This window comes from Erithacus rubecula (genome assembly GCF_903797595.1).
Source record: "Erithacus rubecula genome assembly, chromosome: 11".
NCBI classification, from domain to species: domain Eukaryota; kingdom Metazoa; phylum Chordata; class Aves; order Passeriformes; family Muscicapidae; genus Erithacus; species Erithacus rubecula.
Genome location: NC_136663.1, coordinates 19,916,904 through 19,976,388, shown reverse-complemented (window position 1 = coordinate 19,976,388; position 59,485 = coordinate 19,916,904). Strand labels below are relative to the sequence as shown.

The 59,485-nt window shown below is 48.6% G+C and overlaps 3 protein-coding genes across 7 annotated transcripts; 2 read left to right on the top strand and 1 right to left on the bottom strand.

Moving 5' to 3' along the window:
* Window positions 1–1,012: 1,012 nt before the first annotated feature.
* On the bottom strand, window positions 1,013–12,198 carry DNAJB11 (DnaJ heat shock protein family (Hsp40) member B11). The gene is given in 11 exon segments (XM_079315531.1): window positions 1,013–1,116; window positions 4,186–4,317; window positions 4,320–4,344; window positions 4,875–4,986; window positions 5,502–5,559; window positions 6,272–6,354; window positions 6,913–7,055; window positions 7,896–8,028; window positions 8,930–9,027; window positions 11,696–11,852; window positions 12,042–12,198. Coding segments are annotated over 11 exon segments (1,074 nt in total). The 5' UTR covers window positions 12,110–12,198; the 3' UTR covers window positions 1,013–1,051.
* Window positions 12,199–12,488: 290 nt separating this feature from the next.
* On the top strand, window positions 12,489–21,343 carry TBCCD1 (TBCC domain containing 1). 4 transcript variants are annotated; one of them, XR_013775492.1, is made up of 7 exons: window positions 12,489–12,838; window positions 12,914–13,063; window positions 14,089–14,455; window positions 15,404–15,590; window positions 16,679–17,176; window positions 19,568–20,046; window positions 20,160–20,300. XR_013775492.1 is itself a non-coding variant. In XM_079315375.1 (7 exons), exons 1-6 carry the CDS (start codon window positions 12,503–12,505, stop codon window positions 20,287–20,289), a joined length of 1,668 nt encoding a protein of 555 aa, XP_079171501.1. In that variant the 5' UTR covers window positions 12,489–12,502; the 3' UTR covers window positions 20,290–20,335; window positions 20,893–21,341. The 4 variants fall into 4 exon arrangements, 2 of the variants coding, with proteins under 2 accessions (XP_079171501.1, XP_079171500.1); XM_079315375.1 differs by lacking the exon at window positions 19,568–20,046 and adding an exon at window positions 20,893–21,341 and having other exon boundaries at window positions 20,160–20,335; XR_013775493.1 differs by having other exon boundaries at window positions 12,491–13,063.
* Window positions 21,344–21,602: 259 nt separating this feature from the next.
* On the top strand, window positions 21,603–28,547 carry CRYGS (crystallin gamma S). Of its 2 annotated transcripts, none has more exons than XM_079315684.1 (3): window positions 21,603–21,869; window positions 26,551–26,793; window positions 28,234–28,547. In XM_079315684.1, exons 1-3 carry the CDS (start codon window positions 21,732–21,734, stop codon window positions 28,504–28,506), a joined length of 654 nt encoding a protein of 217 aa, XP_079171810.1. In that variant the 5' UTR covers window positions 21,603–21,731; the 3' UTR covers window positions 28,507–28,547. The 2 variants fall into 2 exon arrangements, with proteins under 2 accessions (XP_079171810.1, XP_079171811.1); XM_079315685.1 differs by lacking the exon at window positions 21,603–21,869 and adding an exon at window positions 21,965–23,157.
* Window positions 28,548–59,485: the final 30,938 nt, after the last annotated feature.

The following is a 59,485-nucleotide window of genomic DNA, read 5'->3' as shown; positions in this document are numbered from 1 at the left end:
AGATTAGATTGGATATGACAGAAAATTCCTTCCCTCAAAGGGTGGTCAAGCCCTGGCACAGCTGCCCAGGGCAGTGGTGGAGTCCCCATCCCTGGAGGGTTTAACAGATGTGTGGATGTGGCACTGGGGACATGGGGCAGTGGTGGCCTTGGCAGTGCTGGGGGAACAGTTGGACTTGACCTCAGAGAGCTTTTCCAGCCTCACTGATCCCATGATTTCTGTTGCTGCCTGGCACAGGGAAGCCCAGGCCTGTCCCAGAAACACATCACCAGGGAGGTTTTGCCATTCCAACTCCAACAAACACTTTATTCCCATCAGCCTCACCCGTCCTCACGGAGGACAGAGTGTAGGAGGGGAGGGAGCTTTTCCAGACTGGTTCCATCTGGGGACAATGAGGGACAACCAAGGCCATGAGGAGCCATTCCCAAATTCCACCATGACCAAGGTGTCTTGCTAAGCTGGTTCAACTTCAAATTTCAAACCAAATGTTGACTTTTGGGACTTGGTAGTTAAGAGAGCCCACAGGGGCCTTGAGAGACTCTTTCCCCAACCAATTGTGGGGCCTAACACAGCCCAGAGCACTCCCAACAGGACCAGTATTCCTGCCCTAAAACCAGACTCTGGACTCCGAGGGAAAGGTGAGGAAGGGCCCCAAAACAACAGGAATTTCAAAGAAATTTACACAAAGGACGTAAAAAGCAGGAGCAGCTATGAAAATATGTTGAGATGGCCAAGAAAAGTCACATCAAAATATATTTAAAAACCAGAAATTCCAATCTGTGTGGAATTTAAAACTCTTTTTCCCCCCACCTGTGTTTTCCTGCTCAAGGAATCTCTGTTGTTCCAGGACGTGGAACATGATAGGCAGCACCAGTTGTGTCCTGAAAAAGTATTTCCCCAAATTCTGAGCACTTCCATAATTTACAAACCAAAGATGAGCTAAACCTCAATCATTGCCCCCCTCCCTCTTCCCCTTTCTACAGTGGGCAGGAGAAAAGACTGCAAACAAATCTGACTTTGCATTTCCAGGGAAGTCCAATTTTTCCACACATCAATATCCCTGCAATCCATTGTAGACCTTCTGCACTGATCCTTGCTTCAACAGCTGCTTGAGACCTGCAAGGGAAGGGAGAGTGTCACACACAGAGCACAGCAAAGATGTCAGAATGATTTCTCCAACACTTCTTCCCTGTTCCTGAAATCCCATACATTAACATTCCAAGGAGCTGGCAGTTCAGGGATCTGTATTCTTATTCTTGGTATGAAATTCTTACCAAACAGGCTAAAAGAGTGAGTCAGCCCTTAAATCCATAATAACTCATCTCCTGGGGTCGACATGACAGGGAAGGGCTGGCAGGTCTCCACTGCTGCCTAAAGGGCAAGTCCACATGGAGCAGAGGAAGCAGAGTGCCAAGGGTGGATGTGTCACTGTTTCTACAGAGATTAGAGAGGGAGTCCCCTCTAACTCAGCCTGGTCACTCACTGCCCTGGAGTCCCTCAGGACACAGCTCAGAGCAGCCTCAAAAACCACTGAACCAAAAACAGGACCCATAACAGAGAGAAAATCCCAACACTGTGGGTGATCTTCAAATAATAAAAGAAGGATATTGAGGGCTGGAGTGTGTCCAGGGAAGGAAATGGAGCTGGGGAAGGGGCTGCTGAGCTGGGGGAGCTCAGCCTGGGGAAAAGGAGGCTCAGGGGGGACCCTCTGGTTCTGCACAACTCCCTGACAGGAAGGGACAGCCAGGTGAGGTCAGACTCTGCTCAGGGAAACAAGGGATAGGATGAGAGGAAATGGCCTCAAGTTGCTCCAGGGGAGGTTTAGATTGACTATCAGTAATGAAACCAACCAAATTTACTTGTACAGAAGAAAATCCCAACCTTTCAGGCATGCAAATCCTTCAGGAAATCCTGCTAAAAAACAGTTTGTCTCCCTGCAACCCTTGTCCTGCTTGTCTATCCTTAAAGCTCATTTTACTGTCCTTGAAAATCAGTGATGGGATGCATAAGGGTCACAGTAGCTGTGCTAAAATACTGGAAAACTCTCCTGGAAGTATTAACTGGAAGTAGGATGTCTCTCTGCCAGGCAAGAACTTCTCATGTTCCTTCCCTGACAGAACTCTTTTCAGGAACACTAGGACAAAGTGAACGCCTGCCCAGGAGCTGCTCAATATTAGGAACAGGTCATTCTCCAAAGCAAATTCACTTCCTCCTCTGCATCCAGAGGAGGCTCCAAGTCACTTCCTGGCTGGTAGGTGGGAGAATGTGGCTCCTGAATGTCTGGTTCTTAGAAAGGAAGGCTGTAGATGGAGAAAGGTATGCTCCAGGAACCCTGAAAAAATTGGGATTAGCACTATTCCACACCTAATTTCCCAGCAGTTCCCACACCTCTGGCAGCAGCCTGCTGGCCTGAAGAACACCCTCAATAGTGCACAGGATATTCCAACACATACCCGAGGTTTAATCAGGGATTATAACCAGGAATCCTAACAATTGGTGCTACTGCACTTCAGGCACTTTTTACTGGAGCCTGAAGTAAATTTTTCCTTTGAAATGTTGCTGATACCAACAAGAAGTGACAAGTTACAGCACGGAGGGAGAGGCAGCTCTGGTCAGCAGTGATCAAGTCCCACTGCAGGAAAGGAGGGATATTATTTCTGCAACTCCAAAGCTTGGGGAGGTGCTCTCTGAGCCAGAATATCTTCTGACAGCCCCAGGAGCTGGATATGTGGTCAGGAGATAAGAACTGAGGACCACTGCCAAGAATAAGGAAAGAAGGGATGTTTTGAATTCTGAAGCCTACAGTTTTCCATTGAATGTGTACACTGAACTGCTGCCACACACAGGGATAGACCTATTCCCTCATAAACTCCTGAAATCACGGATGTTTGGAGATACCCAGCACACAGAAAGGCATCTGACTGCCCACCTCAGTCACCTTCCCCTGGGAAATGGGGAATTGCTTTAGGAGGGACAGAAACACCCAGGGCCCTGTTCCTGAACACACCCTTGCAGTGATCATCTCTGTTCCTGGATATCCGTAGAGGTGTGTGGAGCAATTCTGTCAAAAACATGGAGGCTTCTGTCACTGCTCCTTGCCCAGTGTCCTCTAAACTGCCAAGAGCAACAGCTGGAATAACCTCACATCTGTTTCAGAGCTGCTGTTGCCTGATGAAGCTTCTGGAAGGGCAGCAGAGCCTGGACTAAGACTTCATGGTGATGTGGTGATCGTGCTCTGCACAACACTCTTGGAACAAGAGGGAAAGCACAGGGATAAAACCATGAAGCAGGACCACTCTAAGCCCAGCTCAGAAGTACAGACCTCCCAGCCCAAACAGCTGCAGGAAGAGCTTTGGGATATCTGGAGCTGCAGCCACCAACTGGAGTGCACAGGGCAGCTGGCACAGTGTGGCCAAGGCAGCAGATAAAATAAAATCCACCCACGGCTTGGCTTTCCACTACAAACTTGAGGAGTCCAGGAAATCCACTAAAAGAAATTAATCCACTTCAGGAGAAGCCCTGGAAGAAGTTCTGGGGATGGGGATTTCCTGAAGAGCTGCACTAGTACATGCCAGGAATATCTTTGCCTCGTGGCAGAGGATGAGGCCCTGGATTCCTACTCTGACATGGAGCAGCAGAACCAGAGAGGCAAAGAATTCTCTCCTAGGAGTAGAGGATTTAAGGATTTACCCTCCTGGCAATTTTAGGATTCCTACATGGTTCATCAGGTTTCCATTTGAGCACTGAAATAGATTTGTCCTAGAGGGAGTAGGGTGGAAGGAGCTGTGGGGAGGAACAAGCCCTCTCCTGATGCAGTGTGACATTCCTTACCCTTGGCAGCAGAAGGAAAAATACTCCAAGAAAGTAGCAGCAGGGAATCACCCCTTTGTGATCCCATTCCAGCCAAGGCAAAGCAGACAGAGGCTGTGGGGTCATGCTGATGAGCAGCTCCAAAACAAAGCACCTGCAAACTTGCCAAGAGCTGCATTCCAGCAGCAGCACATCCAACCTCAAGCCACAACCACAGCAGCCAAGCTCCCTGGCTTCCAAGGGAAGTGGGAGTTAATCACAGGCCAGCAGCCAAGTGTGCTAAGTTGGACAAGGGGCACGGGACAGGACAGCCCCTCCTGAGTGCTGCACCCCTGTGGAGCTGGCCAGGCTCAGCTCCAGGCTCTGGGCACACACCTTCCCGCTGCTCAGCTGTCAGCTGCTCCTTGGGGAACTCCACATCAAAGGTGATGATCAGGGAGCCTTTGATGTTGTTGTTATCAAAGTTTGGAAGACCTTCTCCCTTCTTCCACAGCTTGGCGCCGGGTTTGTGGTTTTATCCCGCACAATGTGAACCTGGAAAAGGAATTGGAGAACATTGGTAGTGGTAAGGAACAGGATCCCAGGGTCACCTGAGGTTGGGAAAGACTTTCAAGATCTTTGAATCCAAGCCATGACGGATTCTGACCTTTCAACCAGAACAGAGCACTGAGGGCCACATCCAGATGTTCCTTGGACACCTCAAGGGATGGGAACTCCCCCTGGGCAGTCCATGTTCTGTGTGTGCACACCAATACTCCAACACTCTTTCCAACCCGCTGGAAAGCTCCACATAGCATTGATTCCTTGCCAAAAACCAATGATATCCTCAGGTTCCAGGCAGTTTTACTGGACACATGCCAGAACAAACAGCAGGCACTGCTGGGACAGCCTGCAAGTGAGGCACACACTGTGCACCCCTCAGAGACAGCCCATTTTGGCTCCAGGGAATTGGCCTGGAATGCTCCAACAGAGAGAATACTGGAGATAACCAGACCCTGAGCAAGCCAACCCTCAGCACGGAGCTGCAGCTGATTTTGGGATGCACACATCACCCTGGGGCTCACCTTGTGCCCATCCAAGTGGGCAATATCCATCTCAAAGCCTGTCAGTGCCTCGACCAGCGAGATTGTCACGTTTGTGTACAAGTCGTCTCCTCTCCTTTCAAACACTGGGTGCCTGTGGAAATAAGAGCCATTGAACTTACTCCTTCCTAGAGGGGGAAACAGATCCTTGAGCTTCTGTCCTTCTATTTGGGAGCTTGGAGAAATCATAATAGGAGGGGAAGTGAGAAATTAATCAAATTTAGCCTCTTTTTCCTGTCTAAGATATGCACTGATAAGTGGGTTTTCTATTTCTAGGGCATCTGAGTGGTGAGGTGTGGCAAGAACTCCTGACTCACACAGCAATTTTCTTAGTAGTGCATTTCCTTACAATAGTCAGATTGTGTGCTAGGAAAAAAGGAGATATCTACTCTGAATCACATGGTGAATTCAAGCCAAAAAAAATAAGATATTTTGATAATTCCACTTTTAACAGCATTGAGTGCAGCTTGTCCAGCACCATGAGGGCTGTGCTGAATGCCAGGCTGCACCTGCCCTGCTGAAGGGCAAGCTCCATCTGGCCAAGCAAGAGCCTAACCTAAGAATTAAGAGCCTAACTTAAGAGTTAAGATCCTAACTGAAGAGACTTACTTAAGAACTTTTATTCGGAAGCGCAGATCTCCTGGCTCCCCATCCACGTGGGGCTCACCTGTGGGGCAGAAAGAAAAGCTTTGCTTAAAGGAAATAGGAATGAGTGGAGAGACAGGCAGGATATTACAGACTTGCAGCTCACAAGTCAAAGAAAAAAAAAAAAGCAACAAATTGATCTGTAGATAAGCAAAATTCTACTTAAACATATCCTGAAGAGCTTAGGGCTTCCTGAGAGTTGCCTCAGCAAGGTCACACCTCTGCTTTCCTGGAAGACCTGTCTGCATGTTAATGATGTCCTTTAGTCACTGAAGGGAAGAGGGGAACTAGGAGGACACAGCACTTTCAACCTCATGGGTTTTGTGCATGTCCCCACTCCCAGGTAAGGGAGTGGAACTGTGTTACCCAGATTTAGAACTGGTTTTATGCATATACCCACTCCCAGGTAAGGGAGTGGAACTGTGTTACCCAGATTTGGAGCTGGTTCTGTGCATGTCCCCACTCCCAGGTAAGGGAGTGGAACTGTGTTATCCAAACTTAGGAACATACTCCTGGATTCCAGCACATGCAGAGGACACAGCACTTCCAACCACATGGGTTTTGTGCATGTCCCCACTTCCAGCTAAGGAGTGGAACTGTGTTACCCAGATTTAGGAACATGCTCCTGTATTTCAGCACATGGACACATCATTTCCAACCACATGGGGGCTTGGGCACTGTCAGTGCCAGGGAAGGACTGGAGAGGAGCAGCTCAGAGCTGAGCACACACTCACCTTCCCCAATGAAGGGATACTCCATGCCATCCCTCACTCCTGGCTCTATCTCCACTTCCAGTGTCCTCTCCTCATTCACCAGCCTGAAAATGGGAAGATCAACCCAGCACTCAGTTTTCAACTTTATTTATTTATTCCAACTTCACCTCAACTTTTAATTTGTGTCACTGAAATAAAGAGAACCACCCCACAAGCTCACACATGTTCTCCCTTGTTGTCACATCTTAACCTAGAGGGTCAGAGCTGCCTTTTTGGTGAGCTGAGACTCAGGGAGTAGAGAAGGTGAAGTTGAAAGCTCCCAAACACACAGTCAGCACCAGGGTGAGTGACTACAGCATGGCATTCCACATCCAGCTGTTCCCAGCTGTGTGCTTCCTGTTCAGATTTAGCTGTGTGACTGTGCAAGGAATAAAAGGCTGGAAAGGAAACTGGGGAGCTCTATGTCCAACAGATGTAGAATCAAAAGTGTCTCCCTGCACATGAGAACCTCATGCTAAGCCTTCCCAAAGTCCCCAGCTCTTCCTGGGAATACAGGCGTGTTCCTCCACCTAGTGGTGGGTTTTGGAATAAGCATCCCTATATTCCTCCATAAAATCACAAAATCTATCATTCTGTGGGGCAGCAAAGATCACCAAACTCACTTGACGTTGGGACATTCATCACAAACGACTTCCTGAGTCATCTGGAAGCGCCCAGGCCCCAGCTGGGTGGTTCTCATCTCCTGCCTGCAGTTGCATTTCCGTTTGCCAGGTGCCTGTCTTGCCACTGGCTTGTTCCTGACAACCTGCAGGGAAGAGGGAGAGGTTGATGCCAGCATTCCTGGGTCTCCACAAGGCTCTGGATTTCTCTGAACAAAGAATGGTTTGGGTTGGAAGGGACTTTAAAGATCACAGGAGTGTTACCACAGTAGCTCCAAATGTGGCCTCAGTAAAACACTGACAAGTTTTCACCTTGTGATCACACATGAAACACCAGAAAAGCTCTCTCTGATGTCACTGTTGCCATTCTCTTTCCTTTTCCACACTTCTCCACCCAGGAAGGAGAACCCCACACTTTAGTTATGACACTTCCTTGTCCCACACAATAGGGAAATTATCTGGAGTACCCCCAACAGCCACAACACAAAATCAACAATGGAAAGCCAACATGGAGGGACTGTCAGCACCACAGATGGAGTTTGTTTAAAAGAAGATAATAATTATCCATGTACTCTTCTCAGTTATATAATCTGGAAACTTGCAGTGACATGTTTAGCCACAGAAGGAGATTGAAAAATTCTCAATGTGGTTTTGCAAGAATTGCAAAGTGAATTTAAAGCTTATGAACAGCCCCTCAAATATCCCTAAATTCTACAGAGGGACAATTTACACCTCTTTCAACTGGGCTGCTGCACTAATCAAGCTGAGCTGGTGACTGACAGCCAAAAAATCAGTATTTTCACATTTCATGGAGATACTGCCAGATGCAAGAGGTGAATAAATGTGTGGTTTCTTCAGTAAACTACAAGAAATAATATCCCAACATCCTCCACTGCCACTCCACAGAAAAGGAGCATCTATTTCAGCTCCAATTCTTGGGAGAAGATATTCTGAGCTCTGGGAACAGCTCAGACAAGTAAACTTACTTCTACAAAGTTTCCTGAATACACCTCCTCCAGTGTGACCTCCAGGTCCACAATGATGTCACTTCCTCGGGGAATATTCCTGTCTTGCTGGCGTGGGCTTCCTCCAAACATGAATCCAAAGTCCCCAAAGAAGCTGGAGTTAAGCACATTGATTAGGTCAGGAAGGAATTCTGGGCAAATGCTTCTACTCCACTAAAAAAACAGCCTCCTCCCAGTTCTAAAGCTCCAGAGCAAACCCAGGAACCTGCTGCAGAAAACAACTAAAGTCTTCAAACAAAGCAGAAACTTGGAAAGAGTTTTCTGCACTAAAGAAAATAAAATTTGGAGCAGAACACTCAAAATCTGACCTTTCCACACTGCAGTGCTGCTCAGCTGCCACCACCCAAAGGTGCAAACTCTGAGTAGCACTGCAAGTCACTGCTAGCAGGCTGGTTTTCAGTAGCTTGAGGACAAGAGGGATGAGGAAAACTCCCCAGGAATCCTGCATATTGTCCCTCAGAACAGAGCAGAGCAGCAGTGCAAGTCCTCACCCAGGATTACAGCAGCTGAGCAACTTCTGGAATTACTTCAGGAAATTTATCCAAAGGGGCAGAAAATGAGGTTCTGTCCAAACAATGTGCCAGTGCCTTTGGTTTTTAATGATCTAAGTTTTACAGGTGCTGTGCAAATAACCACAGCATTGCTTTGCAGAAGGAAAAGTGTCCCCAAAGTGATGTTTGACAACAGGTTAAATCCCAGTCACACATAGGTAACCTGAGAAAGTTTCCACATGTTTGAAGCAGGTGCTGCACCTGAAAAATCACCCACAGTGCCCAGAAGTGCCCATATGGGATGTTTCTACTGGTTCCTGCTTGCAGCAAGGAGTGAGGCACACCAAAACTGGAAATTGCATGTGGGACACCCACTGGAAATGTATTTCTTCAAATTCTCAACTTGCACATCACCAGGTAAAAACCCCATCAAAGGGGAGCTTGAGCATCACAAGGATCAGAGCAGCAGCTGTGGCACAGTCCAAAGGGGTTACACCTCCTTACTGGGAGAAGATGTCTCCGTGGGAGCTCTGGTGCCCATCCTTCAGGCCTTCCTCTCCATAGGCATCGTACTGCTTCCTCTTCTCCTCATCTGACAGCACCTGGAAAAGGCAGGGATGTGGGAAAAGCTTTCACCTGCAGCTGAGGGGAGGTGTTGGACAAGGCTCTGAGGGCCCACAGCACTTCTGCTGTGTCCCCCCCCACTGGGGACACTACAGGAGCCCTGCTTGCTGTGCTGGCTAGAAAAGTGAAAACCATAAAAAGCACTTTTCATTCATTAAAAAGCAGGAGCAACCTGGCAAATGTAAACATTGAGTTTATCTTAAACATTAACAAAGAATCAGAAGGAATAACCCAAATCCTACAAAGTAGGACATACTGAGACAAATAATCACATAACACCATCCCTGTGTCTCAGCCATGACGTCTAAGCATTGACAGAGATCCAGAAGTCTCTGGTTCCATCTAGTCTTCCTTGCCCCTCCTCCCCCACTGATCATATCTGGAAAAGCCAGAGTTGGCAGACTGGCTTTCAGAAGATACAGGAGTGGAAATAGATGGAGAAGCAACTCAACAGGTGGAGAAGCAGCTAAAAGATGAAAAGCAGCTGAATTTGGGGTGTTTGGAGAAGCTGTGGCTGTCCCTGGAAGGGTCCAAGGCCAGGTTGGATGGGCTTGGAACAGCCTGGGATAGTGGAAGGTGCTCCTGCCCATGGCAGGGGTGGGACTGGATGAGCTTTGAGGTCCTTCCCAACTCAAACCATCCTGAGATTCTGTGGAACCATAACCACTGATAAATAAAAACAGGGAAAAAATCAGTGGTCACTTCACTATTATCACCCAGCAGGTAGGGGCTCAATTCTCCCTTTGCCACTTGAGATTCCCATGGAAACTCCTCCCAAATCCATCCTGAGACTCATGACTCTTTGTAGAAGAGTCTCAGCTCCCTCTCCTGGGATCAGCCTCCTTTCCTAGTTCAAACAGCTGAATTCAGATCACACAGCTCTGGGCTGGAATCACTGAGCCTGTGAAAATGAAGAGACTGAGCAGGTTCATTAACCTACTTTCTCCTCAGTTTTTTGGGAAAGCTTTATCATTATCAGTTACCCAGGCCATGAACAGCAATGCTGTTCACTGAGGCAGTATAGTGAAGAAAATTCTGGTTTATAAGGGACACCCAATTCTGGTTCTATTTTGCCCAAATCAACTCACTGTATCCCACAGCTAATTCAGCAGAAGGATTTCCAAGCTGTCCTGGCTAAATAAAGACCTTGCAGGAAGGGCATCAAAAGCTTCCCCCAAATGTCACACACATCAATACTGGATTTCTGATTTGATTTTACAAACATTTTTTCACTCAGCTTTTAAATAGAAAGAATAATCTCAACCACTGGAAAACACTTAAATCAGCTCAAGGAAGAGGCAGAGAAATCCTTTGCCAGCAGAAAGTGCCAACAAGATCCCACCAAACTCACAGCTCCACATGCATCAGTCCTGAGGTGCTGCAAATGATAGGGGGGTTATTTTTAGCCACAACAAAAAAATTTATATTAATTTTCCCTGTGATAATTAAGCCAGTTTATTGAAGTCTGAACTAAAAATGGGTACCAGTTCTGAGACAAAACTAAAGTGAAACTAAAGTTTTCTTTCTCAGCACAGCATGAATAAATGCTAGCTGGTTCTTTCACTTCCTCATTTGAGGAGTATTTGCATACCTGAAGAGCACCAGGGATGGAAGCAGCTACAAACCCTTTCCCCTGCAGCTGGATTTTTCCCAAAGGACCTCAACCCCCCCACCCAAAGAGCAAGTCACTGCTAGGAATTTTTGCTAATGGAATTTTTCAGCACCATCTTCTCTGGGTCTCTCTGCTGCACAGAGCAGATGGAATCCAACAGTGACAGAAGGAGGACAAAAAGGACAGAAAACATGGAGCAAACAGCCTGCATCCCATCACTGTGTATGCACAGCCAGGGAAAGCAGGCTTTGACTTCAGACCTTTGGGCAATACAATAATCTATATTTGATTTATTTAATGCACTGTGCTATTAGTGTGAGGGATCATTTGCATGCCACAACATCATCATAGAATAATAGGAATCCTGTGATCCTAACAAATGTTTTTCTCACTTAATATCCTCTAAACTCAAGACCAACACCTTTCACTTCCCATCAGCTCAGACTAATCCCAGCCAGGCCCTACACACACTTGGAGCTGCTGCACCTCCACTTCTCCCTTGAGGAACTGGGAAGAAATTCCAAAGAACTCTAAGCTGGTGCCTTGCTGAGAGAGCTGAGGTGTTGGATTATCCTCTGGCAGGAGCAGCTCTCCAAGCAACTTGGATCTTTGTTTTTCATTTGGGAGAGTATCTGGAATTGGATGTATTGACAGGGGCAGGATGGAATTTGGTGTAGTAATAGGGGGAGAATGGGAATTGGGAAGGAAGGGAGGGAGGAAGGAAGGAATAAGATTATCTTTAAGTCCCTTCCAACCTAAACCATCTTGGGATTCTTTGGCAACAAAAGGTGTAGGATGGAATTCAATATATAACTAGGATGGAATTCAACACATAACAGGGGGAAGATGGAATTTCACGTGGTAACAGGGGAAGGGCTGATTCCAGCTGCAGCCTGTACATCTCCTACCAACCTCCTTTCCCATCCCCTGACCGCCACAGGATGAATCCTCACGACTCCCAAAGCCAAGCTCCAGCCTGTTTTCCTACGAGCCCCATCCACCCTTCCCAGCCCATTCCCGGCTCCCGGCCTCACCTCGTAGGCAGCGCCCAGGTCCTGGAACTTCTCCTGCGCCCGGGGGTCGTCGGGGTTCCTGTCGGGATGGAGCTGCAGCGCCAGTTTGCGATAGGCCTTCTTGATGTCCTTGATGGAGGCGCCGCGGGACACCCCCAGGATCTTGTAGAAGTCTCTCCTGCCGTGAGGGGAGAGAGGAGGTGAGGGAGGAGCGAGGGGAAGGGCGAGGGAGGGAGACGGGAAGGGAAAGAGGAGAAAGGAAAGCGGTGAGGGGAAGGGAGCGGGGTCCCTCCGGCCGCGGCCGCCGACCCTGAGCGGGGGAAGGCCCGGTGCTGAGGCGGAACCCGCCCGGCCCCCGCGCACTCACCCCGCGGCGGCCTCCCCGCAGAGGCAGAGCAGCAGGAGGCAGAGGCGGCCGATCCAGGCGGGGGCCATGGCGGGCCCGGCCCTGCCGGCTGAGGGGGAGCGGCGGCAGCGGCGCGTCCAGGCAGCTCCGCAGCGACCCGGCCCCGGCGGCCGCCGCCAGCCAATGGCAGAGCGGGGTGTTTCCCGCCAGCCAATCCCGGCGCGCCGCCCTGCACCGCCAGCCAATGGGCTGCTCACACTTCACCGCTGCCGGCCAATCGCCTGGCGGAGCGTCGCCGCCGAGCGCGCCCGCCCCGCCCCGCCATCCCTGCAGGGTGACTTCCTGCACAACAGCCAATCAGCGAGCGCAGTTTTTTTTCCCGCCCCCGCGCTGGCGCTGGCAGCCAATGGGCGGCGGCTCCCGCCGGGAGGGAAGAGCCGTCTCTATGGTGCCCGCGGCGGAACCCGGAAGTGGCGGCGGCCATGGCGGCGGGGCCGGTGCGGCTGTGGGTGCGCACGGAGCCGTTCCTGGTGGGAGCGCTCCCGGCCCCGCCGCCCGCCCGCCTCGCCCCGTACTACCTCCGCAAGACGGCCGCCTACGCCCGCGCGCGGGCGGAGCAGGGCTGCTTCCCGCGGCTGCGCTGGCCCTCCTGGCGGCACATCGCCTGCGGGAAGCTGCAGCTGAGCAGCGACATCGCCTGGCTCTACTTCGAGCTCTTCCGCGGCCTCCTCGGGCCCGCGCCGCCGCTCCGCCTGCGCTGGGCCGAGGCTGCGGCGGCCTGCGCCAGCGCCGAGGAGCTGGAGCGGGAGCGGAGCAAGGCAAGAGCCCGGGCGGGGAGCCCCGAGCGCGCCCCAGGGGCCCGGCCTGACTCCCTGTCTCTCCCCGCTCTGCAGCTCTCCGTGGACACTCTGCAGTTCCTGCTCTTCCTGTACGTGCAGCAGCTCCACAATGTTTCCCTGCGGCGCTCTCTGCTCGGGGACGAGTGGCCCAGCCCCAGGACCAAGGCTCCCAGCCTGCCCGGGAAAGCGGCCGGCGGCAATAAGGTGCTCGTGCCCTGGGGGTCTCCTGCAGGACTGCCTTGAGCGGGGTTGGGAAGGGGCTGGTGTGTTCCTGGGAAGGTTTCACCTCTAGCAAAGAGTGAGCAAGGGTCCAGCTGCAGAATTCCTGCTCCTCAGTTGTGTTTTCCATGAGACTTTCCTGGAGTCCAAAGCCAACTGAATATTCCCTAAGAGTCTTGGCAAGTGTCTTTTTAAGAAGCGACAGCCTTTTTGCTTTATTAGTCAAGCATGAAGTTCTCCTTATGCTCCTTTTCCATGATCCAATCTGGAATTTTGGACCCCAGGGCGTTCCTTGGCATCACCTTCTGTTTCTGAGAGGGGGGTTGGTTGTTCAGCTGTAGATCAACCACATGGAAATGCTGTTTCCTTTTAAAATACTGTCAGGTATTTAGGAAGGAGTGAGTTAGATGTGTCTTGTGTCCCTGTGTGGGAGAATGGATTATAATTTACAACCCTGTGTAAGGCCATGCAAACCTCTGGAATTCTGGCCCAGCAAAACTCAGCTTTATGAAGCTCTGCCAGAATTCCATTCTTCTGATTTTTTTTTGGAGCACTAAAGGAGCACTTTAGAATTTCGAGTAAGGATTCTTTCAGAGGGTTTGGTTTATTTGTGCACTGGCTGTGGAGAAATGATCCTCTACTTTTTATCCTGGAAGGCAACAGGGAATTGGGTTGCAGGGATTTTCCAATGGAGCAGCTCCAAGACTTTGAGTGTCAGCTATTGATTTGTTTCCTCTCTTTAAATGCCAGCAGCAGCAGTGGCCTGAATTTGTGTAGTTCTGTAGGAGAGCTGGTGCTGCTCTCTAGAAGGAAACACTTGGTACTTGAGTTGGAATGAAATTTTTGAGTTTTTTGGGGGACGTGTGTTTCCTGTGGGAGAGCAGAGCAGCAGGAGTGAGCAGGATTGTAGTTTTCATTCTTCTAGAAGGATTTTAAGCAGGGATTTGTATATATGATGTTCATGGAGCTTGGGAGAACTCACCTCTTTGCATCTTTTCCTACCCCTCCAGAACTGGAACGACCAGGAGCACCTTGCCTTTGTTCAGAGCCACCTCTTGGATATGTTGGAGCTGCTGCTGGAGCCAGAGCAGCTCTCAGCCTCTTCCCATTCCAGCTGCAGCAGCCTGGTGTCCTTTGAAGCTGTGTGTGCTCTCAGCTTCCTGCTGGAGGGCACTGTCAGCAATTCTGGCACTGTGCTGCCCCTCCACGAGCTGGCCCTCAGGCAGCCCTGCCATGGCCACAATGGCTATTCCAAGGTGACCAGAGCCTTCTCCCTGCCCAAGCTGGAGAGCTGGCTGCGTTCCTCCCTCAGCCCTAATCCCTTGGGAATGACTGTCTGCCTCAAAGCTGGGAAAAAGCTGGCATGGGCACAGCAAGGTGGGAAAAACTGCTGGGAAGTTGTTCTTGGGAAGGTAGAAATATTGGGGAAATGGAGGGACATTGGGCGGGGAAATGGAAGAAATGGAAGGCAGAAATATAGGGAAACATTGGTGGGAAGTGGAAGAAATGGAAGGCAGAAATATGGGAGGAAATGACAATATGTGAGCAAAATATAAATACATAGAAATTTACAGAAATGTGGTAAGTAGGAGTGTGGAAAAATAGAAGCAGAAGCATACAGAAATGTAGAAATAAATGGAAGTACTAAAGCATAGAGAAATGAGTAAAAAATACAGAAATAAATTTAGAAATGCAGAAAAATAAATACAAATACTAGAAATAAAATTTAGGGGAAAAAACCCCTAGAAATGGGAATTTGGCTTCTGTTGCTAACCAGGGATCTGGCAGTGGGCTGGGTCTGGGTTTTCTTGTCCCCAATCCAGCCCCTCTCCTTCAGGGACATGGCAGTGGAACAAAGGCACCTTTCCATCTCAGGAGAAGGAATTTACCTCAGTATTTTGTTTCTCTGACTGCAAGATCCCAAGAAGGGCAGTGGGTTAGGAAGGATGGGGATGGGCTTAAGGATTGTGTCCTGGAGCATTTCCCTTTTAAAACACACAATTCCTGCTTAAAACTTGTCCCCAGGGTCTTCCTGCTAAGCTGAGTCTTGTGTTCAGGAACAGGCTTGTGGAACTGGAGATTCTTTGCTTGGGGCTGGCTGGAGCTTGTGGGAGGCTCTGACTGCTCCTAAGTAATCTTGAAGTGGTTTTGATCCTTCAGTGTCCCTCAGTTTATGAAATTTCTGGTGCCTTGTGCTGCTGACCTGCCCAGGAGGCATCAAGGGTGGTGTGGATGGTGTGGGAAGTACCATCCCTTAAACTTTGGGGCTGATGATTTTCCTGAGGGATTGCTGGACCCAGAACTTTTGTGGGCTTTGTTTTGCAGTGGAAGGAACAACCAGGAGTGCCAAGATTGCCTGCAGTGCCCGGGTGGTGCCAGAGGTGTCTCCCATGGTGATCATGAGCCATGTGTACAGGCAGACCCTGGCCAAGAGCTCAGACACTCTGGTGGGGGCTCACATCAGAATCCATCGCTGCAACGAGTCCTTCATTTACCTCCTGTCCCCTCTGAGGTGAGTCTGGCTTCTGCTGGGGCACAGCTGGGCTCCTGGCTGACCACAAGTGTGTCCTGGGGGCCAGGAGGACAGTGGGGTCCTGGGGGGGCATTAGGAGCAGCATTCCCAGTAGGTGAGGGATTGATCTTGCCCCTCTGCTCAGCCCTGTGAGGCTGTGTTCAGGTCTGGGTTCCACAGGAAGGAGCTCCTGAGAGGGCCCAGTGGATGGTAGAGATGATGAAAGGACTGGAGCATCTCCCTGACAAGGAAAGGCTGAGGGAGCTGGGTCTGGTTAGTCTGGAGAGGACCAGACTGGGAGGGGATCCCATTGATCCATAGAGATCTCCAGGGAGTGCCAGAGGGTGGTGCCAGTGACAGGCTAAGGAGCAATAGCCATAAGCTAAAACACAAGTTTCACTTCAGCATAAGGAAGAGCTTCCTTCCATTGAGGGTGGCAGAGCACTGCAGCTCTACCCAGGGAGAACATGGAGTCTCCATCTCTGGAGACATTCCAAACCCACCTGGACATGTTCCTGTGTCACCTGCTGCAGGTGACCCTGCCTTGGACTGGATGGAGGCTCCTTCCTGTTGCAGTTATGAGATAGACTGGACTGACACCATCATCAGTCCTTAATTAAAAACTTTTCATGCTTTATTTCAGTGGGCTTCTCTCAGGCAGTACTGACTCCTTTCCTCACAGGCAGCTCCACACAGCACTGACACCTTTCCTCATTAGCTGCTTCACACACCACTGACTCCTTTTCTTACAGGCAGCTCCACACAGCACTGACTGCCCCTCTCCTCTCTGCATGACTGCCTGACCCTGTCTGTCCCTCGCAGCATCTTCTAACCTTATCCCTTGCAGGACTGCATGTCTCTTCCTCCTCACAGCACAGCCAGCAGACTCTGGGTCTCCAACTGCATCTACAACTTGCTGCCTGGCTCACTCTTTTATAACCCCCACCCTCACTGGGCAGGCAAGGCTGTCTGCACTCCTCAGCAATCAGTGCATTTGTAATCCATTGAGGAGAATTGCCTTCTGCACTCTCCTTACAAACCATGTTTCCACACCTTCCAGCCCTAATGCTTGTGTATTTCTTTGGCAGATCTGTGACTATTGAGAAGTGCAGGAACAGCACCTTTGTGCTGGGCCCTGTGGAGACGTCAGTCCACGTGCAGAGCTGTGACAACATCAAGGTCATTGTGGTTTGCCATCGCTTGTCCCTTTCGTCCACCAGCGGCTGCACTTTCCACACGCTGACACCCACGCAGCCCCTCATCCTCTCAGGGAACCAGGCAGTCAGCTTTGCCCCTTTCCACACCCATTATCCCATGCTGGAGGACCACATGGCTCAGGTGGGCTTGGCCACTCTGCCAAACTACTGGGACAGCCCCATGCTGGTGTGCAGGGACAGTGGTGACATGAGCGTCTTCCGGCTCCTGCCCCCCTCAGACTTCTACACTTTTGTGATTCCCTTCAAGATGGAAGGAGACACCACAGAGACCCCAGGGGGGCTCCCCCAGGAGTACCAGGAGGTGCTGAGTCAGCGGGAGCAGAAGGTGCAGGTGTGGCAGCGCATGGTGAAGGAGGCAGGGCTCAGCAGGTGAGTGACCCCCAGGAAGGGCACCTGGACACAGGGTTCTTGGATGGGGTTCCACAGAAATCCTTGAAGGATGGGTTGGGTTGTGTGAGCCATGTCTTGCAGGCCAGTCCTAGAGCATTAGTAATTAGCAATTCTGGAATTCTGCTTGGTGAGGTGGGAAGAGTAATGCTCACAGGCATAGCTCAGAGTTGTAGAATCCCAAGATGCTTTGGGTTGGAAGGGACCTTAAAGCTCATCCTGTTCCACTCCCTGCCATGGAACACCTTCCACTATCCCAGGCTGCTCCAGGCCCTGTCCAGTCTGGCCTTGAACAGTTCAGGGATGGGGCAGCTCTCTCTGGGCAACCTGTGCCAGGGCTTTACCACCCTCAGAGGGAAGAATTTCTTCCCAACATCCCATCTATCCCTGCCCTCTGGCAGTGGGAAGCCATTCCCCCTTGTCTGTTCCTCCATCCCTTGTCCATAATCCCTCTCCATCTCTTCTGGAGCTCCTTTGGGCACTGGAAGGGGCTCTGAGGTCTCCCTGAATCCTTCTCCAGGTGAACACCCCTAGCTCCAGAGCAGAGGGGCTCCAGCTCCACCTCTGTGGCCTCCTCTGGATTCCAACAGTGGTACATCCTTGTACCTTATACCTTATTGTACAAGGATACTTTATGCTGGGTATCCCAGAGCTGAAGGCAGCTCTGCACACACCAAGTGGAGTGAAGGGGGACAATCCCCTCCCTTGCTCCTGCTGCTCCTGAGGAGGTGCTTTCTCATGGTTGCATGGTTGTGAGACTCCAGGAAAAGCATTCCCAGACAGTGCCTAGGTGAGGGTTCCGCCCTGGATTGGGCCAGGGCTGGGTGTGCACCCTGAGCTGCCTGGGGTCCCTGTTAGCCCAACCTTCACCTTGGGATTGCAGCTGTAAGTGGCTGTCCCAGCCCTTCCTGAGGTGAGCTGGGATGTGCACATGCAGCAGTCACCTTGTGGGCATAGCTTTTCAATTCCTCTGGAGCAGATCACGTGGAATCAATCCTCTGCCCAGCTTCCTTGGCAAGCACAAAATGGGGATAAAACCCCATTTCAAACATCACTTGTTCTCCCAGGGCTGCTGCTTCCCACCACAGTTTTGGGAAGGTGTTTGGTCAGCACCTTCCTGTGAAAGAATTGTGAGGAAATAGGGATGATGTGCTTAGATTTGCCATCGTCTGCTGTAGTCACAGGAGGCAAGAGCTCGCTGCTTATTCCATAAAAGGGGGGGAACTCTGGCAAGTTTAGAAGCTTGTTGAAAAGAAACTGGGTAGCTGACAGTGGAAAATGTCTGTTGTCTCCTGCAGGCAGGGAAACAAGGAGGGAGACAAGTAGGAAGCTTAGAGCAAACAGGATATCAGGCTTGTAGAAAGAAAAAAGCTGCTGTGCTCAAGCGGGGAGGTGAAAGAGAGTGTTAGAAATAAGAAGACATCTTTCAAGAAGTTGAAGTTGTCTGATTGAGGAAAGTGGGGCAAAAAAAAGAATGTAAATCCTGCCAGGCTGAAAGTAAAACCACCATAAGACAGGACCAAGGAGACAGCTTGAGGAACAACTTGCAAAAGCATAAAATCCTGTTTATTCATTTTCTGAGCGTATCAGACAGAAAGTCTTTCAGGGTCAGTAGCAGATCAAGGTAGAGAAAAAGCTCTTGGAGAAGATAAATCCACAAGGGAAGAAAGAAGTGGCTGCCTTTGTGTTCAGTGGGGAGGAATTTGGGTTAGTTTGTGTTCCAGAACGCTGCTTTTTGGGGAGTGGCTCAAATGGAAGAGAACATACAGACAGCAGCCTTAACTTGAAAAAAGGATGTGGATACATGGAGCCTGTCTGAGGGTGAGTGGGACAAAACTGAATAGAATGGCCTGAACTGGAAGGGACCTTAAAAACCCAAGCAGATTCCAGCCCCTGCCATGGGCAGGGACACCTTCCACTATCCCAGGTTGCTCCAAGCCCTGTCCCACCTGGCCTTGGACACTGCCAGGGATCCAGGGGCAGCCACAGCTTCTCTGGGCACCCTCACAGGGAAGAATTCCTTCCTAATATCCCATCTGACCCTGCCCTCTTGCAGTTTGAAGCCATTCCCCCTTGTGCTGTCACTGCAGGCTCCTGGAAAGAGTTTTGTAGCTCATTCAGGCACTGGAAGGCCACCATGATTTCACCCCAAAGCTTCTCTTCTCCAGGCTGAACAATTCCAAATCTCCCAGCCTTTCCTTAGAGGAGGGGTGCTCTATCCCTCTGATCACCTTTGTGGTCTCTTCTGGAGCTGGTTTCCTGCTTTTCCCAGTACAAAATGGGGTCAGCACATCAAATTAGGAATGGGTTCAAGGCAAACTCACATAAAATCTGCAGCATACTGAAAAATGTTCATATTTCATTGGTATTCAGAAATGAGTTGTGTGAACTCCTTGAGGAAGTCCATCAGGAGCTATTCAACACTCGTGCCACCTTTAGCTTAAGAAATTGCAGATGTGAGCTGATCCCAGAGGCTTGGGATGCTGTTCTGGAGATGCATTTGTACATCTGACCAGTGCCAGTTGGCCTGAGCTGAGTGGCCCACCCTGCTGGGCTTGCCTAAAATACCTCAAAAGCTCAATTAGCACCAGGAATGATGTGAGGTGTGTTTATAGGTGCATTTTTTCTCTGATCTCCATCCTCTCTGGTGCTGTCAGAACAGAATTTCATGTCTTTAGTGTTTAAGCATTGGTTGCTAATCTTGGTTTTCTCCCTTTTCAGACAGTTTTTCAGTTTTCCCTGAGGGGAAAGTGGAGGCAGCTCTGGAGCAGGGTGGGATGGGGAATTTGGTGTGACTTCTCCAACTCCTCCAGGTTCTGCCTTTGGGGTTTCATTATCATCACATTCACCTGGTAAAAACCTTTTCTGGTTGTCTCTGTGAGGTTCAGGATCCAAGGAGGCTTGTTTGGAGTACTGTAAATAAATGTGATTTTTCCATATTTCCCTGCTGATGTTTCTGTTTCAGGCATCAGAGGAAACAGTTGCAGGCAGTGGTAGAAAACAAATTCTATGAGTGGCTGGTTCAGACAGGGAACAGGCAGCAGCTGGACAGCCTGGTCCCTCCTGCCACGGGCTCCAAGCAGGCAGCAGGATGACATTCCTGGGCAGGACAACATTCCTGGGCAGCAGAAGCAAAGGGAGGTGAGTAAAAGGCCTCCTTCTCTTCCTTCTTCTCTCCCCCCAAGAATTGTCCCATGTTTGTGTGCACAGCCAAGGCAGAGGTAGGAAAAGCAGGAGTTTGTTGAGTAAGTGTTCTCACAAGAGCTTGGCATTTGGGTTTAGTTTTTACTTGGCTGTCAAAACCTATTTTCAGGTGAAATCTGTGTCCTCAGCACTGCCTTGTTGTCAAGTTTGATTTGCTGGAGGCAGCTGCAAGGCAGATGGGCATATTGCACAGAATGTGATATAAAACTGATTGGAATAGCTGCTCTTTCAAAGAAACTGTATTGATGTCTTCCCATCTCACTTTTTGCTAAAGAGAGTTGAGTGAGACTTTGGGTCATTCTTTCAATGAGACTTTGGATAATTCCCACTCTTCCCAAGCAGAAGGGGTTTAGGAGCTGGAGACCTGCACTTTTGTGTTCTGCCATGGCATGTTTCAAACTACTAGAAATTAGTTTTATTTTTGATTTAGCCTTTGAACTACTTTTTCTTTGCTGGTATTAGAAATAAAATTGTCTCATTTTATTTTGTTCCAGAGCTCTGGGAGCAGGCATTGATGCACTCAGCCCAGTTCTGATGAAGACTTTGTGGCCATCCCACCTGCACCCACTGGATCCAACACCCAGCCCTGGTGTGGATTGGACTGCCCAGCTCCTGTAGGATTCCTGCCTTCCCAGGAATGTGCTGAAGCCATCCTGCTGGTGTCTGAGAGGTGCCTGGCACTGGGGGAAGATGAAATGTGCCTAGTTGTAGGGCTGTCACCAGTCAGTGCCCAGCACACCAGGTTGCCTGGGACAAAGCTGGATGCAGGCTCTGGGCATCACCTGCATCCTCATGGTACAAACAAGTGGTGCTGTTTTTAGAAATGTGAAAAAGAAATGTTTAATTTTTTTATTAAAAAAAAATTATATGAAGATAGCACTTTTTGAAGATTAATTTTTGTATATAGTTGCATCATTTTGACAAATGTCAATAAACCAGATTTGTTGGCTAAACCTGGCACGTGTCTTGGGGAAGGGGTTTTACCTGAACGGTTGGTCTTGGAGGGACACAACATCTTTTATCTTAATGAAATGTGAACCTGTCAGAGAGAGAAGCTGCTAATTTATGAGAAAAGTGGGGCAAAAAAAAAAAAAAAGTAAGTCCTGCCAGGCTGAAAGTAAAACTCCTGTAAACTTCAGCCATGGAGCTGAAGGTTTTGAAGGCTGCCCTGGCATGAGGTTTGGGTACAAGCTCTATTCCTATCTCTCATAATTTTCATAAAGATTATCAGCTTGAATAAGCACCATTCTTGTGTGCTGGTGGGGTGTGTTTTGGGGACATGTGCTCATAGCTGAGCACCTAAATAAGCTTGGAAAATAGGCAAAGGCATTGCATGGATGAGTGGAGGCAGCAGCTGGTGGTGCCTAGGGAAGAGCCATCTAAGCTGAGAGTGAGGGGAAGGCACTGTGCTCTGGAGGCTGCACAGCCTCAGAATTCCTGTGAAGGTCTCCCTTGGCTCCTGGGCAGGCAGGTGAGGTGAGTTTGTTATATTTATTCTATTTATGTAAGATGAGTTTATTGTATTTAACCAACCTCAAAAGGAGGGATGTGCAAAGTGACCACAGCTTTGAGCTGTGAACCTGCTGATAGAACCCAGCTTGTGCTTGGACTCTGATCTTCAGGAATTAAAAACTAAATCAACCCAAGTGGCCTCAGTGACAGCAACAGCTCTGGGTGATTCAAGGCTCCTAAAATGGGAAGAGGAGCAGCTGCTGAGTGTGTGTGCCCCGGGCTCTCCCATCTGCCTGCATTTACAGAGCTGCTGTTGCGAGAGTGCTTGTCCTGACAGATTTGAAAGAGGGGCTGCGTGTTTCGGGCGCTGCTGTGCCAAATTCGTGTCCCTTTGTCTCACTAAGCCTTTGGGCTGGGGCAGTGAATAGCTGCAGAGGTGGTTTTTCATAATGCACTGGCGGGGGGGTGGCTGTGGAAGCCGGTGATCCTCGGCCTGCCCGCTCTGAGGGCCGGAGTGTGGCCGAAGGGAAAACTCTGCTCCAACCTCAGGTGCTGGGCTGAGAGCTGGGAGTTGGATTTGTGACACCTGCAGGGACAGCCAGGAATCTGAGCATCGTTTGATGTGTGAAATCACTCACTTTGTTGGGACGGGTGGTGGCCACACATCCTTTCCCTCTCTCTCAGGAGGTGTTTGGAGCAGTGCAGCTCCAGTTGAGGGTGTCCCAGCAAAATCTGCAGCCTCTTTGCTGCCCAGATGTTCCCATTGAGAGTTTTCAATGCAGATCTGGTCTTTGCAAGCCTCTGGTGTCTGCTCTGAGCACTTGTTTATCACTCCTTTACTGCATCCTTCACTGCACTGGGACATACCCTGACAAATGTCATGCGCCCTCCTTACAAATGGGGTGGGTCTCTAAGAGCCAAGGAGGATTCCTTCTTGTTTAACAAGCTTGGAAGGGAGGGAGCAGCCAAATTACCACCCGTCCTCCCGGACTTGGCAGGGGGGCTGGGTGTTTTGAGTGCATTTGGCAGAGTTTTGGTGTTCTGACTCAGCAAATGGTAACAAAGGGAGGATGGCGAAGCCTTCCTTTATTCCATAATCCTGTTTGCTTTTCTGGAAATCGGCTATAGCCTCAGAATCACTGACTCAATTTTTGGATCCCATTCTCATGACAAAGCGGCTGTCTGGTTTAAAACAAGCCCGTTATAAAAAGGGCACCTCGGATCCTGGCTGTTTGTAACAGCTGCTGACGTTCCTCCGGCACAGGGGAGCTTGGCTGGAACGGAAAATGTCCAGAGCTGGAACCAAGGTAAGTTGATTTGCAGTGTATTCATGATTTTGGCTAAAAGTGCACAATTTCACAGGGATGGATTGTGGGGAAACTTTGTTTTCTTTGCTCTGCTGACAGCTTTCCCCTCTGTCAGGGCGTGGGATGGGGGATATGCTTGAAATCCCTCCTCACGTGGAGGGAAGCTGGAGCTGAGCCCTCCCAAGGGTTTCCCCAGCTTTTGGCTGGTTCCTCTAGGTGTGGCTCTGCCAGAGGATGGAGTCAAGCACAGTGACTGGTGAGGAGGCATTTTGAAATGGTTCTCAATCTAAATGAGCAGGGTCTGATGCCTTGTAAATCGGGGTGGAGGGGTCTGTGCCAGCCGGGAATGGCTGTGCTTGCAGAGCAGAGTCTCATGGAGGGCTCCCTTGGAGCTTTGGGACAACCTGACTGCCAGCACCAGCAGAGCTGCCACATCCCTTTGCTGTGCTGAGACAGAAGGAGTCCTGGGTGATGCCATGGCACCGAAGGGAACAGTGTTCCCTGAGGGATGCTCACTGACGGGATTCGGTGCGATCGGCAGGGATGACAAATTGGAGGAGGTAGGTTGGGAAGCCCAGCTTCAGCTGGAGTGCATCTCAGGTGGGGATCCAGCTCCTCAGGCTTGGCTTTAGCAGAGCTGAGCTGGCTGATCCCACAGAACTTGTACTGGGTCTGGGACTGGGCAGGGAGAAACAGATGGAAAAGGAAAGAAAGGTGAGGACTCGGGCCAGTGTCCTTTATGGAATGTCAAACACTCTTAGGGGGTTGCAGGAAGAGCTTCATCTGGGTTTGGCTTTTGGGCTGGGTTCCTTTCAGCCTGTGAAGGCTGTGAGACCCCAGGGGTTTGGAGGCACAGTGGGTTTGGAGGCAGTGGGCAATGCCATGGCTCTTCCATATCCTTCAGCTCTGTGGCTCTCAGGGGCTGGGCTGCTGCTCTGGGAAGCTGAAGAGGATGTGCTGGTGGCTCCCAGATCCCAGGGTGCAAACTTTCTGTACCTGAGCTTAAAAATGGTGCTGAGGAACTACAGCTGATCCACCCTTGAGTCTCCTGCCAGCTTGGAAAGCCTTGAGCGCATTCTGCCTTTCCCCTGCCAAAAGCTGTGTCCTCTCGGAGTGTACCACAGGGAATTCATGGATATGTGCTGCTGTGGGGCAGCAAGGTGGCCAGCAGGAGTTATCTCCTATTCCTCTGTGCTGTGCTTTTGTTCACCACATTCCAGGGAGAAGAAAAGGGCAATGTAGGGATTTAAACACCATTTCTCACAGTCCTGGTGAGCGATCCGCCCTGGAAAGGGATCACTGCCAACAGAGGAGGCACTACTGGATATTTTTAATGAGTTTTCTTCTTTTTTAAATTTTATTTTTATTTTATGGGTGAAAACATCAAGCTACTCTGTTGGTGTCCAAATCCATGCAGGGAAGCTGGGGAGAGAAGGTCTGAAACCAGCTGAGGGTGTGTCTGAAGGGCTGTGCTGGAGAATGGGTGGGCAGGATCCCTTAAATTCTGAGATTAAACCAAGAGCAGCACTTTGATTGGACACAGTTCTACAGGAACAGTCATATCCTTAATGTACCTTTGGATTTCTTTGGCTTTGTGGTTTTGTAAGTACAGGGAAAATGCCCCACCCTGGAAACATCAGGAAGCTTTGCTCCATTTTGGTTGTGTAAGGCTGGGTGGAGAAGGAGCTCTGAATCCCAGAGTGGTTTGGATAGGAAAGGACATTAAAGCCCATCCAGTTCCAGCCCTTTCCATGGGAATGGACACCTTCCACTAGCTCAGGTTGCTCCAAGCCCCATCCAGCCTGGCCTTGAGCTCTTCCAGATTCCCTCTGCCCAGGAAGTGGGAATTGGGAAGAGCTTGCTCAGGATGTTAGCAGACAGTTTGTTTTGTACCTTTCATGATGGCAGATCAGTCCTTGAAATTAAGAGGAAAATAACATTATCCTAATAAATGTCAAGTAACAGACCACAAAAATCAAGAGCATGAATCCTCACATGATCAGTCTGAATCCCCAGATCCCCTGGTCAGGCTGGTGGGACACACTGAGCAACCAGCTCCAGGAAAACTCTGGCTAATTTAACTTTTAGCACAAAACAAATGTTAAAAAGTGAGTGAGTTGTCCTGGATTTGGGTTGAAACACTGAGAATGAATTATATTTTAAGAGCAGGGAGGTTACATCAATAGCAGTAGCCAAAGCACTGTAGGTGAAGTATAACAGATGGGCATGTATCTTAATAATCAAACTATGGAAAAAATAAAAAAGGGAAACATATATTTTGGAACACTGCATGTTGGGTGTGGCCAGAAAAATTCTCTCTAGCCCATGTAGTGCCGTGAGCAAGCAAGAGATGTGATAGATGTGATGGTTTGGGAATCCTCTTGGAGAAGAGCAATGTTTGATGAGTAGTTGTCACCTGGGAGGACCTAAAAATGGGGCTGGAGAAAGGACTGGTCTGGTCTAAGGCTTGGCAATATTTCCACAGAGGGATTTTGAGTAAAGCTGGGTCTCCTCTCCAGGGCTGCCTGGCTGGGTGATGCCTCTGGTGGGAGGAATGGGATTCACTCATCAGCTCCCATTTCAAGCCAGGTTGTGATCAAGGATAAAATGCTTTGGGATCAGCAACCTGGCTACAGAGCAGCTCTTGGGAAAGAAATGTGGGGAAATGATGGATTGTGAATTTGTCAGAAGTTTTGTGGACTTGCAGCAATCAAAGCAGAACAAGCCAGCTGCAAATATAATCCTTGGATAACCATAAAAGTACTACCCACCATGCACATGGAATTCTCACTTAGTTTTTCCTGGCATGGGCAAAGCTTGTGGGATGTCCAGCTTTGGGCAGTGAGTTTAGAAAAAGGAAGTTTTGGGTTGTTCAAGTGGAAACAAGGATGGGCTGGAAGAAATTACCTGGGAGGAAAGAGAGTTTTCCACCCCCTTATCAGTAAAGATCTTGCTGCAAACCCTTGGTGAGTCAATATAAAGGAAATCATGGAACCATGAAGGCTTGAAAAGCCCTCTAAAGGCATCAAATGCAACTGCTAACCCAGTGCTGCCAGACTCACCCATGTTCCCAGAAACCTGCTTTGTGCATTCCATTGACTTCTCGCAGCTCTCTGACCATAATTCAGTAACCCCTGATCTAGAGAAGGTGGGAGGGAATTGTTTTGATAGTGTTTTGCTGGAAAAAGGACAGGGACTTCTCTGTGGGAGCAGAACACTGGTGGCAGCTGGAGGCACTGTGGCCAGACAGGTGAATTAATGTGACTGACTGCAGCTGGCCCTTGATGATTCCTGATATCTCGAGGGCTCTGCTTCCAGGTATTCCCTGCAGTGATGTGGCTGGAATATAACGAGCAACCTCCCCACTCTCCCCCCTCTCTCTGCTCATTTCAGGTCACCTTCTATGAAGACAAGAACTTCCTGGGCCGCTACTACGAGTGCGACAGCGACTGCCCCGATTTCCACACCTACCTGAGCCGCTGCAACTCCATCCGTGTGGATGGGGGCACCTGGGTGGCCTACGAGAGGCCCAACTATGCTGGCAACATGTATGTGCTGACCCACGGGGAGTATCCTGACTACCACCACTGGATGGGCCTCAACGACCGCCTGGGCTCCTGCAAGTACATCCAGATCGTAGGTGTCACCCCGTGCCAGGGGATGCTGTCCTCTGCACCCAGCCTGGGAGGGTGGGGCAGGGTGCCCCTCATCCTGGGGAACCACATGGGGGGGGCTGCAGGGGGTTTGCTCTGGGAGCAGCAGGGTGTGGGGTGTGGGGACCAGGTGAATGTGTCCCACTCTGGATGGCAGTGGGGAAAGGCAAATCACTTGGAGGGTGGGTGAGTTTCCATAGGAACAGCAGTGTGGTTTTTATCAGCATGTTACTTTAGGGATTTCAGTGCCCAGGTAGGTTGCTTCAAAGTTTGCCCCTTGCCTTTTCCCTGGTGTGTAACCTACTGATCCAACAGGCCTGTAACAGTGGAATGTAGGTTTTGCAGGAACATTTGGAATGCAAGCCAGGACCCTCTTCTGATACAGGGAACTGAATCTGTGTCACCAAACCCCTCTGGGCATGGATAGACCAAGCCCTGGAGTGCCCAGAGATGAGAGGGATGCTTGGAGCCCTCCTTGGAGCAGCCTGGTGCCTCCTGGTACTACAAGAGCACAGGAGGTGTGCTCATCCTCTCCTGACTGATGATGGGGAGAAAGGAACAGAGGCAATGATCCCTTTAGGAAGCCTATGGGGTGGAGCATCCTTTAAAACTGGGATTGTGGATGAAGTGTGGATTGGTGCTGCTGCTGCTGCTGCGGTTTTGCCACTAGTGGGGCAGACACTGGTGATCCACAGGTTTGCTGGCTTGGAGCACAGCTGTGAATTCCCACAAAAAAAATCTGAGAACGGGTTTTGCTTTTCTGGGAATCTAACACCTCTCTGAGCCTGTTTGAGCTGGGTCTAAATCCCTTTTCAGGGAGCAGGGAGAATTTCCAGCCCGTTCAGATCACTGATCTGGCTTAAGGCATGGAGTGAGATGTAAGAGCAGCACAGCTTCCTCCACCTGGATGAAATGTGGGAGCTTTATCCTGCACATCCACCTGGTATCTCCACAGCAGCACGGAGTCAGCAGCTCATTAAAGTCCTCCCAGCCCAGAGCAGAGGGGACTGGAGGGGGGTCTGGCTCTCTGATGCTCACATGGAGCAATCCTGGTGCTGCTCACCCATCCTCATCCCTGCCTTCCTCCCCACTATGGGCTGTGAGCTGGAGCTGCTCTGTATGTGATGCTCTGTTCAACCTGCCCCAGCTGCTTCCCCCTGTGCTTTTGGAGGCTGATGTGGGATTTCAGCCCTGTCCTGGTGCTAACTCTGCCTCTGTGTCAGAGCTGGGATATATCAGGACTCCATGCAATGCTCTGGTGAAGTCACCAGAGAAGCTGAGGCTGCTCCATCCCTGAAAGTATCCAAGGCTGGGTTAGATGGGGCTTGGGGGAACCTGTGGGAAGTAGAACTGAATGATCTTTAAATCCCTTCCAACCCAAACCATTCCACGACTCTATGATTTTTTTTTTTTTTTTTTCCAGCCAAGCGGAGGCCGAGGCCACATCCAGGTGTTCGAGAAGGGAGATTTTGGCGGGCAGATGTTCGAAGCCACCGAAGACTGCCCCTCCATCATGGAGGAGTGGCACATGCGTGAGGTGCACGCCTGCAGGGTGCTGGAGGGCGTCTGGGTGTTCTACGAGCACCCCAACTACCGGGGCCGGCAGTACGTGCTGCCCAAGGGGGAGTACCGCAAGCCCGTGGAGTGGGGCGCGGCCAGCCCCGCCGTCCAGTCCTTCCGCAGCATCTCCGAGTGACCAGCCCCGTCACAGGGCTGACACACCCCCCCAATAAAGCAACTGACTCGCTCAGCTCCGCCTTGTCCTGATTATTCCCGGGATTTGCGTGCGAGGGGCAGATGGGGTGGAGCGGGGCTTTCTCTGGGTAGAACATCCCCTACCTCACTGTCAGCCCCTGTCCCCATCCCCATCCCCTCTGTCCCACTGCTCCTGTAGGGAAAAGCCACCCCGAGTGCTGGGGAGCCTGGCAGCCCAGAGTGGGAGGTGTGAGCGAGGGATCCAGCTACTAAACTGGGGCTTGGCACCGCTGGAAGCAAGAGAGCGGGCTGGGTGTGGATAGAGGCAGTGAGTGCCTCTGGGAGGGGGCTGCTGCGTGATCCTGTCAGGAGAATGAATCCACAAACACCAGAGGTTTATGTCCAAAAAGGAGACAGAGGAGTCCTTTTTGCTTTACTCGAGTAAAGGGAGAGGCCATGGGCCATTCTCCTGGGATCTCTCAGATTTTTGGAGGACTCAGCCTCCTTTTATCCCAATTCCCCTGCTGCTTTTCCCTCTCTTTCCCTTGAGGTACTTGAGAGGCACAGACTCCCTAGAATACCTGATACCTGAGATTCCCCTCTAATGTATAACCTCCCCTTTTAATTTTTAATTCTTATAGAATTCATGGTTTTCCCCCATTGCTTCTTTCATATTCCAATATCCAGTTTCATTTATAAGCGAACCTACAGTTTGTTTGTAAAGGCAAATATCTTTTCCCATTCATCAATCAGTGGAATCCTTCCCATAGTTTCTTTTATGTCTCAGTGCTAGCCTTACCTACCAGCAGACCCGCAGCTTATTTGTAAAGACAAATCCGACATTCCTCTCGATTCTGAAGGGCAGGAAGAGCTCCTAGCACACCTGAGATGTGCCAGGAGCAGAGGGGGCTCCCAGTTAGCCCAGTTTGCCACCAGGAACATCCCACTTAGCCCGGTGCTGCCAGAGGAGGGGGAGGTCCCAGGCACAGCCTCGCGGGCAGAAATAACTGATGGCTGGGCACTCTTCCCCTGCGACCCCCGGGGACCTGCAGCCGGCTTGCACACGGAGCCGAGGGGCCTGGGGACAAAGCCGAGCCCCCCCAGCCATGCCCTGCAGTCTCCTCCCGTTGATGTATGAGGTTATTACAGAGCAGGGAGACAGAGTGATGCTGGTCAAGCCACGGGACTGCCACCTCCCGGGAAAGCTGCTGCCGCTGGGGAAAGGGGGCAGCTCCAGCCCCCCGGACTTCCCCCAGCACAAAAACGAGCTGGAGAATCGCCTTTTCCTTCTTCCTCTTCCTCCTCTCCCTGCTGTCACCCCTCTCCCTTAGCCTGCCCCATTCCAGGCTTTCCCTGCAAATGGTGATGCATCTTCACTCACTCCCATCCCTCCTCCACTCCTCTCCATCACAGATCAGCAGGATCCAGCAACATGGTTGGGTTTCACTGTATTCCCCCCCATAATATTTCTCCAAGACCAACCAGCCCTCAGCTCCAACTCCCCTTTTCCCCCTGGCTCCTGGCAAAGGTCTCCAAGGGCAGCAGCTTGAGCACAGCCTGGCTCCTGTTTTTTTTTTTTGACAGTGAGCCTGCTGCTGTCCCTGTTGTGGAGGGAAAATCTCCTGTAGGTAGGCAAGCTCCACCCAGTGCATTTCCAGCCATCTCCCACCCTGATTTTGGGGAATGTCACCCTGTCCCTATCCCACATGCCCTGCACTGGATGGGTTTGGGATGCTCCAGCTCTGTGGCTGCTGGTATGTATCCACCCTAGAACACTGGAGGAGCCAGACCTGGACCTGCTTTGCCCTTAAGGTGACACTTTCCCATGTCCTTCCCTTTCACTGCTGATCTCCCCACTTTTAAAACCCAATTATCCCAAGTCTTCCCCCTTCTCCTTGTCCTCTTGCCCTTGGGTGAGTGTTGTGTCCTCAGCATTTGCAACCAACACAAATAACAATAAACTGCTACTTGGGTGGTTTTTATATCATTAGTTTTTAATTTTATTGTTATTCCAGATGACTTTTTCCATTTTTCCCTTGCCACAGCAGCACAAGGAGCCTGTGGAGATGAGTGGGGAGTGCAGCAATGCAAGCCCAGCCATGCTGATGCTGGTTTTTCCTTGACAGCTAATTTCCATTTCCCAGTATCAGGGGGTCTGCTCCAGTAATTGGCATGCAGATTGTGTCTGGTGGGCCTGTTAGACACGAGCAGAGGCTCTGCTGCTTGGAATAAGCCAACCCCAGGCTGATGGATGGGGTGTAAGGAGGTCGTGGGGAGAGAGAATATCCAGATGCCCGTGTGCACACCGACAAAATTCCCCATTCTGTGCCCTCCCCCCATCCTGACTTTCTTTATCCAGCAAACTCTAATCTATCATATTTCATTGAGACAAATCCTGCTCCATTTCTCTCTCTTTCCCTGTTTCCCTCCAAGGGAAATGTGATGGAACCTGCTCCTGGATTTAATGAGAAGATGGTGTGGCATAGCAGGAATTAAAGCAGTACCATGCTTCATTAGCAGTTGGGGATCACAAGGAGCAGACCAAGATGTTAATTACACTTTGGGAATTAATTGGTATAAGGCATTCCTCTCCTCCACCATCAGTAATCCAGTGGGTGTGTGAGGACTTCTGGAAACAGAGCCCTCCAGGCAGGTGTCTGTCTGTCTGTCCTCCCTCCTCAGCCTGCCCAGCACTGGCCAGACCGAGGGGCACTGTCTGGTTTGGAAATTTTGAAATCACCTTCATTTCCATCCCCTTGGTGCTCAAGGCCCTGCTGTAATTCTTCCCTCTTTTCCTTCCTGTGCCAATCTCCCCCCAAATTTTTCTCCAGCTGCTGGGGAAGGCAGGTGTGGATGGGATGGGGCAATGGTGGGAGGTGACACTGTACTGAAGGAGGAAAGAACATTCTGGTCCTTTCTCCTGCTCCTTGACCTGTCCTTGCTGGTCCAGCCCTTCCCTCCAGCTGTGGAAGCAGCCAGGGGAGCCTCAATCTGCCCCTGCAGCATCTCTGCTGCTGAAATCTCCCCAGTTCTCCAAGGCTAGCAGTCTCCAGTTTCTTCCTTTTTCCACCTTGGGTTCAGCCTGATAAAATGCAAAAGCTGCTAAAAAGTTGAGGGGAGTGTTATTTTGCCAGAAGACAGAAATGATATGCTTGGAAATGAAGAATATTCCTCTGAATGCTGCCAGTTGGTGGTGGCCCAGCGTGGGGCAGGGATGTCACTGTGATGGAGCAGCACATGTGTGGGATCTGGCCTGGAATTTGCTGCACAGCCCCAGTGGGACACTCAAACTCTGTCCCCCCAAATTGCTCCCAGGCCCTGACAGTGGGACACAGCCACCACAACCAGCCCAGGCTCCTATTTTCTCTCCTTTGCCTGAGGTTCTCAGGGCTTTGTGGGTCTTCCCTTGGCATTGCTGATGCTCCTTGGTCTAGAGGTATCAGCACCTTGATGCACCTTTGTTCTGTCAGCAAAGATCACTCCTGAATGAGAGCCACTGTCCCTTCCCTCCCATAACTGGGAGGGCTGCAAATGTGTGTGGCACTTTGCATGGAGATGTGGCAAACCAGAGCAATTCAAGGCCACTTTGGTAGAAGTTAAAAAAAACCCCAATGTTTTCAAATCTCCAAAATTAATGGTGTTGTGGTTGGATGGAGAAAGAAGGGATGTTCAATTCTTTTGTTTAAACTTTCTTGATTTTTAGATCTTGTTTATCTGTTTAGAGGTGGGCTTGGCAGTGCTGGGGGAACAACTGGTGATTTTAGGGGACTTTTCCAACCTAAGCAATTCTATAAATCTGTGATTTCACAATTCCATGATTCTATGATTCTATGCTTCCATGTTTCTGTGACTCAGGGCAGCACTCCCTTGCCACCTGGTTCCCTTGGAGCCCTTCCACTTCAGATCCTGCATTTCCCACTGTTTGCTCACTGAACCCCAAGTCCCTGTATCAGGGATTCATCCTCCACCTCACCCCCTGCCTGGGCAGTCTGAAAGCCCTCCCAGTGACTGCAGCCCCCACTTTGGTTTTGGCAAAAACACTTTCCAGGTGTTGTTTTTCCCTCTGTTTAATTTGTGACCCACGCTGTGCATCCCCTGTTGGCCCTGGCTGAGCTGTGGTTTCAGGATGCTCCTTCCATCCTGCTCTGAGCTTGTGGGGAAAGTGTGGCTCAAATCTGGGTGGGGAGCTTTGGAGCTGGTTTGTGTCTCTCACACACAGATATTCTGGAGACTCCAGCAGTGTCTGGCCACTATCACACACATCCTGTCACCCAGAGGTGTCCGTGAGTGGTGCTGTGGGAAGGAGCTGCTCTCCAGGATGGCTTGAGGGATGCTGGCACTCCAAACGGGACTCTGAGATCCCCTAAAATTGCAGAGGGAGAGGAGAGGAGAGGAGAGGAGAGGAGAGGAGAGGAGAGGAGAGGAGAGGAGAGGAGAGGAGAGGAGGAGAGGAGAGGAGAGGAGAGGAGAGGAGAGGAGAGGAGAGGAGAGGAGAGGAGAGGAGAGGAGAGGAGAGGAGAGGAGGAGGGAGAGGAGAGGAGAGGAGATGAGAGAGGAGAGGAGAGAGAGGAGAGGAGAGGAGAGGAGAGAGGAGAGAGGAGAGGAGAGGAGAGGAGAGGAGAGGAGAGGAGAGGAGAGGAGAGGAGAGGAGAGGAGAGGAGAGGAGAGGAGAGGAGAGGAGAGGAGAGGAGAGGAGAGGAGAGGGCACTTGGCAGGGCGCCATCCTTGCCTTTGCCAGAGCCCAGCAGAGGGCAATAGAAGCAAATGGAAGAGACGAGACTGCGAGGGAAGTGCGACAGGAGCAGATTCCCAGGCAGAGCGACCTGGAAGCGGAGGGATGTGCAGGAGGATGTTCAGGCAGAGGGATGTGCAAGAGCGGGGAACGTGCGCTGTGCAGGGAGCAGGGCTGGGGGAGTGCTGAAGGAGGTCGGAGCAAAACACAGCAATTCAAGGTTATTTTGGTAGGAGTTAAAGCAGAACGATGCTTTCCTAATTCCTAAATCCATCTTTTAGGGTTGGATGGAGAAGGAAAAGGAAATATTTAACCCTTTTGTTTAAACCTTCTGGATTTTAGGTTAGTTTTTCTGAAAAGTGCTACATGGCTGATCATATCCAGTGGATGACGCTGGGAGGAAAAGCTCTGAGAATTCCCAGCCCCGATTATATTCCACCTGGGTAACTGTGACAGAGCCCAGCTCAGTTTCTGGATCTCCTGGAAATCAAACTCCACGCGTGCCTGGAGCCTTCTTTTGGTTCTGTCTGAGCTCTGGCAGGAGGGATGTGCCCCAGGCTGGGACTGTCACTGCCCATGGGCTCCCTTCGTCTCTGCAGAGGGAAAATCAGGGCAGGCTGAGGGGGGAAGCAGCAGGGAAGAGTTGGGAACAGCATCCCCTTCCACCTTCCTGCCGCTGGACCAGCTGGACAGAGCTTGGGCAGGAGCCCCCTCTCCTGCTCTGTTACTGCTCCCTACACGCTCAGCCTGGCTAGGCAGGTATTGCCAGCTGGAATTCCTACATATCCAGGTCACCTCCATATGGTTTTAAAGCTTTTTTTTTTTTTTTTTTTTTTTGTCCAAACTCTTTGGAGTCACGCAGGGTCGTTCAACAAGGAAAGCTTTCCATGGCAGGAGCGCGATCCTACAGCTGCCCTCACAGGGGGGACAGAACATCTGCAGAGACACAGCGGGGAAGTCTCTCCTGGCAGAATCCCGCTTGAGATTGATTCCCGCTTTTTTTTATTTTTTTTTTTTTTTTTTTGTGTGGAAACAACAATTATTTCAAAAGGAAGGCTGAAATCCCTGTGGCTGGGAGCTGCAGGTGGCCCGGAACAGGCAGGATCCTGCCTGGGTGCAGGATGCCCAAGAAGCAGCTTGGGGCGATTATTTGGGCACGGTGCTGCTGCTGCGGGGTCCGACCTTAGGAAAAAAAAAAGGGATTTTTTGGGGAGTCTGATGCAAGCTTTTTGTTGAGCTGCTGCTGCTTGGAGAGAGCACCACTGGGCTCTGGTCTTAGAGAAGGAGGAGAAGGAAGGGTCGTCCCCACCTTCCTCTGCGGAGCCCCCTCATTAAAGCCGTCCTTGCCGATTCGAGCGCGCCGCGATCTGCCCATCTCCGCCTTATCTCCCCATCTGCCTCCTCTGCTGCCACGCTTCCAGATGCTCCTTATCTCCTCTCACCTTCCCGGAGAGCAGCGTGCTGGGGGCAGGGCCGGCTGCCCACACTCCCCACCTGTGATCCCCCCGGCTCTTATCAGGCTCCGTGAGTCCTGATCGAGCCCCTGTCTCAAAGTCAATCGGATTTTCCGAGCGCGCCCAAGGTCGGGCGGTGCGGGGAGGCGGCGGGGACCCCGCTCTCCCCTGCGCCCCATTCCCCAGGTAGCGCCTCTCCCCATTTATTCTCCAACATTATCAATTACATTTGGATTATTATTCCTCATTGAAGCCCAAGTGAGCCGCAGACAGCTATTTCCTAATGGGGAAACGTTACAGGCAACTTATTAACGAACAATGCGTCATTAAGGGGGGAGAGCTTCAAAGGCTCCTAAATGCATTTCAAAGGACACAATGCGGAGCGGATCCTGCCGCATATCTGGGGGACATGGGCGAAATTTGTGACAAGGAATAGACCGGGCCCGATGTAATTAACTAATTCTCGATCAAAGGGGTTTTAGAACTGAATGGTCAGGGAATTCAATTATGGGTTTCCTAATGAACCACTCTGTGCCAAGGCAGAGAGATGCTTTCTTCTGGAAAAGCAGGGCTGAGGATCAGGACTAGTTCTTCTAGGGACGTTTGGGAGAGAAGCACCAGAGAGCTCCCCCCGGGTGGATTTGGTGCAGGGAGACAGAGATCATTGAATCATGGAATCTCAGAATGGTTTGGGTTGGAAGGGACCTTAAAGCTCATCTCATTCCACTAGGGCGGGTTGCTGTGAGCTCCCTCTGCCACCATCCTGGACATGTCCCTGTGGCGGGATAAATTCTTCCTCCCTCCCAGTTTGGGCAGACCCACAGCTCTTTGGAGCCAGAGCTGCTGGAAGGTGCTGTGGGATGCATCTCCTGATCCCCTCCCTGGAAAACCTGGGCAAGGGAGATTTCCTCCTCTGCTGCCTGAATCCAGCCTCTGGCAAGAATAGCATGGTTTTCTGCTCATGAAAGGAGTGTCTTCTAGTCCTCCACTAGTTCTCTCTTATTATAGAAAGTTGATTTGCTCACTTTACAAAGGGAAATGTATTATGAATTTTCCCTTCATTCTCCTCCTTTTTTTTTGCCCCGTTTAACAACCGATTTGTGTGTTGCATGAAAGTTACACAGTTCTTTAGATGCGTTTGCTATTTTATTTTCTTTCATTCAAAAATATGTCAGTAATCTTTTTGTTAACATGAAAGATAAAGGATTAGTAATGCAAGATGCAGTTTTCTTGTAACCTTCTTGAAAGCAGACTATAGTTTCTTATCTGGCTCTAACATTCATTTTCCTGAAATGAAAAAAAAAAAAAAAAAAAAAAAAGAAAAAGGACTTCTTAAAATGAAATAAACTATATTCGATTCAGACGAGCAGCGCCAGAGAAGGAATTTATTGTGGCTGGCAGAATGGAGCAGCTGCACTGAAGTAATTCTGCTGCAGCACTGGGGACCTTCCTAAGGATCACTGGGGGCCTGGGAAATGCTGCAGCAAAGAGAAACCACTGTGGAATCATGGAATCATGGAAGGATTTAGCTTGGAAAAGGCCAGAAAGATCACTGAGTGCAGCTGCTCAGGCCACCTTTAACCCATGTCCCCAAGTGCCACATTCACACAGCTTTTAAATCCCTCCAGGAATGGGGACTCCACCACTGCCTTGGATTTCCATGAAGAATCTTCCCCAGTATCCAGCCTGAACCTCCCCTGACTCAACCTGAAACTATTTCTTCTCATTCTATCAAGAGCAAACCTTATGCTGACATCATGACATCTCCCAACTTGTGCCTATCCAGCTGATTTTGGCAGCCACCACATTTACCTTGGGGACATCCAGGATGCCCCAAGCTGGAGTTGAGCCACCATCTCCTGGGCTTGGTGCTCACTGCAGATGCACAGAGAAGCTGCCAGGGGAGCTGTGGCTGCTCCTGGAACTGTTCCAGGCCAGGTTGGATGGGGCTTGGAACAACCTGGAATAGTGGAAGGTGTCCCTGCTCATGGCAGGAGTGAGACTGGATCAAGTTTAAATCCCTCCCAACCCAAACCATTCTGTGACTGTGATTGCACAATCTTCCACTCACAGCTCATGAGCAAACAGGGATTTGCAGGACTTCCAGCTCCTGGGAATTTATTTGAGCAGTGTTGGATCTCCAGGAGGTCCCACCTTAGATCATCCTGCCTATCTCAGCTCCTGCCAGCTGGGGACAGGGCTCCTGCTTTGGGCTGTGCAGGCTGGTGGGGGCAGCCAGGGTGGAAAGCACATGGAAAAACACCAAAGAGGGGAAAAAGAGACATGGGGACAGTGCAAGGGACCAGCAGGTATTTGAGAAGAAAACAGCTTAATTTTCATGCAATGCTTTGGGTTAGAAGGGACTTAAAAGATCATCTCACTCCAAATTTTCTGGAGTTGATTTCTTTGTAGATGCAGAGGATGAAAAGAAACCCAGGCTGTGCAGGGGCTGGTTTTCATAGCACCAAGATCCTCCAGTCTGTAAAACCAGGATAGCAGAAGGAATTCTGCAACCCAGAAGAAGACCTGATCCATGTGGGCACACTGAGGTGTCTTCCTGCCTTGCCCACCCTGCTGCTGTGCCAGCCACCCTATTCCACCAGCCTGACAACTCCTCAGGGGTTAAATCCTTTTGTAAACTGCTGGATTTCTGTGGCAATCAGCTAATGGGTGCTCAGCATCTAAACAAGGTATTTTCCCCCCCATCAGGTGGATTTGGTTATTATTGAGTTGGCCAGACAAGGAGCCAGCATTTACAACTTTGTTTATCACCTGCTTTGCAGGGAATACTTTGTTTTGCTCCAGAGAATCTTGATATTTTCTGTTGTGGAGGGGAATAATGATTCCTGTCCCTCACAACATGAAATGCAGGGCTTAATAATTAAATAAAATAAAGAAAAACATCATCCTGTGGGCTCACATCTTTGCCTCCAGTGTTTAATGGAGCTCTTGTCCTGTGCTAACAGATGTGTGGTTTCATTTGAGGGAAAAGTGTGTTTTCATATCAAAGGAGCCCCCCTGCACTGACCCAGCCTTCCCTTCCCCCTCTCTGCCCTGGCACACATGCTATTTTAATATTTCATATATTTCATAAGCTTTTATGCTTCTAAAAGAGAAGTGAATTTGTGGAGAGTTGAGCTCTCCAGAGCTGTACTTCAGAGCTGGGAAGTAATTCAGGGTGAAGCCTGTATTAATCTCAGGTGAGAGAGATATTTAAATTCAGGCTACCAGTGTGAATATAAAATGGGGATCTCTTTACAAAAATTTCAAATTGTAATATGCAAAGCTTAAAGAAAAGAAACCCCAAGGGAACAGCTTTCTTCTAGAACATTTTGTTCCAACCATCATCTCTTTACCTTTATTTTTTTATTTAAAAAACCCTCCCTTTGCCATTTTGTATTTTTAAATTAAATCTTTCAGTTTTTAAAATGAAATTCTTTATTGCTGGGAGATGGTGATGGGGAAGGGGGAGCAGGATGTAAGTGCCTGGCTGTGAAAAATGGTGCATGGACCCAAATTTTAGCTGGCACACAAAGAATAGTGACCAGTGGGAAAATAAATCCCTGCTTGGTTGTCCAAGGAATGTGGGGCCACCTCCTCACTTGGGGGATGCTGCCTGAATCCTGTTTCTGGAGATAATTCTGTGCTTGGAGGGAGGAGAGAGGCAGCACAGCCATGTCCTTGCATCTTCCTCTGCCAGCACTGGGGAGCACTAGGATCAGCTGGTGCATCCCATCAGCCTTCTCCTTCTCCACAGGCAAACTTCAGAATGGATTTATGATCCTGACCAGTGGCCACATTCTCTGACTGCTTTTTGTTAGGATGGGGATCACCTGCAGGTGTCTGTGCTGGCTGTAATGAGCCAGGATATCCCAAATCCCACGGTACCATTCCTGGGAGAGCCCTGTATTTGCGTCTGTGGCAAACACCTCCAGGTCAGGAGAACTGGTGACAGATGACATGCTATTATCAGCTCTGTCAATTAATTAAATTATACATTATGCTTATGAGGGTGATATACTGAGCCACTCTAGATTAAGTGCTGCAATTAAGTCTTTAATTTCTATTTAATAAGTAAGTTATTATATGCTAATAAAAGATCAATTAGTTGCTAACAGAGCATTGATCCAGGTACAATGAGTGTGTCAGGGAAACATCAGGGCTGACACAGAAGGGGCTGGGGGATTTTGTGCACGACATGTGTACAATTAGGATTTTAATCAAGACAAGCTGCAGTGCAAAGGGGACATCCAGGTGGGCTTGAGATATTTCTCTATGTATGAAACTTGGCTCTTCCCAGGCTGGCAGGGCTGGGACAGCCAGGATGGACCAGTCATGGAATCCCAGAATGGTTTGGGTTGGGACCTTAAAACTTATCCCATTCTGTGTCATTCCACTGTCCCTGGTTGCTCCAAGCCCTGTCCAACCTGGCCTTGGACACTTCCAGGGATCCAGGGGCAGCCACAGCTTCTCTGGACAATCTTTTCCAGGGCATCCTGACCCTAACAACCAGGAATTCTTTCCCAGTATCCCATCTAACCCTAGTGCCTGGCAGTGGGAAGACATTCTCCCTCATCCTGTTACTCCAGATCCAAGGAGTAACTTATTCCTTGTCCAAGATCCCTCTCCAGCTCTCCTGGAGCCCCTTCAGGCACTGTCAGGGGCTCTGAGGTCTCATTGGAATTTCTCTTCTCCCAGTGAACACCCCCAGCTCTCTCTCCTGTGATGTCAGAACAGCAGGAGGTTCTCCCATGAGGGGTGACCCCAAGGAAGGACTTTCCCCCACCATGGTCTCCAAACCAGCTGCTTTTACTCTTCCTGCTCTACAATCTGCACATCACGGCATCTTTTCCACGTGCCTGATGCACCTCCCTTCCTCCCCATGGCCATCCCAGCCTGCTCATTCCCACTGGGGAGTTTCAGGTGAGCTCAGAGCAGTGGGGAGCCTGCAGCTGAGCTTCCAGCAGAGCCAAGGTTCCAGCTGAATATGGATGACATCATTATACGGGTGATCCTTTCAGCAACAGCGAGCTGGGTTTTAAAGTAGCGACCTACAGCATACAAATGATGGGTTTAAAGGAAATAAAAAAAGAGATGATTTGAATAGCAGACATTTAGAGAAGAAAAGCTTTCCAACCCCCCCCCCCCCCTTTCCCCATTTCTAATATCTTCCGACGGGGCAGGCGCTGTGCATTCGAAAAGAAATTAAAACACTCCTCCTAAATACACTCCAGGCAGTAACAATGGCAAAGTTAAGAAGGTTAGGAGACTTAGTTGTCCCAGCAACATGTCATCAAGTTGGAATGAGCAGGAAACACAGATAACGGGGAGAAGGAGGGGGGGTGGGGGAGAGGAATAAAACCACAGGAGGAAAAATGCCAAGAGATTGAGGAAGAAAAGGGAAACCCCTTTTTATTTGCTGTTTCATTAGGATGAATCTGATTTTATAGTCCTTAAAAGAGGCTAAAATATAATCTCCTTTTGTGTAATGCGTGTGTTAGGAAAATGTGTCATCAGCAATTCTTCTGTACGCTCCAGCAATAGTCAGAAAATTAGCAGGGATATTCAGGGCAGGCTACAAAGAAAAACAAACAGAAGACTCACATTTCCAGCCCGAGCTGTCATTTAAGAGTGTTTCCAACTTTTTATTCACATTTTTGATTGTCCTTTATAGTTTGTCTCTGCTGCAGAAGCAGAGCTTGTGGTTTCCGAAGGAAGACAAAGCAGCAGAGGAGGTTTGGGATGTAGCTGTAACTGTCTGCAGAGCCCAGGGTTCTCCCAGTACTGAAAGGTTTTGTGTTCTGCGCTGTACATGGGTGTAGGAAGAAAGCACATGTGGTGCAATGCCTGACAGAGGACAGAGAAATGGAGGAGGAAGAGAAATGGGAGGCTCATCTGAGCCAGAACCCCAAATCTGGGCACAATGGGCCAGTTATCCCTATTCCAGGTGCTGAGGCTGTGTGGCACATCCAACACAACTGGCTTCCATACAGGTGCAATTCCAAGTGCCAAGGGAGCCCACAGCTTTTGGTGGATGTGTTTTTGTGCTGCTCACCAGTGCCCACCTGTGCCAGGTGTGCTGGGCTCCCCAGAAGGACACGTGTTCACTGCAGGTCAGCATCTCCCCTTGGAAGTACTCCAGGCCAGGTTGGACAGGACTTGGAGCAACCTGGGACAGTGGAAGGTGTCCCTGCCCATGAGATGGGCTTTAATGTTCCTTCCAAACTATCCCATGATTCTCTGATTCCATGATATTGATGTTTGATTCCTGACTAGAGTTACAAGGCAAAACTTTAATTAAATAGTGATTAACTGCTCAGCCTGTGGGTGCTGCTTCCTTTACTCCCAGACAGAGTGCACTGGAGTGGTTGGGGGCTCATTTGCTTCCAAGGGGATGATTGTACTGGGAGAAATGGGGTGAACTGGGACAAACTTCAGCTGGCTGCAGCAATCAGCTGCAGAGCTGGGGCCCCTCCACCACCCCCCAGACTCAGCCCTCCCGAGAGAGGAGAGAGGTTTGTGCTGACATGGGGAGTGAGGAGAGGGTGAAACAACAGGATGAGGGACTTGAGGATCCCAGAGAGTTATTCCAGCTCTGGGTCCCTAAGATGGACTGAGTACCCCAGTCTTACACACTACTTTTAAAAACGCTGTCCCAACATTTTTGTGTGTGTTACCCCAAAACTCATGACACCCCCAAGCCCTTCACTTACATCTGAAACCTCACACTGTGGCTTGCTCCACATTGAGATATTTTTGGTGCTTGTATGTGACATAAAACCACCCAAAATGATACTTATCTCTGACAAACATCCCTCCTTTCTCCTTCTCATCAGTTTCTTCCACAAATATTTATTTGTTGTGCCTTTTTTTTTTTTTTTTTTTTTAATAATACTCTCTTGCTTTGGCTTCTTGTAGTGGATTATATTTTACAGCAAGCCTTGGTTTAGTTAATTGATGGAGAGCTTTGCCTGTGAGAATTCTGTAATCCTTGGCATTTTATCTTTGCAATAATTGCAGTGTTTGTGATTATTTCAAAGGACTCAGGGAGAGCAGACAACAAGAAAACAGCTCATCCACTCCTCTTTTGCAGCTTGTCCAGGCACCTGGGTGGGCTCCTCCTCTGCAAAATGCTCCCTGTACAGCAGAGAAGGAAAACTAGGATGAAGATCTGGGGACCTGGAGCAGGCACAGCAATGTCATGAGATCACTGAGGGCTTGGTGACGTGGTGGCACTGAGGGCTGGGAGTCATCTTTCATTATAGAAAGCTGCCTTTTTGGTAAAAAGGGTTTCATCGGGGTGTTAGTCTCTTCTCCCAGAAAAGAGTGACAGGACAAGAGCAAAAAGGCCTCAGGTTGTATCAGGGGAGGTTTGGATGGGTTAGCTGGGAAAAATTAATCGCCAGATTAACCCTGGCACATTAGCACAGTTCCCATCCCAGGAGTGATTTAAATCTGTGTGGATGTGGCTCTTGGGGACATGGGTCAGTGGTGGCTTTGGCAGTGCTGAGGGACAAGCTGGACACAATCCCAGAGGGCATTTCCAACCTTAGTGATTCCATGGTTCAGGGATTGGCACCTTTCTGTCTGTGGGCCCTGTGGGCTGGGATGTGCCAGGAGGGGTGATGGGGACATGCCACATGGAGGACACAGGGTCACAGCCATGCCTGTGCTTGCTGTGGGACTTGGGGCACAAGTGGTGTTTGCTGTGGGATGTCAGGGGCCATGCTGGTGTTCACCAGGGAATGCTGGACACAAGGACACACTGATAGTGGCCTTGGGCCACTGAATGTGAGGCCAGGCTGGAATTCACTGTGGGACTCTGGGGGTGAAACCACACTGTGTGATGCCACGTGTGAGGCCACACTGGTGTTGACTGTGGGGGTGACTAGACATGAGGCCACAGGGCTGTTTTCATGGGATGCTGGACATGAGGCCACATGGGCCATGGCTGTGGGACATTGGACATGAGGCCACACAGGCCATGGCTGTGGGGCATCAGGCAGGAGGCCACAGGGGTTCTGGCTGTGGGACATTGGCCATGAGGCCACACTGGTATTGGCTGTGGGACATTGAGGATGAAGCCATGCTGGCTGTAAGGCCACACTGGTTTTGGCTGTGGGACACTGGCCATGAGGCCACACTGGCACTGTGTGGAGCACTGTCCACGCTGCCAGACTGGTGTTGTTTGCCAGCTGGCCACTGGAGGCTGCTGCTGTCTGTGCAGTCACCAGCAGCTCCTGCAGTCCCGGAGCACCCACGGAGCTCTGCCTAGCCAGCATGGCTGGGCAGGAGGCTGAGGCTCCTGGCTGTCCCCCAGGAGCTGAGCCTGAGCTGGGAAACATTCTCCTCTCTTGTCTTTCTGTCCTTCATAGGAACGAGGGTGTGAAGCTGAGTAGGGATCCTGGGCTGCTGGGAAGGAAGAGGCATTTCTGTGCCACACTTTGAAGCAGGATGACTTTCCAACCTCTCAGTGCCCAGGTGTGTTTTTATAAGAAATTTTATAAGAAATACAGACTTTTCAATGCTCTCTGTGCATTTTCATAGATTAAGAAGGTGTTTAAAAGGAAGCCAGCTCTGGTATTGTGGACAGCCCTGGCATAAAGCCAGAGCCATGAGTGTGCTGATGCCCTGAGCAGGTTCACCTGGGACCCTGCCCCACACACCCCCAGCTGCCCATGGGCTCAGGAACTCCATTTAAGCCCAGACTTGGGTGTTGGCTCCTGGTATAGCCCCTCTACAAGTATGCTTGTCTCCAGTCCAGTTCCCTGGGTAGGGCTGGAATGTGTTTTGGGTTTAGTTTGTCTTTGCCCCATCTCTTGAGGGATCTCTTGGGATGGGCCTTGGACTGGTCCAGCCCCTCATTGTGTCAAAGGCTGCTGGTGGAATCCATTGCCAGCACTGGGTGGGCTCTGAGGGGCTGTGCCATGATTGGTGAGGGCACTGCTTGTGCTGGGATCATCCTTGGCTCTCAGCTCATCCCACCTTGGACAGTAGTGGAGCTTCCTGCTGTGTGGTACAGATGCAACCTCATTGGAATGAGCCTGGTTGTGTCACTTCCTGGTTGTCAAACTGAGAGCTTTCCATTACTTTGAAATTTATGGATGAAAAACATAACAGCTTCTCTGGGCACCCTGTGCCAAGGCTTCACCACCCTCACAGAGAGGAATTTCTTCCTAATATCCAATCCAAATATCTCTTATTTAGTTTAAAACATGGAGAATCTTTTCCTGTGGACATAGTGTCACTTGTGCTTTCATGATCCAGCTGCTTTTTGTGAATGCATCATGCAAGATGTGATACTTCTGGTGACACCCCATGGGGAGCAGAGGCCATTTGAGTTCCATGGTGCTGTCTGGAGAAGGATGAAGGGAATGTGCTTTTTTTTTAAGAGCTACAAAGGATATGGTGAGTGCAGAGTAGGCAAATAGTAAAAAATTACAGGATATGTTTCAGCCATAGAGGAAAAAATGTTCTGGAAAGATTCTGTAGCTTGTCAGGGTGCTGGGAATGTGCATTTACCTGCTTGGCTCTTGGGATAGTGGGAGGCACAGTTTCCCTGAAAGATAGTAGCACACACACTACACTTAAGAAAAAAGCTGCCATACTTCTCCCTGCTGTAACTGGAGTTTTAGTGACTTCATTGGAGCCAGTTCTTTGGGCTTTTTTTGCTCATTATAATTTGTTCAAGCCCTTGGAATATACAGAAAAACTGAAATTACACAGGTCTCATGAGTCTCAATAAAATGCTTTCAGTGTATGAGGTCTGCCATGCTCCAGCAACCATAGGTGTCCTGAGCATCCTCTCAAGCTCAGCCTCTGCATCATCTTGGTGTGATGTGCATCAGCTCTTTCAAGCCCTTCTGGACTGGGGATGGCTGTTAGCTCTGTGCTGGGAGCAGGAGGGGCACTGGGATATGGAGTGTCTCCCAAGCCCTCTGTGAGGCAGAACTGAGCAGGACTGAGAGCTCAGGGCACAGGAGGGGGCCTTCAGCAGCCTGAGGAGCCTGGATTAGCTCCTGGAGATGCCTAGGGGGTCATGGCTCTCCTGCTGCTGCTTCATAAACATGTTCCTGCTGCTAAATCCATGGAAGTGTCATGATTGCAGGGCTGGAGCTCAGCTTGATCAGTTCCCAAGCCTGGTTGCTGAATTCTTGTGTTTTCCTAAACCCGTAAGAGCTGGAATTGCTCATGACACTCCTGAGTTTAAGACCTGCCCAACACCTGGGCAGCTGTGGATTAAAATCAGCTTCTATTCGTGGAAGAAAGGAATATCAGGGTTATCTTTGGGACCCTACCCTCAGGATCACCTCCCTGTAATGCTGGCACCAATGAAAGAGTTTGAGTAAATTGCTGGGCACAGATCCTACAGCTCTGCACGAGACCAACAGACACAGACCCACAGGGATTGGAAAGCCCCTCTGAGATCATTGAGTCCAGCCATTGGCTCTGGGAAAGAAAACTGGCCTTGCTTGAGGTTCTAGGATGTCTCAGTCCAGAGTCTTGTCAACATACTCCAGGAGCCAGCCTCCAGAACCCAGGCATTTGGGTGCTGAAAGGGTAGAAATGGGGGCTGAAATACAGAGAGGCTGAATTTGGGAGAAAAGGAGATGTTTTCTTTATGAGGAAGGCTGATATTTGAAGGGAGAGGAGCACCTTGGAGAGTAAACCCACAGGGCAAGTGGGAGAACAGCTGATAAGGAACTGCAGGGTCTGAGGCTGTGCCCTTGGCACTCAGGAATGGCTGCACATTCCCTCTCCAGCTCCTCAACTTGTAGGTCCCATGTGATCAGCAGAGGTCTCCAAGATCATTGATTCCAGTTCCTCCTGCTCAACTGCAGATGGATCCCAGAGGCCACTGTGGCCTCTCTCATGTCTTCAGTCTTGTTTCCCATACCTGTAGCAAATCTGTGATGCCCTGAGATCTCTGTGCACTGATGGTGACTGCCTGAGATTCTGGCTTTGCTCCCAGAGCTGATCCCGACGTGGAGGTGACCAGGGAGGGATTTTATGAGTAAAAATAAAGTAGGCTGGTGCAATCAGTTCTGAGAAAGACTAATTATGACCCAGAGGTAGTGTGGCAGATCTACCAAGGTCATGAGACTCACCCCATTCCAGTACCTCCCTGGCAATAACACCATAACAGAACCACTCCCTGTAAGAAAAACCTGGCGTTTGAGGCAGCTTCTTTTCTGGCACAGCAGAGGTGGTATTTTTATTCCACAGGGGGAGAAATTTATATGCAAAATGATGGATACAATTGACTCCCTGCCTTTAGGCATGTAGAGAAAGAGCTAAAAGAGATTGAGAATGCAGAGGGAGGAAAGTGTGGAGAGCTGTGGCCAATATGAGACAGCACTGCAGAAGCAGGTTTACAACATCTTTGTATCCCAAAATCAGGGGAATTTGGGATCACAAGGAGACACTAAAATGGGAGCATATTGACAGTGGAGAACAGTACATGTTCCTCTGTGTGTATTTAAGCTGCTGGCTCTAATGGCCCTGGATGGTCATCCCAGGTCTGTGCTGGGCCTTCTGAATAAATTCCAGGACTATCTTTGTGAGCTACTGTTCTGCTAAGCCAGGCATGAGGGGATGGCCTCTGCTAGATCCCAACAGTATTCTGAGTGTCCCTCAAATCCCTTCTGTCTTGAACCATAAAGGGGAAAATGCAATATATTCCCTGGAAAAGCCTTGCTCTGCCAGCCTGACCCCACTGTTTGTATGCAGAACCTGCAGCTGGGAGTCCTTAATGTTTGTGCTGCTTCATCTTCCTGAGCTTTGGATCTGGCATGAGGGCCGTGAGCTATTTCCCAAGAGCCTCAAGCATTTGGGCAGCATTTCCATCCTCTGGCTGCCAAGGTTTTCCTCCTGCCTGGGGAAGCAGCAGGAGCACTCTAGAAATGACAGAGATGGGAATGCTGCAGTTTGGAAGCAGCAGCACTGAGGGAAGAAACTTGTCCTTCCCTTCATCCACAGAGTCAATCCTTGATCACCTCCTGTTTTTCATATGCTGGCAAAAGCAGGGAGGGAAATCTCATTAAAGACCTTGCTGTTGGGAATGGCGGGATAGCTCATTAGAGTGGGCAAAATGACTCGTTTCCTCTCTGCAGGTTTTTTTTTTTTTTTTCCCCAGGAACTCCGTGGAGGGAAGGAGTTCATTTAAAAACAAATATTCACGGCAGCGTGCCTGCAGGACACACTGCTCCAGCGTGGGATTCAATCCCAGCACCCAGGGAAGGGCTCTGCACTCATTTCTGAGAGTGCTTCATTAGGCACTTCTGGCTTGTTTTGGGTGCTGCTTGATTTGCTGTGGCTCAGATTGTGGGGAGGGTCTCCTGGGCTGGAGATGGTGGAAATGGAGAGGAGGGAGAGATGGGGTGGGGGGTGATGGTAATTTCCCAGCACCCAGGGAAGAGCTCCGCGCTCATTTCCAAGAGGAAAACCTCATTAGGCACTTCTGGCTTTTTTTGGGTGCTGCTTGGTTTGCCATGGCTCAGATTGTGGGGATGGGTCTCCTGGGCTGGAAAAGGTGGAAATGAAGAGGAGGGAGAGGTGGGGTGGGGGCTGACCATCCTTTCCCAGCACCCCACCCCATGCCTGGCGCACAGTCGCGCACGCGGCCGCTGCCGTAGCACCGTGCTCCTGCCAGGAGAAACTTGGGAAAGGGGGGAGAGCCAGGCAGAGACAGCAAGCACACTTATCAAGTGGCTTGGACCGTAGCCGATTTGAAATATTACTAACCTTGCATTTTCAAATTTGATGCACAACAACCAAGATGCTAATACTTTCCTTAGTTTAGAAAAAAAAATCCTTTCACCCATCTCTTCTAGCCGAAGATTAGGAGAGAAGCTTTAAGAAGATTTAAAAAAAAAAAAAATCAACTTCTGAGCAGCGGAAAAAATGGTTTGTGATTCAGGGGCTCCGGGCAATTCATCATGGAAATTGGGTTTCTTAGCCGACATCATGTGAATCCTTTCGGCCCTGTCAACTTTTTAATACATTACATTGAGAATGTAAATCGTGTTGGTGAGGGGGAAAGAAGAGGGGAAAAAAAAAAAGAGAGAAAAAAGAGAGCTGCTTCATTTTGGGTTTAGAGGGGAGGCAGCTTGAGGCCTGTAATTCATATTAACTAAATAATAATACTAAAAAAAACCCCTCTCTAAATCTACAGATAGGGATATACACCTAGGGAGGGAGGGGGGAAGGGAAGTGAACGAGACAGCCCAAAATTGAAACCATTTTATCCTTTTGAAGGGTGAGTATTTGAGTGGGGTTTGTTATGGATTTGTTTTTATTTTCTTTATTTTTTTTATTTGGGTTTATTTTATCCCTTTCTCAGCTTGAGCTCGTTCTTCCATCAAAGAGAAGAGCAAAATGAATGTTTTGGGGAGGTGGAGGAAGATGGAGGAAAGAGAAAAGGGAAAAGCTGCAGTAATATCTGGGATCTTTTTGGAGTTTGGTGGATTTTTTTTGCTCACATCCAGGTGATTTAGATTAACTCTTTCATGGGCGGTGGAAGCTCATGCTGTGTTTTTTTACTTTTTAGGTGTGAAAATAAAGCTCTGGATGGGGAATAGTAGGTGATGCTGTGAGATCCCTGAGACTGGGCTTCATGGAATTGCTAACACGAACCTCTCGGTGCATTTACTCCCTGAAAATGTCCTTTGGGAGGCTTGCTGTGAGCTAAATGGAGCACAAAGGCTCCACATAAACCCCTGGATAGGGCTTAGCTGCTGCAGGGCTCCCAGCTGGCTGGGAGCTGGGGAAGCTTCACCAGGCATGTTCTTGTTATAGCTGGTGGCTTCTCCTGTGCATTGAAATGCTCCTGGCATTAGAAAAGGGGAATTGATCATTGAGGAGAGGCAGGGAAAGCACAGTCCCTCTTACCATGGAGGGAAAATACCTTTATTTTTCCTCGTTGGATGGTGCTACATGGAGATTGAGACTTATTTAATACCAGTAATAAAATAATTCAGGGTGCAAGAGAGTTCTGTGGGGCTGTACATGGGTGTCCTGCTCAGAGCTGGGCTGCATTCTGCATCCCAAACATCTCTGCTCAAGTGCAACTCAGGAAGAAGACAGGAAAAGAAGTGGAAGGATGTGTCAGGAGGGATTATAACAAATAGGACAAAGAGTTGATTGCTTTCAGCACAAATTTATGAGCATTGATGTGATTATATGAGAATCGAGTTATGAAGAAGGCTCTTTCAGTACCCTGAGAGAAGGGAAAATGGCTGGAAGTGGGAAGTGTAGCTGGGGCACATCCAGAAAAATCAGGGAGTCAGGCTTGTTTGGGCTGCTAAAGACTTCTTGGAAAGCATCTGAGCAGTTGAAACCCCTCTCATAAAAAACAGACAGATGCTTTCCCCCTGGAATGCTGCTCCAGGTTTGGATTCCCACTACAGGCAGAGGGTGGTGGGGAATGGAAAGGGCTGGAGCACGAGGGCCAAACTCCTGGCTGGGAGATCTGAGAGTGGCTTTGAGCTGATAACACAATGTGCTTCTGCCAGCAGTGTCTGCCCTGCAAAGTGACACCCAAGTGGAGTGTTGGAGGAGTCACCAGTGCAGCACACATGGCCCTGGGCTGGGCATGTTATCCCAGCACCCAAAAAATCCATCACCAAACTGTTGTATGGGAAGGCAGCTCCTTTAAAAGGGTTCTTAGGGTTAATCAGGTGAGTCCAACCCTTCCAAGCTGCCCATATCCAACACTTCATTTCTCTCCCTTTTTCCCCCAGCCATAACAGGAAGGACTGAGAACTTCCCACCTCTCCCATGGGACCACTGGTTTATCACTGGTGCTTTCCTTGCTTGGCATCTGTGAAAGTCCTGAAAGAACGATGTAAAGCTGAAGGTTTTCTCTTTACTTGTGACTTATTAACAGCAGTTTAACTAAACAGCATTGTAAAAATAAATATTAATCCTGAATGCTTCTGTTAGGGTTAATAATCCTCAGTTTTATTCCTCTTTTGACTGCTGGATTTGGGTGCTACTCCTCATTCCAGACTGACAGCAAACACTGATCCTGTCATTTTCCTGGAGATATTTGCAGGTGAATTTGTGGACACACATATGGACTATGCAGTTATGCAAATCAAAGGGGTTGATATTAATAATGCACAAGGAAGAGGTTGGGTGTTATTTTTATGCATAGGAATATTCCTGTGTGTGACTTTGAATTCCACAGTCAAGCAGTTGATGTCATCAATGTATTATTTAGTCTGAGGCTGGGTACAGATTTCCAGAGGGGTTTTTGGGCCTGGTGTCCTTCAGAAATAATTAATTTCCTTTTTTTTTCTGCACAGCTGCAGTTGGAAAACAGCCCTTCTCCTATCTTGTTTCCATTTAGGCATTGCACCCATGGCCAGAACCTAATCCTGGATGTCTCCAATTCCTGCCAAGAGCCTGGTCTGCTCCAACTTAAAAAAGTTCTGGAAGGGTGAAACCAACACTCTTTGGGAATAGATCCCAAAATACTGGAGTTCATTCATATGATGATGTCCAAGGACTTTTGAACTCACTTTCCTATCAGGGAGGTGAGGCCCTGGCACAGGGTGCCCAGAGAAGTTCTGGCTGCCCCTGGATCCCTGGAAGTGTCCAAGGCCAGGCTGGACAGGGCTTGGAGCAGCCTGGGACAGTGGAAGGTGTCCCTGCCCATGGAATGGGATGAGCTTTAAGGTCCCTTCCAATCCAGACCACACTAGGATGAAAATTCCATTGGTAGGGTCACCTCTGGGGGTCTGAAAAAAGGATTTTCCACCTCCCTTTGTGGGTCAAGAGGGACACATCTCAGGCAATAAGAGACCCTTATCAATGGATGAAGGTTGTGTGGGCATTTCCCTGCTCTAGCTCGGACACGTCATCCCCTCATTCTGCACAACCTGGCTGCCTCTGACCTCAACACCTGCAATCCTACAGGGACCTCCCTCAAGAGGAGCTCCCAGAGCCTTTGCACTCTCACAGATGCATGTGCACATTCCCAAGTGCTTCTAGGAAAGTCTTAGGCGGGTTACTCGGTTGGTTTTTATTCCCTCTGGTGCTTCAATCCTCAATTGCCTCTTGCTGGGATGGTGGAATGAGTTGTTGAGGCTGTCAGGGCTGTTCAGCACATAATGAAGTGCACACATGTACATCTATACATTCATACGTGGGCAGGCTTATGTTGTGATGCTGTAATACAGCTTAATTAGGACATCACTCAGGCATCTGGGACTATGCCTAAGCTGGAGAATTTTTTTTTATTTTGGTTTTCTCATTTAGGTTTTAGTCAGATTCCCAAGTGAAATAAACAAAAGGCTAATTGCTTTTGGATTTTAATTACCACTGCAATACCTGGGTTTATTGTATGAATTGTGTTTTATAGGTGGTGAAAGGACACCGCCAGCCAGTGACAGATTCTCAGCTGACAACAGCTCTGTTCAAACCAAAGGAATTCTTTGCAGTGGGATCCAAAGGACAGCACATTCATTTGCTAAACTCCTAATTTTTTTTGTTGTGGAATGTAACTTCAAGACTTGGCTGACTTTTAAACGTGATATAATTAAGCATGCCTGAAAATGCATTTATTAAAAAAGAGGCACAAAAGTAGAAGTACTTTATAATCCACAGTGTTAAGTCTCTTCAAAATTCCTTGGATAGTTACACTGCTGCTTTAGTCAGGGTGACACAGCACAGTCCTAATACCTAATCCCAAGTGACTCTTCACACAGTGACTCAGTTACCAGAGCTGTTTGGTTCCTATCTGGTTATCTTTAATACCTTGATCCATACATCTGTCTGCTTTTCCAGGAGGGTTCTTCCACTGATTTTCAAGATGACAAAATAGGCAAATCCTCATTCTACATCTATTTATTAATCCTGAAAATATTTGACATCTTTTTTCTACCCAGCTGTGTTTCCTTGTCCACGATGTCCTGATTGAACAATTGCAGAAGAAAAAAGAAATTTCTTCATTGAACTGCTCCTGAATTTATTTTTTTTTAGAAGTTGGCAACTCCAGATTTCCATTTTCACTGGTGGTCAAAGGAAATAGCAGCAGTCAGATAATATATTTCAAGAGTATTTATTCCAAATTTGGCTATTTAGAAGTAATGTTGAGTCTTACATAAATTTTTATATAAAAGCCTTGCACATCTGTACAAACAAGGAAACTCACCCGGACAATTTTGAACTTTGTCCTTCAGAGTGAGAAGAAATAAGAGGTGAAGAGTGAATTCATAGTTGAATAAACCATCAGATCCTGAGAGCAGAAGCAGAGTGTGGATTTGATAGGAATCCTGATTTTTTGAACCTATAGGCAGGAGGTTTGTGGAAGTACAAAGCATCTTCTGTTGAAGACCTCTTTGGATGTGTCCCCACAGGTAAGTTAATTATAATTTTGGAAGGATTTAAGGTTCATCTCTAGAGAATTCAGTAAAAGGGCCATACAGATTGGAAGCATGGTGGCTGCTTTCAGCAGAAGTCTAAAAGAAAGTATTGCAAACCAAATTTTCTTTGAAACCATGGGATGTAGCAAAATTAAACTGTGTTTCTTTGGAAGTCCTGTGCTGAAAGTATAACGAGTTATAGAATTACTGCTTTGGGTTGGAAGGGTTCTTTAGACCATCCCATTCCATTCCCTGCCATGGGCAGGGACACCTTCCACTGTCCCAGGCTGCTCCAAGCCCTGTCCAGCCTGGCCTTGGACACTGCCAGGGATCCAGGGGCAGCCAGAACTTCTTTGGACAACCTGTACCAGGGCTTTCCCACCCTCACAGGGAAGAGTTTCCTTCCCAACATCCCATCTAACCTGTCCTCTGGCAGTGGGAATCCATCCCCCCTTGTCCTGTTACTCCAGCCTTTGGAAATATTCTCTCTCCATATTTCCTGTTGGCTCCTTCAGGCACTGAAAGCCACAATTAGGTTATCCTGAATCTTCTCTTCTCCAGGCTGAACAATCTCAACTCTGTGCCTGTACAGGGCACTCTGTGCTCTGGGCAGGTGACAAGGTGGGGATCAGTCACAGGCTGGACTCTGTGGTCTTGGAAGTCTTTTACAACCTCAGTGATTCTGTGGTGGGAAAGGAAGGATTTGTATTTTGCTGTGATTGTTAAAACTGAGTGGGATTTCTAATTATTGCTCAATTTTTATACTGGTCACATGGTGCAAAGACTTGGTTGGTCTTGGCTTTGCTGTATCAGGAATGGGATGTTTCTCTCCATCTCTTCTCCCTCATCTCTCCCAGTGCTCCCAGCAGGAACCATGGTGGAATTCACTAATTCCTAAATGATGCTGTAATTACCACATGGAGAGGTTTATTCCTTTGGGAAAATGGCTCTTTTATGACCTCACATTCTGGATTGCCTCACCAAGGGAAATGTGAGAGCTGGCACAGTTTGTGTCAAGTGGGTGAATTCTGAGACTAAAACACCCTTGAGATGAAGAGTCTTGGATAAGTGGGAACAATGGAGTGGAATGTTCTGGAGCTACTCAGTTAATCGAGAGGGAAAATCAGTGGCTGTGTTAGTGATGTTCAATTAAATCACAAAGAAACAGAGAGTGGAATTTCAGGGGTTAAGGAAAAAATGAAACACCAATTATTTTTAATACATTATAGAAAACGTTGAGAAGTTGTTTTCTGTTGAGGATTTACATCAACAAGGATGGAACTTGTTCTAAACCAGAATTAGAAGAAATTTTGAGCTGTTGAAAATTTCACTAAACCAAGTATTCCAGCTTTCAACAGAGTTTAAGTGAAGACTAAAAGAATCTAAGTTTTATCTGACAAGACAAAGATTGTTTCTATCAATAGAGATGAAATGCATTTACAGTTTTCTTATACTGGCAATGTATGGGCTGGAAGAGACCAAAGAGAATAATCCAAATTATACCTCAAAGGCGTTTTGTATTCCTGCACGGAATTTTTAACAAAAAGGAAACATTGCTATGGGGAGAAAAGGTCTCCCCTAAAAACCATTTGGTGAAATTGTTGTGTAAATTAGAAAAGGAAAAAATATTTGAATAGGAAGGCTGAGACCTGCTGGTTGGAGAGAAACAAAATGGGTTTATAGAATTTGTCTAGGCTATATGAATTGCTAAAATGTATTGATCAATCCAAATCAAACAATGTACTTTTCAATGCCATCAAATGCAAGATCAAATAGCAAGAAAGATTAGGAAGCACTGATGGGCTCCAGGAAGTTGTAATTTAGATATATCTTTCTAAACTGAGGCAGGGAATTTGAAGGGCTTTTTGAATATGAAAGGATTTTTGTGTCCTTCCTTTTGCTGCCCCCAGCCACAGAGGGGTTTGTGACACTTGGCAGAGTGACTTGGAGCAAATGAGGGATATTATTATTTCCACTGGTGGAGCTGGGATGATCCTTGTTGGGAGGCAGGACACAGTGGTCTACACACACTAAGTGCATCAAAAGCTGTGGGTTCAGCAAACACCTGCAAGTGGGATGGAGTCAGGAGAGCAAAGGGATGCTCTAGAGGATAATTTGACTGTGGTATCTCAATGTCAACACCTGCAGCAGGTACTAGAGGCATCTTTGCTCTAATAGACCCAGCACTTCCCACTGAACTCCTAGAACAGAGAGCTCCTAACGGGAGCACTTGATTGGGCTCAAGTATGATAAATTCCCAAGGAAAATAAGATGCTGACAGTGAGAGCAATTAACTGCTGGAGCAGCCTCTCCTGAATCCCTCAGGGCTGTTTGCCTCTTAATTCACAACAAAAGGGCTCTCTGAAAGGTTTCCTCCCGTTCAGCCCCTGCCACGGAACAGGCTCCAAATCTCAGAGGAAACTGGGAATCCTGCTGCTGCTACACTGGGAGTTGAAACTCTGTGATACTCATGGCCAGCACAGGTTCTCCAGGCTTGGGGAATTGGGGAATTGCTTGTTGGGATTGGAAACTTGTCTCCAGCCAAAAAAGATACACCCAGCCATAGGAAATCATACTCTTCTAACACCACTTTTACACTCACTGTGCCTCAGCCTGGCTTTGACACAAGTGTTTGAAGTTCCTTTTCTAAAATTGGAGGGGTTTTCTTGCCTTTGGGATGAATTCTGCTGAAGATAATAACAGCAGATTTCACTTTCTGACCTTAATCCATCTGTCTCTTGCTGGCAGCTGGGCAGGCAGAAGGAACCCTTGGCTGTGACAAAACAGGCACAAGGTGTGAAAGGTGCTAAGCATGAGGCGTCTATATATATATGATAACAACTTGTTAGTACTTTCTTTACAATCATTTCATTCCCATTTTCCCCTCACTCATCTCCCCTTTTACATTTATTTTGCTTTTTTCTCTTTCTGCTCCTCTCTCTCAGTCTTGTTTTCCCTTCTCTCTATTCTGTCTTGCATGTATCAGACTTTCCTGCCACAAATCAACCCTATTAGAATCTCCAAAGGGATTCTTTCCAATGTCCTCCCTTTGTGAACTCTGCCTTTTTTTTTTCTTTTTAATCTGCAGTGTTCCACATTACATTGCCATTGATTTAATAGACCACCATGAATTTTACTGCCTGTCAAACAACAGCACAATTATTTTGAATTCTATTGTGGCAGAGCTTGACACCTAGCTCTGGATCACCTTACACTTTTCACCCTTGCCAGAGTGTACTTGAAAACCCAGGGTAATGTTATGTGTGATTCCAGGACAGTATTTTAATTCAGCATTTTAGGGATTGAATGATTTGGCAGTTGATGGATAAAGACTCCCCTGAATCTGGAAATGACATGTGGAATGTGGAAGTTATTACAGGGTGTTAAAAACCCCAAACCAATCCTGTTCTTCCCCCTCACTGCTGCCAGCCCTGAATAAATGAGATGGGAAGAAGACCCATCCTAACTGTTGGTTCATTTGGTATAGGCTGATCCCAAAACTTCCTCTCTTGCTGGGCATTAATAGGTTGCTCTGTGTGGAAAAAAAAGGCTGGATCCATATGCCTGGAGGTACATTCCCCGTGGAGAGGCAAAAACTGTCAAGTACTTTGAGAGCTGATGTTGGCACTCACCAGTGTGCAGCAGATTTCTTACATGGAACGAGTGGATTACAGCTGTATCCAAATAAAGAAAGGATTGGTTCATTCAGAATGAATCAACCCTTTGTATTCCTGTTTGAAGAGCTCTTTCTATCATCTTGAATGCCTGGAATAAATTGTTTTTCTGATGATAGGGATAACAGGTTGGGTCTGTGTTGTCCCAGGGGCTGCACATACAGAAAAATTCCAACGCTGACACTGAATATACTAAGGAATTATATCCTGTGAATATTTTAAGGAATAGAAACAGGTTTATTGGTGAAAGTTTGGATTCAGAAGAGTAAATGATGGCAAGAGTGAGTCTGAGTTTTGCTGGAACCTGTTTCCAGTGTCCTAAAGTTTTATTCCATGATGAACATGGTCCTTCCCACAAAGAAATGTTCTCCTTGAGGCCCGAGACAGATGGATTTGGATTGTGAGTGATCACAGAAAGCTGTTTTGATAATTCAGATTGATTAAGGGCATTTCCTTTTACTCCTTTGTTGCCAGGAGAGCTCCTGGTTGTGTTAAGGGTGTAGTGTCAGTGTGTGGGGATGCTCATCCTTGCTCACCCCTGAGCTAGGGCTTTGAGAGAGGTTCTCTGCAGGGGAGAAGGTTTATTGTCTCCTCTCAGGAAGCTGGAGGATGATACACACATCTTGCTGGTCTCCATCATACAGAGGGCTTGAATTTGTTCTGTTTTTGGTTCAGGGTGGGAAATTCATGGGTTGAATAAATCTCCCAGGGAATTTGTGCAAGATGTGGTGGCTCTGCAGTGCATATGCTGGGGACCTGGCAGAGCAGGCAGGTCTCTGTGCTTTATGGCCTGGGCAGAAGTAGATTGAGCCCAGGTCCCAAAAATTTAAGGTTTAAAAGGGCCAATACCCTCATTCCCTAGAGCTGTGACAAATATGCCTTGTGATCCATTGTGGAGATCCCAGTCAGCCAGAATAATTAGGTGGCAACTCAATTTATTGCCTGCAGCCCTCTAAAGCTCAGGAAGTGCTCTTTCAGCCCTCAGTTGGTATTTAATCAACATACCATAACTTTTATTAAGCCTAAATGCAATGCTTCTGAGATACTAAATTTGAAGTGCTCCTGAAAACCAAGGCTGCTTTTTTTTAAAATTTACATATCACAACATCATGCAAAATGGGACCAGGGTGACCAAGAGCCTGCATTACAGGCTCAGGAGGCTCCAGGGAGTCTTGTCCTGCTCTGATACATCACCAGCTACCAAGAAGGTGGGAGAGGGGTTGGAACCTTTTTGAGGCTCTTAATTACAGATGATGAAATTGAATTGCAGTGACAGGAGCTTCACCTGAGCACCAAAGGGCACCCCTGGGTCCTTGCAGAGGTCTATTCTGCAGGTCCACAGGCAGGGAAAAATGCTCACACCCTTCCCAGGAAGAAGAAGAGAAATGCTGTGTCCAGGGCCATGTGGACATCCCATCCCTGGGGGGACTGAAAAGCCATGTGGATGTGACACTTGGGGACATGGGGCAGTGGGGCAGTGCTGGGAGAATGGTTGGACTCTGATCCTGGAGATCTTTTCCAACCCAAAGGATTCTATGGTTTGGACACCCCCTTTGCTCTCCCACATCCTGGTCCAGTCTTGGCAGTGCCACCCCTCAGTCCCTTGCATTTCCACATGGGCACAGAAGCTCTGCTTGTACCTCCCTGCTGAGCTGCCTTTGCCAACTTCTGAGCTGGGCAAATTCCAGAGGCATCCAGGTCCCAATGCCCAGCACAGGTGGTTGCAGTTTGGCTTGGCCAATTTGTGCCCAAATAACTCCAGTTTGGCAAAAAAAAAATCTCTGTAATATGCCAAAAATATCCCTGGGCTGAAAAATGGGACCCCACATCCAGCTGGGAATGGATGGGGAGGGTGAGTGAGACAGAATCACACCCCAGTTTCAGACTCTGCAAAATTCCCAGGAGGTTTGCCAGGAACTGTAAAACTTTGGCAAGTGTTGGAGATTGGCTTAAAATGCTAAAGACAATATTTAAACCCCATGGAAATTCTAAAACAAGGATGTTATTAAAGTGGAATTAAGGACAAAGGAGTTGCTAATATCTACAAGAAAAGGGAGAATTAAGAATGTTTGGGTTTAAAATAGTATTAGAATATTAGCTGAAACCTAGAAATACGGTTTATCTGCAAAACATTGTCTCTGAGAAGGTTTCAATTCATGGAAGAGATAATAACTTGATTTCAGACATCTCCTAACATGTTCCCTTGTGCCAGGGCCATCCTGGAGCTGGGAGGGCAGGGTGCTGTGTGTTAGGCTAAATTATAAGAGCCATTCAAATGGCAAGGGACGGGATTAAATCCCAGCATAAATACCCTTTGGAAAGAATGTGAATCCTTGTGCCTCAAGGAAAAAGCCAAATTCAAGCGAGAAAAGGAAACTTTTGAAAGGAAAAGCTCCATTTTGAATTTTTAACCATGGTTCAAAAGGGTAAAACTTTGCTATTGCCTGGCTGTTTTCTAACCAGGGAAGTCATAGAGAAGATATTTTTTAATCTCAAAAATTAGAGATTTTCAAAACATAGTATTCCCTTCTCACTATGTTCTGATTTTGAGTTAGTTATTAATATTTTTATAATTATCAAAGACTTTCCCTTTGCTTCTTAATTTTTCTTATTATTATTATTATTTTTTTTTTTTTTTTTTTTTTCTTAACACTGATGTAGTGGTAAAATTACGAATTTGAGCAGGATAGAGCTGTATTTTAGGCTTGCCTGGAGGCTGATGGCCTCACATACAAGTCTGGCCCTTGACCATAATTTAGGTTTTAAGGCACAAAAACTGTGGCTCTCAGGACATTGTCATGGCCAGCAGGTCAAGAGAAAGGATATTTCTTCAACAGTGTGAGGACACACCTGGAATACTGTGGGCAGTTTGGGACCCCAGTACACAATGAAATTGTTTTGGAATTGGAGCTCAGAGCAAATGGAAGGTGCTGGGACAGGGACAGAGGTCTGGTGAAGATTTCATTCTTTGGAGATATTCACTATTTGACATTTTCCTCCTTGAATTTCATACAATCTTAGAATGAGTTGGAAGGGAGCTTAAAGCCAGACAGGGGCAGGTTCAGCTCTCAGCCACAGCCTTCCAGTGGGAGAATGGTTGTCATGTACAGAAAGCAGCAAAGTTTGAATAGAGCTGTTGGAATATTTTTGTGTCTGAGGCTGCGTGGCTCCACTGGAAATCTGTGGAGCAGAGAGAGATTGTGTTGTTTACCTTCTCTGAATCCATTACAGACTTCATGAAGGTTCAAGAGACTTTCTTGCTGTCCATGGGGAATAAGGCATCACCTTACATATAAAGATAAGATGTTCTCCCTCTGCCTGAGGCAGGTTAGAGATGGAAGAGAAGCATCCTTGAGGCTTGTCTAAAATACCCATTGGAGCAGCTCCCTGTGGCTCAGGCAGAAGGTCTGAAGGCAAACAGGCAGTGCAAGGTCATTCCTGCATCCCATGGCTGTCTCCTGCTCTGTTGGAAGTTGAATATCACTGGCAAATGCTCTTGTCATTAAATATATTCTTTAGCACACGGATGATTGCTAAACTAAGCTTTAATTATTGGTGGAGCTGGCAGTGGTGACTGCAATTCAGGTTGCCAAACATTTCCCATTAAAAGATTCTCTTTCTCAATGCTAAATCCTTGCCAACATGGAACAGCTCAGGCTGAAATTTTCAGTTGCAGGCTGTTGGCCCGGGCTGGTCTTTGTGTGTATGAATATGAGTGTGTGAGGAAGCAGGAGGGAAAGAGAGTTTAACC

Bases quoted from the DNA above. Each gene is read 5' to 3' on its own strand.
- CRYGS (XM_079315684.1), top strand. From the start codon at position 21,732: ATGGATGAGTGGAGGCAGCAGCTGGTGGTGCCTAGGGAAGAGCCATCT. The intron at 21,870-26,550 runs GTGAGGTGAGTT...TGCTCATTTCAG, and splicing joins CTTGGCTCCTGGGCAGGCAG to GTCACCTTCTATGAAGACAA. The intron at 26,794-28,233 runs GTAGGTGTCACC...TTTTTTTTCCAG, and splicing joins CCTGCAAGTACATCCAGATC to CCAAGCGGAGGCCGAGGCCA.
- TBCCD1 (XM_079315374.1), top strand. From the start codon at position 12,503: ATGGCGGCGGGGCCGGTGCGGCTGTGGGTGCGCACGGAGCCGTTCCTG. The intron at 15,591-16,678 runs GTGAGTCTGGCT...TTTCTTTGGCAG, and splicing joins TACCTCCTGTCCCCTCTGAG to ATCTGTGACTATTGAGAAGT. The intron at 17,177-20,159 runs GTGAGTGACCCC...TTTCTGTTTCAG, and splicing joins AAGGAGGCAGGGCTCAGCAG to GCATCAGAGGAAACAGTTGC.